Consider the following 72,089-nt stretch of genomic DNA (forward strand, 5'->3'; position numbering starts at 1 on the left):
GATCATTTTTTATTTATTACACCACAAAAAGCTTAACAGCGACACAGTAAAATTAACTATTGTAATTCAGCACATAATACTTTGTTTTATCATTACAATACTTAATTTGAGTGTATTTTAATTTTTTATATTAAAGTTTGTATTCACTATTTCAGTTAAACTGAACCAAAATTGTTTTTCGTAGCAATTCATTAAGACACTATTAAACAAGTTTGATATTAATAAAAGTATAATGATTAAATTTAATAGAATAGCTGTAACTGGAGATCTCTTAAAGGGTGAAACTTAGAATTGCAAATGAATATCTTGAATAACTAATTTTGTATAAAATAATAGCTTAAAAATTTATATATATTTAGTATTTTAATATTAAAAATTTACAAGTTTCTTTAAAAAAATTGCATTATCAAATGTTCAAATATATTTTAATATTTAATATAAATAAATTACTTTCAAGTGTGTAAATGTTGCAGTTTTTTACACAAAAAAATGTTCATGTTTAAGTTACAAAAGCTATTTTAGTTACATGCTTAATATTTTCTTATGAAGTTAAAATCTTATAACAGATGTAAAAAATATTTTTCTAATTAGTTTTCACTTTTCTACTGATTAATACTAAACTTTATATATAACTTAAAAACAGTTTCAAGGCAAAAAACAAAATTTAATTTAGTTCATTATTTTCATTTATCTTAATTTTTATTCAACCTTAAAATAAAACTCAATTATATATGATACAGATATCATTAATTAATATCATCATTAATATAACTAAACTAGTATTATCGTTTAATTTTAACAGCAATTTACTTAACAGTTATAAACTGTTTTTTTCAGCTGAGCAATATGCGGCCCGCGGGGCAGATCCGGCACTCCAAGGCTTAAGTAAATTGAGGCCCGCGAAAAGTAAAATATACCCTCTAAAAAAATTTTAAGTTACACTAGATATTTTAAATTAATAATAAAGAGGACAAAATTTCTTTAATACAATTTACAAGAGCTTTCAAATCAACTGTTTATATAGTAAAAATTTTAAATAGAATTAGTAATTTCTTAAAAAAAATAGATAATTAAGTATTTATCGCTAAACACTCAGTTTACTTCTAATTATTATTACGAAACATGTAAAACTAAATTTTTAAACTTAACAAACTTAAAATACAAAATAAAAGATATACACTTTAAGTTAAATAACTTTTAGTAAACTTTTTTTCTGTGCAACTAATTTTGCAAGCTTCAGAACTTTAACATAGACTAAATTAAAACCTGTGTTAAATCAGGGTTACAGAAAAAAAAATTCAATATATTTTATATAACTCTGAAATTTAAGATGTGTTCTATAAAATACTAAGCTAAATAAAAAAAATATATAATAAGGCGTTTTACAAACAGTATTTTGTTTTGATAACATGCTGTGTAAGAAGAAATTTAAAAAAAAAGCTTCAAAATAAATATTTAAAGTAACTTAAAAATTATCTAAAAATTACACTGTTTTTTTCTTATTTTTCAAATTATTAAGTCACAACACGCTTTACAAGTCAATAAGTTTATAGTTGGTATTAAAATTTTTGTAAACTATCAAAATCCACCCAATAAAAATCAACCCGAGTCGAAACAAACATCTCACTTTATTTCTTTCTTTTAGAATTTAATACCATTTAAATAATTCCCCCAACCCCCAATTATCAATCTCAAACAAACCTCTTTTGTAGGAACAACTGGCACTTACTAAAATCTTATTTTTGTATCCTTTATAAAACGACTTAAGAATAAAGAACTGTATTACAGATTAAACTCATTGTGTGATATTTTTGGAGTTATTATTTAGTATTTTTGCTTGTTATATGGAATTTTGACAAACTGTTTTTGTTTTCTTAATTACTTAATATACTTATAGATAAGTACAACCGGCAAGCAGCTTTTTTAAAGAAGTTTAATTTTCAATATAAATATAACTGCAAGAACTAATAAAAATTAACAACTTCAGGTTATATAAAATAAAAGTTTACTATCCAAATATGATTATGTTGAAACTTTTAAATAACTAATTGGTGTCCAATGAAAAATAAATTTGTACGATCTTTAATCACAATCACAAGATAATCATTTAAATCTTACTGTTTTTTAGTTATAGAAATTTCGAATTTAGAATATTTTTAAAGTTATTTTCAAAACAATACGTCACACGATAAGATTTTTAAAAAAATTGTGTATTACAAGTGAAAGCTTATACAGTTACAATAGAAAGCTTACTTTACTATTACATGTTAATCCATTTAATCTATGGGTCAACGAACTGCGGTCCGCGGGCCAACTGCGGTCCTCGAAGTGTAAATCTGCTGCCCGCAAGAATATTTTTTAAATGGAATGTGGCCCGCAAAAAAAAAGCTGCGGCCCTCGAGCATGTAAATTTGGCGCGCTTAACAAAACTATATTTTTAAATGATTTAAAAAAAAAAAACGTTATTGTTATTATTTTTTTAATAAGTTCCTGGATATCATCTAAAAACCATTTATTCTCTCACTGCTTAAGCTTAAATGTGTGAAAAAAGACAGTTACTAGTTCTTGCAGTTTTTCTTTAAAGTTTGGATTTTGATTTTCCTTTTAAACAACAATATCTTAGAGTGTATACAAAAGCTTACGTACTTGGATTAGAAAGTTTCTTAGATTTAGCAAGTTGACATTGCAATAAGTAATTTTAATTAGTATAAAGCTTTTATATGTAGATACACTGTGCAAACATTACAGTGTTTTACTAACATGTCAATTCTTTATAATTTGCTTTGAAATGTGGTTATACAATGTTTCTTTTATAATTACTTTATCACTATATTGAAAAATGTAAAGAAACACTTAAAAGAAATCAAAAACTATTTAATAAGCTAAAAATTTTTTCAAATATTTGTAAATTAATATTAAACTTATTTATTTACACAAAGGCAAGAACATTTAACCCCTAGGGGATCTTCAGGCCTGCAAAATAAAATAAAAATAAGACGATGGTAACTAAAAAATATATATAATAGTGCAAAACAGTAAAATCAAACTAAAATTAAAAATCATTATGTTAATATAGCATTATTACTAAATAATTAAATTAACAAAAGTAAAAAGCAAAAAAACAAAAGTAAGATTAAAAATTCTAAATAGCATCTATACTTACAATTATTGAAATGTTTTATACAGATTTAGATTTAGCTTATAACAACACAAAACAAAATGGCATTTAATAAATAAGGGTACAAGCAAAAACAAAAATAAGTAATAAAAGTTATGAATACACTAAGTTTTATAATATAGTTTCCTAAAGTGCAGGCAGGTGTAAAAGAATTCTTGTCTTTTATTTAAATTTTGTTTTCTGTTAGCAAGTGCTATTTCAATATTTTCCAGGTTGCAAGTTTTACAGAGCTTACCTACGTTTTTCACTTCTCTAATCTTATGCATGTTCCATCTTATTTCGTAGCAAGTACTATTGTTTTTTAATTTTCAAATGTACTTGTAGAGTTCTGTTCCTTTGTTATTTTAATTCCTAATATCACTAATGTGTGCATACCATTTCTTTTTGAATTGACCTCCCGTGGATCCTATATATTCTTTGGTTTCGTTCTGAGTAGAGATTTTCGCCTTGTATACAACATTTTTTGCACGCACTTGCAATTTAAGGGGCAGGAGTCTTAATGGCGGCAATTACATGTCTTATCCTCTTGGTCTTTCTTATGGTTCACTTTGCTCAGTATCTTCTTGTTGTGGCCATTTATTAATGATTTAACATTTTCCATACAGAAGTACGATAATTTGTAACTGTTTCTGTTAATAATATTTTTCATGCTCTCTGTTTTGAAGTGTTTGTCAATTAGATCCAAGATTTTTTTCCCAATGTTAGTTTTAACTGATTGACAGTATGGGGGATTAAAGAACATGTTTTTTCGTGTTCGTTTTTTACTTTTGTTAATTTAATTGTTTCGTAATAATACTATATTAACATACTTATTTTTAATTTTAATTTTAATTTGATTATACTATTTTGCACTATTATATATATTCTTTAGTTATCCATCGTATTATTTTTATTCTATTTTGCAGGCCTGAAGATCCCTTAGGGGTGAAACGTCGTTGCCTTTGTGTAAATAAATAAATTTAATATTAATTAACTTTGTCTCCGAAATTAGTTTTGTCGGGACCTTTTGTGCTTGAGGAATACCCCTTGCATATACCTAATTTGTAAGTTATTTTGCTTAAATGGCAAAGTTTTTCAATCTTGGCAAAATATTTATTTTTTAAAAACACTTACTGGTTTGGTGTAACTGATTGTAAATTTTTTGTTTCAAAAAGTTGCAACCAAGAAAACTTTAAATAGGTTAATAAAGTATTTAATAGATTTAAAAGAAAAACTTGCGCTATTTAAATGGAAATTAATAATAAAGATTTTGTTTATACTTTAATTGGCATAACAAAATAACTGAAACTTTGTGCTGTGCAATGTATTAAGTATATAAAGATCATTTTCAAGAACTTAAAACAAAATAATAATAAATAAATAGAAGTTGATTATATAAAAAGTGTACAAAGTTATCCACATCTATTTTTTGAGCTAATTCTTTTACAGATGTTAGTGAGAGTTGCTTGTAAATGACTACGTGAAATGGCTATCTACAAAATTCAAAATACTGTAAGAAAGAGAAAAAAACAACACTTTATGAAACCAAACTAGAAGAAGAAATGGAACTCAAATTTTATAAATTGATTTATTGCACCACTGTGTTTGTAGTTGATCTTTTATTGTTGTGTATCGCGTATATTTTTTTCAAGCACAAAATATCTGATAGATTGCTTTTTTCATTGTTATATAGTTAGGTGGTAACAAAAAGAATAAAATTTTTATTTTATTTAAACAAATTTATAAATAATGATAGAAATAATATTAGGACATAAGTATTATAGTAAATATTAATTTCAGACTCTAAAATAAAAATACATTTTAAGCAGGCCATTTTACTTCATACTTATCAGCTCTGTAAAAGAACGTGAACTTTAAAATACACCAATATTTTTTCATGGCTTCAGTATTACAAGAATTTTTAAATAAAACCAGTGCTTATCGAAATAGTCATGTAGCTTAATTTTAACTAGTCTGAGATTATAGATGAAGCTAAAAAATACCTCAGCTACTATTTACAATACCTTGACTTTTAACAGTTATATAAAGTTTCAAAAGTTCTACAAGCTGTTTATTGTAACTGTTTGTAAAATGTTTTATTTGACTTCACTGGAGATTAACTTTTTCTAAGTGACAATTTACTTATATTAAATTGTAGTGTGTATATAGTGCGATATAAACAGCGCTCAAAAGTTTTGGTCTAAGGACCTGGTTTACAAAGGAACCTTTCGGTTATAGAATCGTACACCACATGCTTATATTTTTTTTTACTAGCTTGATGACAAAAAACTCATACTTTTTTTTATCATCACACATTATCAATAGTATAGAAATATCCACTTGTTCTTACAGGTTTGCAAAAAATGTTAATTATTAACTTTTTTTCGAATTAATTTCAAATGTTCAGTTAAGCACCACTAGATGAAACTTAAAACAGCTTGTATCATTTTAAGATTATAGAATTTGAGATATTTTACTTTACTTAAAGTAGTTTTTGATATACAAGCAATAAAAGTTGGTTTTAAATAGAAGGTGCAAACTAAAAATGTAAAAAAAAATTTACTCAAGTTCTCTCCCTCATAGAATTTTTGAGCAACTGTTTTTAAACTTTCTCAATCTGATCTGTATAAAATTCTATAAAAATCTGTCTGTAAGAATTTTTTAAATTGAAACTATGATGTTTTTTAAAATGTAATTTATGCAAGAAACTACTCTGGAAAACTTGAGGTACTTATCTAAAAAAAAAGAAAGGGAAGGTATAATTTTTATTCACTATTTTTCTTTACTCCTAAAATAAAAAACCTGTTAGACTCAACGACTTCAACTTATTTTGGAAATAAATTTGATTTTATGAAGCTGTAATAAGCAAGTAGTGCTACAACTCTACAAAACGAAATTTGTAAAACAATTATCAACATCTTTCTCAAGTTTTAGTATGGGGACTTTACTCTTCGAATAGGTCAATTGTAGTTACACCAAACTAGCATATATCTCCTTGCAATATAAAAAAAAATAGAAAGAACAAAATTTGACAAAAATTTGGCTGGTTATGCTTAAATACTTGAAAAACGTTTTAATGACAAAAATATATTTTTTATTTTTTAGAAAAAAGTTTATCGAATTTTTTTAGAATACTCTAAAAATTTTTAACTATTTCACTTCGAGTCCAGAGTAATCAAAAAATTAGTGACACTTGACAAAAAAAAACAAAAGGCATCAGTTTAGAATAATTGGCATAGGTGGGTCGACCTTGCATTTTACAAGTTTATTTATTTTAGTAGAATTTCATCATTACTGTGAAATTAAAATTTTAAAGATATATACAATCAAAATTTGTAAGTTCAATAGGTTTTTTATTGACGGCACAAAAAAATATATCTTTCTGTCACAGTTAACCAGTATTTTTTAATTTAAATAGTAATCAATTGCTTCTTTTTTAAAAGTTCATTCAAAATTTGTAAAATATATCAAATTAGAATACCATTTATTTTACATATTTTTTCTATATTTTCTATATTGTTACTAGATTTCTCTTATAAACTATTAATGGAAGGTTTTCTGATATTTTTTTGTTTCAAGTTTTAAAAAGTAGATAGATATTAAGTGATTTTTTAGCTTTTAAGAAAAATTAAAATGAAAAACTGTAGTTCATACCTTTGAGAATTTTGTTAGTGACTTTATCACAAAAAGAATTAAAATTATTATCTAAAAATATTAAATTTAGTTTTTGCTTTTGGCTTTCATATAAAAACAAATGTTAATTCTAGTAAAAAAACCCTTCCCAAGCCCTTAATTTATATTTGTTTATAATTTATCATAAGTTATTTAACAATAACAAATATTTATAGTTATTATATTGAAAATTTCTTTTGATTGTGGTTAACTTTCAAGCCCTTTTTATTTAAAATTAACCACTACCCCTAAGTAACAAAATATTTCTTATAACGGCCATTTGCAATACAAAAAAAGTTTATGTACTAAAAGAATAAGCAAGTTTTCTTGTTTATTACATAAACATATGTACTTACATAAGTTTAATTTTACTTTTATGATACTTTTGCTAATTGCAAACTGAGTAGCTCTACTGAGTCATAAAGTTGCATAATTTTTTAATTAATAAAAAACTTAAATTCTGTAAAGTAAATAAATAAATATTCATTTGAAAAACGTTAATTTTTTTTAATTCATAACTACAAAATGTATTCATATTAAAAGCAACGACTAAAACAATTTTAAAGCAGGTATTAAATGTTTTTAATATATAATTTCCAAAAACCATGTTTTATAAATAAGTAGTAAAATCTTTATTTTAACAAAATGTCCATCAAAATTAAACACAAAAAATACCTTCTAAAACAATATTTTCTACTTTTTTATTGACTAATAAATAAATCACAATTCTAATCAGTAAAAAATAATTTTCCTAGATTTTCACCAAATAGTGTCAAGTTTGCTTCGTAGATAAAATTTTAAAAATATTAATTCAAGCAAAAGTTTTTAACCTAAAATCAGAAACTTAAAATCTCAATTTCTGCAATCTCTAAACAAAATTCGCAACTTATTTTATTTTTTAATTGAAATAATCAAAAAAATATTTTTTAAATGCTAAAACCTTTAAAATTATGTGAGATAAAAGAATTCAATCCACAGAAGCAAAAAAGTATTAATAAAATGTGAATCTGAAAATCAGCAAAATTTCTTGCAAACCTGACACAAACAAAAATCAAAAATGTTATTTTTTGTTCTTCTTTTGTTTCTTTTCCTTTTTTCCCTTCTTCTCCTTGTTCTTCTTCTTCTTTTTAGGGACCTCTGCTTCCTCCTTCACTCCGATTGCATCATGCTTCCTCTTACTAGCGCCACCGTTCAAGTGCGTGGTGGGAACGGACAGTGGCTTCCTGGTTGGCAGGAACTCGGGAATTGAGTGTTCTGATTGGTCCAATTTGACATGGTTCTGGTGCTTGAATATGAGCTGAGGCGTTCTGATGACTTGAGAATCTTCATCAAGAGGTGAAACAGTGAGGAAAGAAGATTCAGATGGAATTTGTTTTGAGAATTTGCCTGTCAAAAAAAATTAGGTTATTAAAATTTAATAAATTGGAAAATATTTTGATGACTTATCAAAAAAACTTTTTTATTATTACTAATATATATTTACAATAACATGAATAACGATAAAATGATGTTTCAAATGTAACTGGTTTTCAAAATTCTTACTAATGAATATTTAAAATTAAACTAAGAAAGATAAATATTTCTGTTTTTACTGAACTTGTATTGAAAATTTTCGTTTTAAAAAAATTCACCTTAAAAAATGTCAAAAAGCTAGTAAATTAAACTGTTTTGCTAATAAAAAATTGGTAGTTAAGAAAATTTAATTGATACATGAATCTGTTTTTTGCACTTAAATGTAGTATATGAATATTGACACGAAAATACATTTAAGCTTTTTAATGCTTTACATCTATAAACCGTTTTGAAAATATATATTTACTTTATACAGTTGAATGAGATATAATTTATTCTTCTTAAAAAACTTAAACCTTAAGAAACATTTTCACTTTAAAAAAACTTGACTTACAAGTTTAATTATATTTATCAGACAATTAACATTTTGAATTATATACATCAAGAACAGGAGAGTATACTTTAAATTATTTCTTTTATATTTACAAACTTAAGAAAGTTTAGCAAAAACATTTCGTTATGTTAACCAATTTCCTAACCTTAGTGGAAGGCAATAAACTCAATACTTTAATTTCTAACAACTAACATTAAATAATATTACGAAAGTTTTATAACATTTAAGTCGCTTTTATAGAACATCAAAATTTAAATTAAGTTTTGAAACAAAAATATCAAACTTATATATTAAATGTAACAGATACAAAACGTATTTTCATTGTCAATTTAAAAATTTACTCGAAATGTTTTTTTTTAGATAGATTTAAACTGTTCAAATTTTCGATAAATTTATATAGTTTTCTATATTAAAACTTCTAATAAATTGTTTAAAAATTAACACTAAAGATTTAATATGAAAAAAATAGGAAATAAAAAAAGTTTTAACTTTAACTTTCATTTATTTTAAATAAAATATTTACTGCAATTAAAACATATTTGTAATGAAGTAACTTCAATAAATTGAATAACTTTTCTTAAAAAATAGTAGAAGAAAGATTTTAGTTAAATTTAGCTTTAAGAAAAATTAACACTTTCCTTAATAACCTTTTATAATCACCCACTTTGATTCCTTACATCCTTAAGTTTATTTTGTTTAAATTTATTTTTTAAAAAATTAGTATTTAAATAATAGAATATTATCAGCATTAACGCTATAGGGGGATAGCACTTTTTCACATATTGATCTTATTTTGAAGACTTAACTTAGCTAGCAGTTGCTTTTTACCGTTTAGTAAAATTCAAGTTATGAGGGTATAAATTTGGAGAGTTCAATAGGTTCCTTATGGAAGAACTAAAGTAAAAGGGAGAAAAATTTTTTATTTAAAACATATCTTCTTGTACAGTTTTTAAAAAACTGTTTTTAAAACTTCTAAACTGTTAACATAATTGTTGCCAATTACATTGTAGGTTTTTTTTTTTTAATTTAGAGTAATCTTCTATTTTTCAATAAAATATTAATCATTTTTTGTTTTGGTCAAGTTCTAAAATCTAACTTTTTTCTATTATTACAAAACAACTTTTTTTTAATGAAAGGAACATTTACTGAAAATTTGATTTAAACCAGTTAATAAAATAAGGAGAAGATTGACTTTTAAATTTTGTTTTTAAATATAAGAAAATCAGTAATAAAAATTTACTCCTTGTGTTTTTATTGGTTTTTTTTTCAAGAGTATAATAAACGTCTTTATTCTGGTAAAAGCATCTAATAGCTTATAGTTTTAACAAACTCATAATTCATAATAACAGCAAATGCTAGTTTTTGTACTCCCTGGCCTTAGCTTAAAAACTTTGTTTCTAACAATTTTTTCTATCTTGTAATAAATTTGAAATAAGTTGAGTTTTACAAAAGTACTCAAGCTAGCTTAAGTTGGCCATAGCTATTATGTATACCAAAGTTGCCTGAGTATGTACTAACAATGTTATATATAGAAACTAAACACTTATTAATTATTTAAGAATTTTATAACAGTTAAAACTATTAGCAGTTTAAGTCCATCGGGGGTTCAACATCTTTTTACATAAATTAGCATTGACTTTTATTTACAAGCTAAAATAATACATACTGTAATTTTTTATAAACTACTTAATAAGTTTTTCTATTAGAAATACTTTCTAAAAACTATTAGTTATGAAAAATTTTCTGATACAAGCATATGGAAACATAATAAATAAAAAAACATACTAAAACTTTATTCTCTCCTAATTTACTAAGCAACTCAAGTTTTTTTGAGAAAGTGATTCATAAGAAAACATTAGTTGTAAAAACTTTTTATCAATAAAAAATTAAGCTTTTGGTAACCCTTAATTTTAAAATAAGTTTTGTTTTTGAGAAAAAAGGTATTATTAACTTTTTTTTTGTATTAACAATAGAATTATTTATTATTAAGTTAAAATTGGACTGTGAAAAAATAAAAATTGCTTAAAACTTGTAAATAATAGATTTTAGACATATAGTTTTTTTTTGCATTATAATAGGGGTAGGGAGTACTTAGGTGATGCTTGCTGGACTTATGAGTACATATGGTTTGGATGTGATTTTGCTTCATTAAGAAGAATCTGAAAAAAAAATTAAAATTTTGCAAAAAAAAAAGTTAGCCGCCCAAAAAACTAATTTCGACCCTAAAAATCACATATTTTTTGATTTTTTGACTGTATGTAATAAAATGACTTATACATGTCCTAGACTTATAATTTACATCTTTAATGAAAGCTTATACTTAATGACTTAGATTTAAAGACATATAAACTGCTTTTGATATATTATGAAACCATAATCACCCTAAATGTGCAAAATTTGTCTGTAAATTGTAGGGGTAGGGAGTATAGCTTATTTTTTAGTCATATTGTAAAATTTAAATAAGTACATATGATGGATGTGTTTTTACTTAATTAAAAAGAATCTGAAAGGAAAATTTATAATTTTACAAAAAAAAATTTGCTGCCCAAAAAACTGATTTCAACCCTTAAAATCACATATTTTTTGATTTTTTGGCTTAAACATTAATAAAATTACTTATATATGTCCTAGACTTATAATTTATATCTTAAATGAAGGCTTATAATTATAAGCATAAATTAAAGACATTTCAACTGCTTTTGTTGTATTATGACGTTGTTATTACACTAAATATGCAAATTTTGTATATAATAAATGTACTTAGTTTTTCAATATAGCAATTTCTTCTGCTGTTTTACTTTTAGTTTTTTGATTCAGAATATAAAATGTGTCAAGTAAGCTAGGCAGAAAGATATTACTGATGTAAAGTCATTTCAATTGCATGTTGAAATATATATAAAAAACATTTTAAATCAATTTCCGTTATTAGATACTATGATTATAGAGAGCATATTATATAAGTTAATACAATAACAATTAACTGCTATGAGTTTAAAATTAAAAAAGACTTGACAAAAAGCTTTAAAACTAGGGAATTAAAACATATAAACAAACTAACAATTTAAGTTTAAATTTATTTAGATTTACAATACTTTATTAACTGTAACTAATAGTAATTTGAAAACAAAAAAACTTTGAAAGTAATTTGAAAGCTAAAAAAATTTAATACAGATAAACATTTATTGTTTAAGTAAACAAAAAAGTTTAATTTAAGGAATTAAATTACGCTAATTTTAATAAATATACATGCACTTTCTCTGATATATAAGTCTAGATTATAGATACTACTTTTAGACATGCTCTCAGTAATCATAACTTCTAATAACAAAAAGTATTTGAAGATGTATTTTATATATATACCAAGATGAAATTGAAATGACATTACATCAGTAATATCTTTCAGCCTAGCTGACTTAACATATTTTATATTCTAAATCAAAAAACTATAAGTAAAACGGCAGAAGAATTTGCTTTTTATATTAGAAAAAAAGTACATTTATTTAATTTAAATAAAAAATTTAATACAGATAAACATTTATTGTTTAAGTAAACAAAAAAGTTTAATTTAAAGAATCAAATTACACTAATTTTAATAAATATACATGCACTTTCTTTGAAATATAAGTCTAGATTATAGATACTACTTTTAGACATGCTCTCAGTAATCATAATTTCTAATAACAAAAAGTGATTGAAGATGTATTTTATATATATACCAAGATGAAATTGAAATGATATTACATCAGTAATATCTTTCAGCCTAGCTGACTTGTCACATTTTATATTCTAAATCAAAAAACTAAAAGTAAAACGGCAGAAGAATTTGCTTTTTATATTAGAAAAAAAAGTACAATTATAAAGACAAAACTTGCATATATAGTGTAATAACGACATCATAATACAACAAAAGCAGTTGAAATGTCTTTAATTTATGCCTATAACTATAAGCTTCCATTTAAGATATAAATTTTAAGTCTAGGACATGTATAAGTAATTTTATTAATGTTTAAGTCGAAAAGTCAAAAAATATGTGACTTTTGGGGTTGAAATAAGTTTTTTGGGCAACAACTTTTTTTTTTGCAAAGTTATAATTTTTTTTTAATATTCTTTTTAACTAAACACAAACACATCCGAATCATATCTACTTACTTGAATTTTACAATATAACTGAAAAATGTGCTACACTCCCTACCCCTACATTTTACTAACATATTTTGCACATTTAGGGTAACTATGACGTCATAATATATCTTAAGCAGTTAATATGTCTTTAAATCAATGTCAATAAGTATAAGCTTTCATTAAAGATATAAATTATAAGTCTAGGAAATGTTTTAGTCATTTTACTACTGTTTAAGTCAAAAATAAGAAAAATATGTGATTATTGGGGTCAAAATTAGTTTTTTGGGCAACAAACTTTTTTTGCAAAACTTAAAAAAAAATTCAGATTCTTCTTAATGAAGCAAAAGCACATCTAAATCATATGTGCTTAAACGATATAACCAATAATACTACAAAATAATCATAATACAATTACAATATAACCAAAAAAATATGCTATACTCCCTAACCCTACTTATAAAATACGTTTTTCTACATGGTTACATTAAACTCTTAAGTTTTTACCCTTTTCTACAGCTCTACTAATTTTAAGTTTAAGAAATGGTAAAAAGCAAGTGCTTTAAAAGTTATTTAAACTAAGATCTTTTTTTCATTGTCATGAGTACCCAGTATGGTTTTATTATTCATACACTAATTATTTTGCAAGTAAAAAAGAAATCAAACCTGATTCAGCAACAAGCTCAAGTTTTTTCTTTGAAAACTTCACCCCATTTAAACTTTTTGGATCGAAATCGTGCGGTACTGCTATCAAGTATCTTTTTACTTTTCTCCCAGTCCCAATTTGATATTCAGGGTCTTTTTTGTGGCCCTCTGTGATGGTCTCCAAGCATTGTCTACTCATTATCTATTCAAAGCTACTTAATAACGCTAGAAGTTTATAGAAGCATTAATACAAACTACTTTTAATCAAGATGTATAACAACCAATGTTATCATAAAGAATACTATTTACTGGTTTTTGGCTAGCATAAAATAATGCAAACTTATAAAATAATTGTGTAAAACAGTTTTTTTATGGTTATTCATTTAAAGTAAAATCTTATGTTTTGAATTAGAAATAAATATAAAATTATAAGATTCTACCCTTTAAAGAAAAAAAGCCCAAGCTAGATTTAAACTAAGCGGAGTCAGTCAGTTTTATAAAAAAATTGAAAAAAATAGTAAAGGACAAAAACTACAAACTTTGTTTTTACCAAGCTTGAATACATAAGATGAAACAATAACAACAGAAATATTCTGAAGTAATACACAACAAAAAAAATGAAAAATAGGTTTTACAGTTTGAGTCAGCTACAGATTTAAGCTAAAATACTTACCAGAAATAAGGAAACTTTTAACATTTAACTTTTAGTTTGGCCTACACTGAATTGTGCTGATCTATATTTAACATAAAAATAATACCATACAATAGTGTATTCATATTATTAAAAGAACAAATTTAAAGCACTTAAGAAACTAAATTTGTTAAGTCTGTGTTTGACAAATTAATTTTGAGTAAACTATACAAATTCAAAGGTTATATCAAATTATGTATAATATGATTTTCACATTAAAAATATTTTAAGTAAAAATAAATGGAATACTTGACTACAATGAAAAGATAATTTAACTTTATGTTAAGGGCATAGGGGGGTCAACCTTGATTTTTACAAGTTGTGTTATTTTATGGCAATTTATCTGAGCTATCAGACATTTTAACCGCTTGAAAACAATTTAAGTAGTTTTTGAGATATGAGCAATTAAAGTTGGTGACCTCAATAGGTTCCTAATGGAAGATGCAAACTAAAAACGCAAAAAAAAGACCATTTCACTAAAAATCTATCTCCTTGATTTTTTAAGCAATCTTTGTCAAATTTTCATAGAAAGTGTATTACTAAATGTTTAAGAGATTGAATGCAGGATTTTTTTTTAATTTTGAAAAATAAAATTTCATTTTATATATTTTTTTTAATTCAAACATTCAGTGTCTTTTAATTCATAAAAGGACATTTGCTGAAAGTTTGAGGTCTCTAGCTCAAAAAATTAAGGAAAAGATAGATTTTTAATGATTTTTTAAATTTATAAGAAAATTGACTCCAAAAAAATTGCAGTCCATACGTTTGTATTTCATACAAGCTTTCATATAACATCCAATGTTACTTTTAGTAAAAAAATGTAGGATCCCCCCTATGCCCTTAAGTTGTTACAGTAATTTTATCCATCTCAGACAATTTTTAAATTTTTAAATTTTATCTAATTCACAAAAACTACTGATGGTCAAAAAGGAATAAAGTTACACGAAACAGCAATATTGTATCTTTTCAGTAACTCTATGCTAGTTAAAAAAAGGTTGCCACTCTTTGATTCAATAAAAACTACCTAAAGTGACCTTAAACTGTCTTGAGTCATATTGGGTTGTTTAAAGTTTCAAAATATCCTGAGGGTTCGTGCGCGAAATTATTTTCATTTAGCCTCACTGAGACCAATTTAGCCTGACATTTTTTCAAAGTAAGGAAAATTCCCTTTAGAAGTCATTTTAGGTATTGGGGGGTCTTGATTAGTACTATAATAGTCTCCGATTTCAACCAGCTTTATCTCAAAAATATTTTGAACTTTAAAAATCTGCAAAAAGCAACTCATAGCTTAGTTAAAACTGAATAAAATAAGTCTAAATTGTAAAAAAGGTGATTGACCCCTCTATACCCTTGAAATAACAAACTCAGTGATAAGTTTTAAAATATGTGTTATATCTAATCTATTACTAGTGTAAAAATTTAATATATATTATTTAACACAATTTTTCAGTTTAATTAAGCACTAAATAAAATCATTATAAACAGAAGATTTATAATAAAACAACGTGCATTCGTGTATTAAAAATAAGTAAAAAAAATATTTTTCATAGTATTTTGACTAGTATTTGAAATTGATACATAATCATAAATCCTAAACTCTAAGTAAATATAGTGATTGTTAATGTCATATCAGATTTACAAAGCTTACACTTAAACTAAAAAAAAAACCTTAAATATTTTGTTCTTGTATAGAGAAATGAATTGTACTTAAAATTTGTACTCCCTCAAAACTTAGTACTTATATCTTAAAGCTAAGTTTTAGTGTTGTGAATATCTCTAATAACTTTAAACAAACAGTAAAATGTATGAATAAACTGCTAACAGTTTTAACCTAAAAAGTATTTGGTATAAAGCCTTTAAATTAGAAATTAAAACAGTTAAACCAACTAAGCTCTGAAAAACATAGCTGATGTAAACAAATTCAAACAAACAGTTATGTTGTTGAACTAAACTGTAATGTTTAAACTGTATTTTTTTATGAATTTTCATATTAATGACGTACATAGTCTACTCAAAACAAATATTGAATGTTCTTAAAAAATTTTTAAAGATTCAACAAAAGGTTTTAAGCATTTATATTTACAAATACTGAATGATTTTGAATTTAATAACTAAATCTTTATTTAGAAATAAATTCACATCTCAATTTGATCTTAAAAAGATTTCTCAATTTTTTTAATCAAAAATTTTCAAGCATTTGAATTGCGAAAAAACTGAGATTCTCAAGTTTTTAAATAAAAAACTGATTGAGCCTGACGTTTTTCAACTTTTTTCAAAAAAACTGATTTAGCCTGACTTAGCCTGATTTAGCCTGACGCACACGAACCCTGTTCTAAATGAGTGACAACCCTGTTATGTTAAACTATTACTAATAAGTACAAGAAAACTTGTACTTTTTAAAGACTTGGAAGCAAATTAGAAAACCTGAGAGTAATTTCTAAAAAACTATTAGCCACTGTTAATTAAATCAGAATTGGCAATATGTCATGCTTTGTCTGTACAAATGCTTGGAAATTTTTAGAGTTCTGTATATTAATTAATAAGAGGGGAGTATTATATTTGATAGTGTCAGTGTTTCAGTAATTACAGTTAAGATTAAGTGAGCTAGTTTTATGAAATTATAATGTTTAAAATCTAATGAAAAGTTTTATAACAGTTAATTCCTTCAAACTGATACTTTCAAAGGGTCATATCTAAAAAATACATATACACAAGTAACAAATAGTGTACTAAAATATTCTATTAAGAACACTAAATGCAACTAAACTGATTGACAAATTTTTATACTACTAATAAATTAAGCTTTTGTTTATCCTTTTTATTTTTTTCTTTTAGTAAGATAGAAAAACATTATTTTCATTTTTTCCGCTACAACTATATAGATTAACTGATTTAAATTATTGACTTTATGCATATAATCCCTGAAATTTAGGGTTGCCAAAAGGTTTTTGATTTTTTTTTTCAGGTTTTCTTAATATCTTCCAGTTTTTAAAAGAACAAGCTTTTTGTTTTAACATAAATATACAACTGAATTTAAGGTAAAAAGCTGTATTAATTAGTAAAGCAACATAAGCAGGATACTTGAAAGCTACTTCAAATGTGTTTTTTAATTAAAAAATAATGCTAAAAACTGTTTTATATATAAAAGATTTTTTGTATCTAGTCAAAAAAATGTTAATATCAATGTAAAAATTCCTCAAGAATTCAGGTTTTTTCCAGTGTTTTACTCGAATTCCAGATTTTTTGGCTGAATGCTTCAGCTAGTAAGAAAGTTACTAGTAAGAAAATTAGAGACAATAATTTTATTTTTTAAAGCTTTTTGAGTCTCCAAGAGAACAGCAGATCTATAAACAGCTATCTCCAAATTCTTCTTGAGAGTTCTTGAGACAATTTAGGAAAGTGTCCTATATTGTTTTGACTTAAGTTTCTAATTCAGTTTCTTTTTCATTGTTTTAATTAAATCTGCTCAAAAATTGTTGGTGTAAAATGTATGGTGTGAGGCTTGATGACCAAAAGGTCTTTCCCCACACCAATCCATTGACCATAGTTGTGAGCATTCACTTTTTTCTTTCTATTCTTTATCACTCAATTTAGATTTGGTCATCATCTTGATTGGCTTGTTTTGTTTTGGTGTTTTTGTTGGTCAAAGTAACTTTTCTTTCTCCCATATTAATTCCATTATACCTGGAGGAGTATACTGAAACTCAAACCTAATGACTAAAATTTAATAAATACACAAATGATAAAAAAACTTTTAACCAGGGTTTTCCAGAGTTGGCTTTTACCTGCAAAGGTGCCAATGGGGAGCCAAAATGTAATTTAATAAAATTTAATCAGTACACTGACTGAGTTCATGATGAAGAACAAATAAAAAGATATTGGTGTAAAAAGGGATAGTTGTTTTGATATATCTATTGAAAGAGGGCATTACTTTTTTGATATCTTTGAAGAGGTGTTAAGAAAAATTTTAAACAACCATGTTTTTAAAAAACATCTTTCAGACAAATTCATATAACTTATATTATAATAAGCAAAAAGTACAAACTACAAAATTCTATCAATCTTAAGTAGTAAAAAATAGTAATAGTAAACTATTATTTTAACATTTTTATTTTAATAAATTTAAGCTAAACTTAGTGTTTCTTAAAATTTTATTAGAAACATGATCTTTATGCATTTAGAAGTTATTTCAAAGATTTAGATAATCAGTATTCAAACAGACTTTTCAATAGTTACAGCATTTAGAACAAAGGTTTATGAAAAGTGAACAATTTATCTTATTAAATTAAAAGGCAGTTACTTTTAATTTATATATAGTTAAGATTGAAATAAAGTGTTTTATAGTTTTTTATGTAAAAAATTTTAATACTATTTAATACTAAAAAAAGGTAACAACTTTTAATCGAAGGTACCTGTCAACTAAAATGAATTTATTGCATATTTAAAACTGTATAAGTTTCAAAAATTAAATGAAGTACCTGAAAGTTATTAAACTTAATTTAAGCTGCTCGTTATAAAATTTATTGTTACTATAAATCTTAAATGGTGAAATTTTTTTTTTCCTTATGGTAGAAAAACATTAGTCAACAATTGTATATAAAAAATAACATTAAATTGAGTGAAAGCTTTATCGATTTGAAATATTTTAAAAATCTCAGCACTAGATTTTAGAAGTCAGCCAATAAATACCTTTATTTTTACGATTATATTTGTTAAGTAATAAATTTATTTGAATTGCTTAAATTATTTTTTAAATAGCAAGTTTTTATGTAATAATAGAGAAATAAAAACAAATGACTGTGAAGTGTGAACACTATTCTTTGAAAGTTTAAGACAGTAAAATTATTAATAATATTTTAATAACAATATCTTTCACATTTAATAGTTTTTAAGGAAGTATTAATCTAAATTCTTCTTGTTCTTAAAAATATTTTTAGCTAAAAACCAAAAAAAAATTAATCAAGATTAAACAAATCGCATGTCAGTATTTGAGTTTTTTTGTACAAATAGATAATTAGCTAGATTTATTAAACAACTAACAGGTTTTAATGACTTCAAAACTTTTAATGGCGTTTCTAACCGTTTTATTTTTTTCAGAAGTTGGATTTTATAAATTGTTTAAATTATTTACGCCGAAAAGGGTTTTCATCAGAAATTTATTGATAAACTTTAAAAGATATTGCTTTACTAGCCATATGCGAAGTAATTAGTTTATCTTTCTAATATTCGTTTAAACCTCTGTATAAACTTGTAATTTAGTCAAATAACAATTACATTTATACTACACAAATGACAAACAGAAACCTTTAAAATTTCTGTTGGTTTGGTAGTAATCTCTTACTTTTACTGAATTACTTAAATAAGTTGTAAAAGGTAGAAATTTTAAATAAAGTTAATTAATAGCTTATTAGCTTTATATATTTTAAAGAGTTTTTGTACGCTTAATAACCAATTATATAGAATAATAGATATAAAAATACTTAAATTTTTAGTTCTTTTTATTGTATTATTTACTAACGTATATCTAGTCAAATTTTTATGAGGATATTCTAAAAAGTAAAAACTTTTAAGAAGAAACCATTAATTTTTTAAAGTAAATCTGTACTAAAAATTTAAAATAATTTTGTATAGTTATCTCAGTTTTATTTTTGTAAAAATACTTTATTTATGCTATTTTCTTTAAACTTCTAAACCTTATATTAACCATTATTGTTTACTTTTATTATTTTTCTACCAATACAGATTTTAAACAGCTTATTTTTATTCTTGGAACTAGTTTCATTCGCTTTTTAAAAATTTATATGATTTAGTTTCGACATGAAAAACATACTAGTTTATTTATGTAATATAAAAGTAAAAGTATTCAAAAAATTGTAGTCAAATACTTTTGTTAGATCAACAATTATGCACATTTTTTAGTTTTATACTTATTTGCATTATAAAATACTCTTTAATTTTTTTTTTCAAATATAAATATGTAGTTACTTATATAAATTTGTGCACTATTTATTTATATCATGCTTCGTAAAAAAAAACTATCTAAATTCTAAGCAACCATAGGTTCTTAAAAAACTTTAGTTAAAAAAGTTTATATCATACCTAAGATATATATGTCCTGGAAAAGATGTTAAAAGGAATCCAAGTGGTGTGCGACTCGATAATTGAAAGGTTTTATCGTGCACCTGGTTTTAAAACCAAAAACTTAGAGTGCTTTTATTTTTTGTTTAATTAAAAATATACATTCTTTTACTAAACAGTTTAATAAACTTTAAATTGATAAAATAACATTAAAACAGATGTTTGGGCACTTACTATTTACATCAATAATGAATAAAGTAATTTAGTTTTGATAAAAGTTTAGTTTATTAGTTTATTTCAGATAATTTCTTATAGTATTTACACGTTTTTTTTTGTTTTAAAAATTACGGACTACGTTATAAAGTAACTTCATACTTTTAGTTCTTAATTTGAACAACTATCAAAGTGGTTAGAATGAATTATGAAAAAAAAAATTCTGAATAATCAATTAAAATTTTGGTTATAATTAAACTAACAAAGTACAATAAAATTGAGTGAACAGCTATAATTAGTGAAATTCTTTTTCTAGGAAGTATGGTTCCAGATATGTACTTAAAAAAGACAATTTTGTATAGAAAGCCCTGAATAAAATAAGTGTAAAAGATTTTGATTGTTATTATGCTATTGATTATATGTTATAAAATTTTCAAATTTATAAGTAGAAATTAATTTAAAATATTAAATAGTTTAATAAAAAACTGTTTAATATTGATAAAATTTTATTCGAAAAAAAAGCATACCAAATTAATATTATTTATTCTGTTTTTAATTTGTAGAACAATGTTAAGTTCTACACCTACAGGAGAAATTTTTGATTTTTATTTTTATTTCAAAATTAGTACAATTATTAAACATAAAAAAAAGATTCAATTTGACAAAAAGGAATTATATAATTATTTATACTAATTATAAAATATTGCGCACAATTAAGGAGATTATTTAAATAAGTATTTAGATACTTTTGTTCTTGTTGCTTATACTAGTTTAACCAATTTCATAATGAAAGATTAAAAAAAAATCGTAGCTAATTTATAACCATTTGTTTTATTAAAAATTAATGTAGCTTTCTTGGCTTGTGTTTCTAATTTAAGCATTTTTAATTTAAATTGTTTCCTTAGTTTGACCAGCCCTTAGCCCAAAATAGCTTTTTTTGAAATTGTGTTTGACTATTGATTGAGAATTTGTTTACATGAAGCCTATGGAAAATTTTCTGTTAAAAATTGTTACACATATACATTTTTGAGAATTCTTTTAAAAAATCAGGGAATGATGTATTTTTTCTAATTTAATTTTGAAAGACACTTATTTTGATACATTGTGTCCGATTTATATCGAATAAAAAACAAAAAGTATTAATTTAAGTTTAGAGTAATACTTGTTTAACTTAATTTGTTAAAATAGTAGTTTGATAATAAAAGTAAGTATGTTTACTATTTTTTTAAAATACTGAATTATACAGAAGTTTTGGAAATTAGCCTGTCTGATTTAGCTCTTTGAGTTTTTATTGTTAGAAACTCTTTTCTGGTATCTAATTAAAAAACCCAATTAAAGTTTTCAGTAAAAAATACTTAACTTTATTATTATTTTATTCTATTAGTTGTGTGATACAGCTAACTTTGTATGTAATTGAGTCTACAACATATACAAGCAATGAATAGTTTTATAAGAACATTTTATTATTAATAAACCTATTGTTATTATTACTTTATTTTCAAAAATACCTTTAATACTTATTTCCAGATTAGATTTAAGAATGAAAACCAATGGACTTTATATTAGTCAAAGCTATTGCACTAATAATTACATAAATTCATATAAGGTTTGCTTCTTAATTTGCTCCAGTGAATAAATATGGTGTCACATTATAAAATATTAGTTAATAAATCCACTTGTTGAAAAAGTAAAAATAAACTAAATTGATTAAGTACTATAGATTTTAGTAATTACCTAAGATGATGTTGCAACAATATCAAGTTGAAATTATATTATATATTATGTCTTTTCCAACCATAATTTTGCACTAATATCAAGCTCAAATTGTGATATATTCAATGTCATTTATAATGATAATTTAGTGTTAAAATTTATATTTTATAAATAAATAGAATTAAAATAAATTCTTAAATGTATTTAAATAGCTTATTTTAAACAAAGTAAAGTTTTAGATTATACATACTACACTAAAAATATTGACTTTTAACCTAAAATTACTGTTACAAAATACAATCAAACATTATACAATTTCAGCTTGATATTGGTGTACCATTGTCATAGGTATTTGACCAGATCTTTATTTTTTAGAATGAACATTAGGGTGCATCTGTTGCCTCCACCTTTGAATTTTGCTGAGTAAAGTTTTTTGATGTTGGAAAATCACATGAATAGAAAGGACAAAAAAAAATTAGCTTCCTAGCCTTAAGTCTGTTGGAGCAAATTACGTATGAATTTTTTAAACATTTTAAATATGGTAAGGAACATTCCCTAATCATTTCAGGCAATTATCTCAATAAAACATAAGAGGAGATAAACTTTTTTTGAAATAGTCTTGGTTCCCCTTATTATGTATAATTATTATATACACCAGTCTATTATTTAAACTTTTTACCAGAGAAATGTTCTAGTTGACAGCCAGATCATTGTCAAATGTTATCTGCACATAAAAATGTGAAAATCTGTATACTTACAATTTAATGCTATTATTTAAGGGCATGAGGGGTTAGTTATCTCTAAAAACGTAGGAGATAGATTTTTAGTGATTTCTAGTTATTTGCTGTTTTAGTTTGTGCCTCTCATAAGGATCCTTTTGTTGCCTCCAACTTTGACAGTCTATATCTCAAAATTTACTTTGAATTTTTATAATCTGTAAAAAACATCTTGTAGCTTAGTAAAAACTATTCAAAATAAGATCAAGTTTCAAAAAAAGTGTTTTATCTTTCCCCCTATGCCCTTATATATTAAGTTGATCCCTAACTTATTATAAATTCATGTTTTTAACATTAAATATTTTTTCTTTTACTAATTGTGATTGTTAAACTGTTTTAACTTTAATTGTTCAAATCTAAATTAGTAAAGTTTTCATGAAATTTTGCTTTTTATATATCAATACACAAAATAAACTAAGTCAAAAGTGTTTAATTGTGTATATTTATATAGTGTTTCATCTTATAATTTAAAACTTAATTTTTGAAAGTATTTCATAAAAACAATTTTTAGATGAAAATATATACTGTGAATAAGTATTTTTAACAAAAATATAAAATATTTCATTACCTCAATTAAACAAGATTAGAACCTAAAATAAAGATGTGTTATAAGAATGTAGGATTTTTTTAAAGTTAATGTTTAAATAGTTGCTAAATTAAAAGTATTATACAGGGTAGCCACTTGACCTGGTATCCACAAAAAACCTAGAATTTTACAATTTAGGTTAAAAAACCTGGAATTTAGGCAATTAAAAAAAAAAACTTGATAAAGCTCAAATTTTCAACAAGAATCACTAAGTAGTTAAAGACCTAAAATTTTGATTTGACACAAAAGTTCTATCATATGGATAAAGTTTTTTTGTCATCATTAAATTTTTTAATTAACACATTTCAAGTAGCTTTACAGTATCGTTTTAATGTTGTTATACTAATTAACACAATTTTTTACTTTATTATTAATTATAAATTATAGACCCAAAAATGTGTATTTTCAGAAACCGCAAAGAAATATCTCAAAATTAAACTAGTGGCTACCCTGATTATATCATTAAGTCAGTTTTCAAATAAAAAAATGTTTAATTATCATTTAAGAAATAGTTATTTTTGTAAAATATTTTTGATTTAATAAACCAATGGAATAGAATTGTCATCCTCAGCTTTATAATTTTCTTAAAAATTTTGAACTTTACCATAAATCAATCTCAAATTTCCAGAAGTTTTTTGTTTGCAGTTTTGAAAAAAATGTTAGATCAAAATGAAAAGCAGTTAAAAATAAAGAATTTAAGTTCAAAAAAAAATCTGTTTTTTTCTATTATAAATAAAAAGGTTAAAGTTATATTCATTATTTATTTTTGAAAATTTTTTGTTAGTTTTTGAAAGATTTCACTGATAAAAATGAAAAATAAACCTCCTGCAGAAGATAGATTTTTAGTGGAATAATTAACTTCTACTCATAACTTACAATTACTTTTATTGCCACACAGTCAATATTTTGGAGTTTTTGAAAATCTCAGGATGACTCACGATAATTCAAAATATTTTTCATTTTATTTTAAACTCAGGCTTTATAAAAAACTCAATATAGTTCAAGGTTATTCATTTATCTCAGGACAGATTTTTTTGTACATTTTGAATGAAAATTAGTTGATTAGTTTCAATTTTATGTTAATTTATAATCAATTTTGTTGAAAACCTTAATTTTAAGGCCATAGGGGGGTCCAACTTTTTTTTTTTACAAAAATTAACTTTGGCTTTTATATGAAAGCTTTAAATACAAACTACAAGCCTGTTTTCATAGAATTCAAAAATATTATTTAGCTTTTGAAATAATTTATTTTTTGAAAAAGTTTCCGATACAAACATATGGATTGCAAATTTTTTGGGGTCAATTTTCTTGGAAATTTAAAAAATTACTAAAAATCTATCTCCTCCTTCATTTTTCAAGCAATCTTCTTCAAGTTTTCAGGAAATGTTCCTTATATTAAAAGGAAAAAATGTTACTTAAGAATTTTAATGATGTAAAAAAATAAAAAAAATATCACAAAAATTAAAAAAAAATGTTTTTTTCAACAAAATTTTATTTTTACATTTTTTTTTTAAATTTCTAAGTTACGTCTTTTGTTATTGTATTAAGACTATATTGTGAAAGTTTGAAGAAGATTGCTTGAAAAATGTAGAAGGAGATAGATTTTAGTTTTCCCTTCCCATGGGGAACCTATTATGCGGCCCAATTTTGACTAGTCATATCTCAAACAATAATTTGAATTTTTTAAAACGATATAAAGCATATTCAAGCTTTGAAAAAATCTTTAAAATAAGATCAGCTTGTAAAAAACATGTTTTACCCCTCTCCCCCTATGGCCTTAAATAATTTTTGAAAGCGTTTTTTTATGATATGAAAAAAAAAACTCAGATTGACTCAAAATAGTTTTTTAATTTTAGGGTGGCAACCCTGTTTTTAATTTTAATTTTGAAAAAGTTTAAAAAAAGTTTTAATGATAACACAAAGATTTTTACTAGTTAACTATATAGGTGACTTAAAATATAGTTTTATAATTTTTACAAGTATAATTAGTTGAACTGTTGTTATAAATTTTAGTTTTTTTTTGCAAAGCAACTTATTGTTGAAGTGTACTTGAATCTTATTTTATAGTATTAAATAATGCCTGTATGTAACTAAAATAATAAAAAAGGCTAAAAACAATTGTTTAACTACAAGTCTATCTTCTACTTCAGTTTTTAACTGATTTTATTCAAATTTTTACAAATGCCAATATCTAATATTTAAGGGCATAGGGGTTCTCCATTATTGTTTTTTTCATAACATGTACAACAAAATACTTTTCACAGAAAATAACTTTTGAAATATTGTTACTTCTTTAAAAAGCACTTCTGCACATGGAGTAAAATTAATTTCAGATTTCTTGAAATTTATAAAAACTTATTCAAAATCTGTCTTCTCCTTAATTTTTTGACCAGTTGACCTCAAAATTTCAGGAAATGTTTTTTGCATTTACAGAAAAAATCCTATTGTAAGATAAAAAAAAACTTAAATTAAGAATTTTATAACCAAAGCTATAAAATGGTCCATTTATTTTCATTTAATTTATAAAAAATGTTTTTTCTTAAAAAAAAAAGGTTACAATAGAAATTTTTATTACTTAGTTAAATTTAGACTGAGAAAGTTTCAGAAAGACAGAAAGAAAAACAGATTTTTAATAAAATAATTTTTTATTTTGCCTTTTACTCTGGTTCTTTTATAAGTAACCTAATTAGCTATCACTAAAACTAGTTCAAGTTTCACAAAATGTTTAAAATTAATTGCTAGCTTGTTTTTATTTATCAAAGAAAATAGACAATAAAAAATTTGTGATCCATGTGTTTTTATTGCAAACATTTTACAAAAGTTACTTTATATTAAAAGTCAAATTAATTTTTTATATTATATTTAACACAAGTTAAATATACTAAAGCTTACATGTAAGAGCTGATGTTAATTTTGTATAAAAATTAAACTTTTCTATGGCCTTAATTTTGAATATTTCCTTCCATGAATGTTTATTCTCAAAGCATATTAGAGAAATTAACTGATTTAAACTTACCTAAAAACTAAGCAATAAAATATTTACAGATGAATAAACTAACATTAAATTTTGTTATTGCTCTTATAGCTCCGTTAAAACTGTATAAATTAAGATCAAGTTGGTAAAAAGTAATTTTCCCTAGGCCCTTAACAACAGCCTACTTTTAATTAAAAATAACAAAGCTTATCATGAAAAATTTACAGATTAATAAATTAACATAAAATTTTATTGTTGCTCCAATATATGACCTGTGGCCGCTGTTGTTGTTTTAAAGCAATTCAAAAATTCTGCGGCAAACTTTTAAGTGAGTGTAATAAAATAAAAAATGCAGAAATGTGTACTCCGACAAGAGAGTATGGGCTTATGTGTGCTTTGAATTAATAAGTGCTTGTTATTTAAAAGCTTTAATTGTTGTATTGGATGTCTTTAAAAAAAAATCCCAGTTTTAATTATCCCGATTTATGTTGTTTTAATTTGAAAATCCCTGCAGTTACTTTTTTTTTAATTAAAAATTTTTAAATTTAAGTTAAAAAGTTTTGGTTTTCATAATAATAATAGATGCTTTTTCATACCACTAAGTTATATAATGTAAGTATAAATATAAGCAAAAATGTAGTACTTACCAGTTTCATTTTATTTTACTAGAAATAGTCTTTCCTTCACAAAAAGTTGATTTAAAAGTTTCTATGGAAATAAGTCAATTTTTCATATTAAACTGCATATTAGTAAGTGAATTTGTATTGCTAAGGATTTTCAATAACCCAGGGTGTAGATTTTCAAAAGCTCATGGCAGCTCAGGATAAGGAGTTAATTATAGTTAAAGCGTTTTAGTTTACCCCTTCCATAAGAAACCTATTGTAGCCTCCGACTTTGACGTGCTATATATCAAAATTTGTATTGAATTTTAAAAACATATGAAAAGCAGCTTGTAGCTAAAACTTAAAAATAATGTTAAGTTGTGGGAAAAGGAATTTACCCCCCTTTAGTCAAATAATCATAAGCCAAAGTTATTTAGCCATACCTTATAGATTTAGTTTTATTAATTACAGACAGTATGAAAAGAGTTTATTGTTTGCAGAATCAAGTATAGTATGTACTTTAATAAAAAAGCTGTGAGAAAACAACCAGAAAAAGCAAAGAATAGAGAGGCAGTTGTGATTGAAAACAGCAGCGTAGTTGTTGGCAAAGTTAGACCAGTTAGAGGTATCTGAGTATATAAAAAGTTTTAAGTGGTATATCGTTTTGTTCAAGCTAAAAAACAGTTTTCACTGATAAGTTATGTTGATTTGAATAAGAAATATCACATGTAGAATTTTTTTTTGTAAAAATATTTTGAATAAAATATAATGTAAGGTGTTAAGATTTTTTAAAAGCAAATTGAATACAAATAATAAGTTTTAATGAGTTGAGAATTAATAAAATGATAAGATACTTAGAAGTTGAGTTTAAAAAATATTAGTATTAAACATAGTTTATGATAGTTTGAATTTACAAATGTGTATACTTTTAGTTTTGTTTTCTAATAAAATTGCCAAAAAGGTTAAAAAAAAATTTTATGCACTGCTGTAAACAAATTAGTTAAAATTTTAGTTCATCCTGGTGTTATTACTGAATAATATAGCTTTAATAAGTTGTCCTATAGCTAGTTTGATTTTTTTATTACTGAGTTTGATGTGATAAATTAATTAGAGTTTTGAGTGTTTTGTTATTTTTTGTAAACTTATAATTTTCAATTTGAGTTTTAAATGATTTAAAAAATTACATTTGGTTTAGTTTTGTTGATACAGAGTGTTGATACAGTCAACTTCTATAGAATAAAATTACATAAAATAAATTTAGCTTGAAGTTTTTCATTGTTTTTAGTAAAACTCAAACTAGTTTTTAATGACTCAGGCCATTTTTTCTTTTTGCTTCAAAGATTGGCAAACCTGTTATAAAAAATTAATAGTTAAAAAAGTGATTATTTCCTTATGGTTCATAGATATTATAATAACTTGAAAAAATAAGTTTTTAAAAATAAACACCAAGTTTTTCAAAACACACTTTTTAATCAAAATCCAATAAATTCTAAACCTGAATTAGTTACATTTAATATACAATTCTTATAATATATAGTTACATTTATTAGTGTTAGTTAGTTTAAAATTCTTGCAATGTTATAAATAGATTTATTGAAAGTTGTAACTTAATTTCCCTTACTATTCTTAAAGCCTGATTAAGATTCAATGTGTAAAAGTTTTGTTCTACAATGGAAGCAAATATAAATTTAATTCTATTTGAATGTTTTTTTATTTAATCACTGACAAGTTCTTTGAAAAAAACTTACTTTGCATAATAAAGTCTTGAAAAATTCTCTTTCTTAATTCTCTTCTAGTAGTTGAGATCTCTTTAATTGTTTTTAAAAATCAAAACATACAATATATTTGATTATTATAAAGTTTTTATTTGAAGTATATAATAGCTCTTTGTCTGAAAATTAAATTAAGCAATTATAAAACTGCAGCCCAACCAAATTAGCAAGCCATTTTGTTTTGCATTTTGCTAAAAATTTCAAATAATTTAAAAGGTGGTTATGTTTTTAAGGCTTGTTAATGATAATTAATTCTTTAAATTACTTATAACAGTATTAAAAAATTTGAACTAATACAGTTATAACAAATGTTGTGAAATAATTTTTTTCTTTAAAGCAGGTCAAATACTAATTATTTACAACTTGTTATTTTTTGAGTAACTTGAAACAAAACACTTGTTTCCTACTTGATACTTCATCTTAATACTATCAAAAAAGTATTTTGTAGAAATAAATCATAACAAAAAACTGACCTTTTTTAATTTGGTTTAACAAAGAAAATTCTGAAGCATTAAAAAGTCAGTTAAAAAACTAAAATTTACTGTTTAAGTATATGTTTAGTCAAAAAAGAAAAAAAGACTAACTAAAATCTCCTATAGGTTATAAAAGTTAATTTCCATCATCAATTTTTACTAACCGTCTATATTTCAAAAACCAGTATATAGAAGTCAGCATGTTTGGGTAATTTAAAAAAGATACTACCTTAACTTGAAATAACATTTAAACAAACAAATAACAGCTTCCAAATACTTAAGCATTAAATATTTTTCTCTTCATCTAAATTTTTACACTTGAAACTTTAAATAGGCAGTAAGTGTTGGTTATTTTTTTCAATTATGATCGAAATTATTGTAATAGTTCAATGCAACAAAGGTCAATTGCCTTAATACAAAAACTAGTTAAAATAACCAACTACAAAGCAGCTACTTAGTACTAACAACCATATTATTTCCATTGTATTTTTAAGTAACTTATTTGACACCCAACTATAAAGAGTCTACAAATATTAATTTATTTATCTAATCCATAGAAAACTATCATAAAAGTTTTATAAAAATCAACTTTAAGTAATGCAACCAAGCTAGCAAAACTAAACAATTTATATACCAGCTTTCAAATACTAACCATTTATATTATTTCATATTATTTGTAATGAATTGGCATTCATATAAAAAGGCAATATGTAAAAAATGTTAACAATGACAATGAAAATTATTTAAGAAGTTTAGTGCATCCAAGCTAGATTAATTAAATACTAACTTCTACAAGACAATTTTAAGTAATGAAACCAAGCTAGCAAAACAAAACAAACCATATAGCAGCTTCCAAATACTAACAATCTCTCGTTTGTTCATAATAGTATTTGTAAGTAATTGAAAGTTTTTAGCTAAAAAGTTGTGATAAGTTGTGGATTTTTTTACAATCTCAATAAAAGCTCAAATACAAATATAATTCAATAAAAAATACATTGTTTAAGCAACCAAACTTGACTATATACTAAACTAGCAGCTTTCAAGTACTAACCATTTATAATATTTCATAGTATTTGTAAGTAACTGACACTCATATAAAGAGGCGATGTCGTCATCGGAAGAAGTGTCTTGGATTTCCTGGTTCTGTGGGCTGCGAGGAAACGAGTTTTTCTGCGAAGTTGACGAGGACTACATTCAGGACAAGTTCAATCTCACCGGGCTTGGTGAACAGGTGCCACATTACAGGTAGGAATTAAAGTTGATTAAATTGAAATAAATTAGAAAAAACTATTTCTCCACCTAAGATATGCCCTTGGTTTGATTTTGATACAAATGGTTATTTTCTGTCTGTTTATAAGAAATATTTGTTAATAAATGATATCCTTGTACACTATAAAATGCAAACAATACATACATAAATATAAATCACAGTACTTATATGTATTTTTTGTTTTTTCTTCACCAACAGGCCAGCGCTAAAGGTGATACTGGATAAAGATAGTAAAAAGTATTTATTTGTTTCTTTAAATTTATGTTTAAAAATAGTTTTTGTAGTTCAGTTGTGCATAATAACATAAAAATTGTTGATCTATAGTGTCTGGATCATAATTATGTATATAAGTATATTTAAATGATTTACAAAAATACATATTATGACGTATTAAATAAATTTGGATAGTTAGTTTGGAAAATTTTTGGCATAGGTTAAGTGTTTTTAAAATAGAAAGACAAATTTATTTGGTACGTCATGACATGTATTTTTGTAAACCTTTACAAAATTTTTCAATAAACGTGCTCCACTTTAAAAACTGACGCTTTTAAGATTCAAAACAGCTATCAGCAATATTAAAAATTGATTTTTTTATATGAAATACATATTTATCTGTCAAACCAAAGTTGCTTAAAGAACGTAGACATATGTCAATAAAAAAATCACTTTCTAGTATAAATACATAAGTACGCGTAAATTTTTCTATCAACAGAAAAGCAGTGCATAGATTAGGGTGGCCATAAGCATAAATATAAACGCTAATTGTTTTTCATTTTGCATTTAAGTCAAAAATGGTGTGTTTATTACTACAAGTAGTTTTTTATATATAAATCATATCAGATAGGCCAAGAAACTTGGAATTTGACTATTTAGGCTAAAAAAATTTGAAAACTTAGAATTTAAAAAATAAAACTATAGTTTTGAGAGAAATCACTAAAAAACCTGGAATTCTAAATAATTTTTACATGTTAAGTAGTAAATTTCGATTTGACACAAAAAATCTATCTTATAGATAACTTATTTACTTAGTCATTGTCAAATTTTTTCTACAAAAACTCATCTGAAGTGGCTTTACAGTATCTCTTCAATGTTTTTATATTATTTAACACAGATTGTTACATTAAACTTAGCTTTAAACTAAAGATAAACCCAAAAAAGTGTGCTCTCAAAAACCAGGTAGAAATTTCTCAAAAACTAGTGGCCACCCTGATACAAAATGATCATAATTTATCAATGTTTTAAATGTTTTATATATGGATACATACAGCTTTTATTATTATTATTGTTGTTATACTGGTTTTAAAAATTAACTAAAATTTAAACTTTACCTTAAATTCAATCTGAATATTAAAATTGAATTTGTTTAATTATTAAGTTAATATTTTAAGTAAAAATTGTTTTTATTTTAGTTTAATTGTTAAAATGCTATTTCCATGTCTGTCATGTTGAAACTTGGAATTTTGAATAAAATCACTAAGAAAACCTGGAAAAACCTGGAATTTTAACAATTTTTACATGTTCAGTAGTAAAATTTTCATTGGACTCAAAAATGTAACATATGCAACATAACGATCATAATACATCAATGTGTTTTATATTTCCTTCCTCCAACAGACAAGCGCTCGACATGATTCTTGATTTGGAGCCAGATGACGATGAGGACAACGTCAACCAATCAGATTTGATCGAGCAAGCGGCAGAGATGCTCTACGGGCTGATTCACGCCAGATACACATTGACCAACAGGGGAATCGCTCAAATGGTTTGTATATTTTATTTATTATAATTTATTTTACGGACTGATTCACGTCAGATACACATTGACCAACAGGGGTATCGCTCAGATGGTAATTTGTGTATTAATCTGAAAAGTAATTTGAAAATTATTTTTATACTAAAGGAAATACACTTTGACCAACAGAGGAATTGCTCAAATGGTTTGTATATTTTGTTAATTATAATTTATTTACGTATTGATTCACGCCAGATACACATTGACCAACAGGGGTATAGCTCAAATGGTTTGTTTTTGTTTATTGAGATATTTAATGATACATACAAGATAATTATTGACTAACATGTTGTTAAATGGTTAAATGTTCGTACATTTTATTTGTTTTAATTGAAATGTTTTGCAGATTAAAAACCCGAGGTACACAGTCTTTTTAATTTTAAAATAATTCTTTTACTATAGAAAGTACACATTCAATATGGTGTAGCTCAAATGATTTGTTAATTTGCTTTTTTAATTTGAAATTAATTGTTTTGCTAGAGAAAGTACACATTTAACAGGGGTGTAGTTCGAATGATTTGTATATTTGTATATTGATGGATTTGTCTTGTTGGGATAGATAGGTTTTGTAGATAAACACAGGGGAACTACTAAAATGGTTATTTGTTGGTTTTATTTTTATAGCTTAGGTGGTTGGTTATTGGTTACTTGTGTGTATGAGTTAACATTTTAATATGCACCCAAAACCCTGACCAATAACTTTTATCCATCAAGTTGACTCTAAACCAATAATTTTAAATTTCTTAATAATTTAAGTTGTTAAGTAATTGAAAAATAGAGTTGACCAAGTTATTGAAACAAGAGCTGATTTAAAAATGAAACTAAATTAAAAATATCGATTGTAAAATCAATTTAAGCCGATTCTGCGTAACACCAATACACGCTTGTAATAACTGATCTTATAAGTTAAACTTAAGATTATTTTTCTATATAAAAGACTAGTTAAAAACTATTGCAAGTTGAATTTTATTATGTATAAAAATTATTGCATATAGTATATGAATTTATTCTTTTAAAAATTTATTTTACAAAGTAAGTTTCGGTCAAAGACCTCGTCATTGCTAAAATAAATCTAAAAAGATTTGGGCAGTCATGGAAAATAGCATTTAAACAATTAAATTAAAATAAAACCAAATTTTAATAACAATAATAATTATATATAATAAAATATATAATTGCATATAGTATATGATGTACTAAGTACAGTAATTTTTGTAGTCACACATGTGAGTAATCAATTCAAAGCAAGTGTAAACAAGTGGGATTTAAGGTGTTTGGTTTTTGTAATGGCATTTAATTTTAGTTGATTTCATCTAGAAGTATTTGAAATTACATTTTGAAACTTTCATATACTGTAACTAAAATAAATAAAATTAGGATTAATGCTGTTAATTGTTGTGTACGTTACTGATTTTTTCAAATAAGAAAATAATTTGGCTAAGTATGCTAGTCCTAAATATAAATAAATGTGCAAAAAATAGATTTATTTGTAAAAATGTTGAGTGCAAAACGAACAAATATAAGTTAAAATGTTATGTAAGATAAACTTAATGCAATTTTAATTTAAAAACAATTAAAAATAATTTTAATTTAATTTTCAATCTCGAGAATAATCCACAAAGAAGCGCTCAAGTATATATTGAACTTAAATCATTGTTTTTATATAAAGAAAAAATAATAAAAGTTCACGTGACAACTTTATTTGTTTAAATAAAATAAAAGCAGCTTGCGTATATTAAAAAATTAAGTTTCCAATTTAATCTAACTTTTACATCAAACAGCTCGCGTGAGTTTTGTTTGTGTAAAAAATACTGTTTTTTTTTTCTATATTTTACCAAAAAAAAACATTTGCAACTTGGTTTTTTCGTCCTTTAATTTATCAAAATTTTATTTGTAGATTGTAATTTGATTAAACGAGATAAAATCAATTCTGTAATGCTAGTTATAATTTTTCCATAAAAATAAAAATTATAAGTTTCCCATAAAAAGTAACATATTTTGTATCCTGTTTTTCGTTTAAAAAACATGACTAATATGTTTAATTGTATTAAAAAACCTTAATTTTATTTTTCTAACAGCAAAAACAGCCAAGATGCACAATAGTTAAAAGTTTTAAAAAATCAATACTTGATTAAATACAAAACCAAATACTTTAATTTTCAATCTATCAGTAGTTTTAAGGTGTAAATTATCACGTTTTTTTGTTTTTATTTTCTTATATCCTGGTTCGACTGCTTTTTGACCACAAATATAAACAGTTAAATTTAAAATAATTGCATTTAATCCTTTGCTCAAACATTTTTCAATCATTAAAACGTAACCTAATAACAAAAGTATCAAAAAGTTTTAAACAAAGTTTGTTAACAATTTTACTCATATTAAAAAAAAGTTACAATGTAACAATACTAATTGTAGTCAAAGTATTTTTGATAGAAATAGATTGTATACTAATATGTATATAGTTCAAACATAATGCTTCAATTGTATTACGCCTTTCGTAAATTAAAGTATAAAAATATCAAATTTAAGGCGTGTGTAAGAAATCAATTAAATTATGTCTAATAATCCATTTTATATTAACAGTTAATTTATACTTTTGATAATTTAATTTCAAGCATAAAAGTTTTAGAATAAGCTACAAAAGTTTGTAAATTTTAAATGTTCCTTATAGCAATATACTAAATCTAAGCATAATGCTGCAAATGTATTATGCCTTTCACAAATTAAAGTATGAAAATATCAATTTTAAGGCGTGTATGAAAAACCGTTCACATAATAAGTCGCTCGAATTTGTCTGGTATTTTCATTGTGTGTTGAGTGTGTTTGTGGTAGTAAAAATATGGTATTAAACACAAAATTTACCTGGAATTATTTGTATTTTATACAATTCTTTATAACTAGAATATCTTAAAATACAAAAATTTAGTTATGTATTTTAAAGTCAGTATTATATACAATATATTCAAAAATGTCTCATATACTTATAATTTGGAAAACAAATTTGCCAAGTTTTTATGTTATGTTCCTAATATTTAACTTAAAAATATCAGGCTCACTTTTTTATAAAAAACATCATTTTTATTACAAGGTATCAATCAAAGTGACTTGTACAAAATATTCTCACAAAACAAATAACATGTTTCATTCATGTTTTATTAACATGTGTTTGCTTGCTAGAAAAGTACGCTTTTTTAATTTTTAAAAATTATGAAAATAAGTTTTTCATAATATGTGAAGTCAGAATAAAACTACAGTGTGGCTTATAACAAATGAAGATAACAAATTTAGTTGTGTATTTGTATTATGAAATTATTTTTAAATTAGAAAAAACACATTTTTGAAAAAGCCTGTTTGAGGCTTTCGATTATGAAATTACAAGTAACTAAATCAAAAATTACCACAGAATTTAAGCATATTTTTGGTCGTAAACACAGTTACCAATAGAAATTCCTTTCTAAAAGACGACGAATTTATTTATACCCATCAATTAAAAAGAATTCTCAATACAAGTGTGAGAAAGTATTTATTACAATAAACAAACACCTCAAAATAAATACGAAATACCTCAAAATAAATACGAAATACCTCAAAATTTAAATGCAAACAACAACAAACATATTTCAAATATTTGTTTTAAATTATCAGCTTTTTATTTTTTTTAAATTTTGTAAAAAATATACAGAAAAAAATACAAAAAAACAATTGCCAACATCGCAAGTCCAAATTATTTGTTTGTGATAGCCCCTTTAATTTTTGTTGTCAATATAGCTGCAAGAAACAAAAACAAAATGCCAACAATCTCATTGTTTATAATAAACAAATGCTTATAACGCTAATAATTTTTTAATCATTTTTAAAATAATCAATTTGAAGAAAATTCTGTTATTGTAGCTGTAAGATTTGGTTGTCTAAAAAACAAAACATCAAAAAAAACAAAATGCCAACAATTTCAAAATGTTTGTTTACAATCACCGAGTTGCCGCTCTCTTTCATTTTCGCATTATGACGTAACACTTCTACGAAAAAATTCTCTCAATTCGCGCCGGCATTTCAAAATTATTTCGACTTTAAAGTTCAATATTGAATACAGCCTGAGGTAAAATATATATTTGTTGAGGTTTGTTAAAATACATGTATTTGAGAAATTTATGTATTTATTATTGTTGCATATGTATTTGATGTTTGTTAAGTAAAACGCATTCAATCTGATATAACACATTGTTGTATTTGGTGTTTATAGAAATATATGTATTTGATACATTTATTTACATATGTATTTGATACATGTATTTATTATTGTTATTTAGTATATATAAATTTATTACATGTATTTATATTATATATACATATAATTTATACATATAATACATATACATATTATTTTTATATTATATTATAGATACATGTATTTATTATTGTTATTTAGTATATATATTTGTATGTATTCGTACATTGGTATGTATATTATTGTTATATTTGTTCAGGTTTATTAAATAATATATCTAAGTCGAGGTTAGTTAAAAAAAAAGCATTGGTACATTTATGTGTATATTATTGTTATACTTTATATTTATTTGTATGTGTTTGGTACATATATGTTATTTTTTTGGGTAATTGTTGAGGTTTGTTAAGATAAATATATATATATATATATATATTTGGTATTCTTCTAATATTTAAAATTTATTTGTATGTGTTTGGTAAATATATGTTATTGTTTTTTGGTAAATGTATTTGGTGTTTATTAAAAAAACATTGTTTGTTTAATTAGCTGGCTCGGCATTTTATATCGATTTTAATTTTTTAATAAATTTAATAGGCGTTAAGTTTTAAACAATCAAATAGTTATATTTCGTAAGACTTTTGAATAATGATTGAAAAAAACTGCAATTAAATATTTTTTAGTTTTGTAAAATGAAAATTAGATTTACCAACTTAAAAGTGTGTTTTTAAGTTATGGTTTTTTATAACTTTGCTTAAATATTGATTTCTAGAACTTAAAATATGTAAAAATTCAAACTTGTCAATTTATGATGTTATCTTTTTCTTGTTATCTCATTCAAAAAAATTTAGGATATGTCTTTTGATATGTTATCTTTGTATAAAAGTTGAAAGTTTTTTTATCTTTCTTAATAAATTTGTTTTCTTTAAAATGTGTTAAAATAGATGAATTTATATAGATTGTGTTTTTTTATAAAATCTGTTCTATAATGTGTTTTAGATATTCATAATAGAGTTTCTAAAATTGAATTTAAGTAAAAAACTTATATTTTGTAGAAAATTTTATGACTTTATCTTATATTTTTATCAAATCAAAAAAATTCGGATGTATTTCAAGATATGATATCTGTTTTATCTTAAAAAGCCTTTGTAAAACCTGTGATAAATTAAAATTTGATGAGATTTATAAAAAACAGCTCACCAAAATCACTTGCAGTAATTAATTATTTATGTTTAAAATGTGAAATATTTCAAGATTGAAAATCGTTTATTAGTATGTTTTTGTTTTTTAAATTTTGATTGAGATATTAATTTTGTTTTATACTTGGTAGCTTAAAAAAACTTAAAATTTATATCACAACCAGTTTATAAAACAAAATTTTATTATTACTAAAGGAAAATTTTTCAAACAACTATTATTTTTATACTTAGCTTACGGATAACGAAGATAAAAAGCTGTTTAATATGATTTTGTTCACGAGGATTTAAAAGCTAATAAAAGATATCTTAAATAATATTAGATTAATGTTTGTTAGATAAAAGATATTAACCTAACTGTATTACTATTGTATGAATACTTAACATTATGTTTTTATTATTTTAAACATCTTGAGTAGTATGATGGTAGTAAAATGAAACCATATAGATTGATTAAGTAGTAATAATTGCATTTTCTGTATTTGTGTACTTTAAACTTTAAAGATGGCAATCAAAGTTCTCAACTTAAATACAAGGAGAATGGTCAGTTATAAATTTTAAGTTTTATTAACAATACAATTTTTAACTCGCTTGAAACTAGTCAAACGAGATCTTCAGTTGCACAATCTAAGATTCTATTTGAATGAGATTTTAATTAATTTTGATTATTTTTACAGCTTGAAAAGTACGAAACTGGCGACTTTGGACATTGCTCAAGAGTCTACTGCGAAAATCAACCAATGCTTCCCATTGGTAAGTATTATTAATTATTTGTATTAATTTAACTATAATTTGAAAAAAACTGTTTATTTGTTGATACCCAACTTCTAAAAAGTTTAAAAGAAGTACTAGTTTTTTAGCTAACACCTAATTTGTATACAAAATTTTCAAAGATGCTCAATAGTATATAAAGTTTAAATCTTATTATTAAACGTTATCTCTAATATAGTTTTTATGTTTTATTTATTTCAATGAAAAACGAACGCAGGTTAATCGACAACAAACTGTATTTTCTTTTATACGAATATTATAATCCCATACAATATGTGTTTTATTAATGCGTTAAAAGAATCCAAAAAGCTTTTAATTAGTTATAAATCATTCTTAAAAAAAGTTTCTGATAACATCTAAAAGGTTCTCAGATTATTTGAAATCAGTAAATGGTTTTTGTTACATAATAAAAATAAGCAGCCAACCATATAGGTAATTGTTTACTTTCAAAATTATTTGCCTTTTAGTTGAAATGACTCACATAGCTTATACAAGGTAATTGCAGTGTAACATCACTGTAAATTCCTCAACACTAAGTATTTGTTTACTTACTTCAAAACTTAAGTTAGTAAATTGGTTAAAACTATTTTAAAAAATATTTTAACTGGTTATTGTATTTATATTTTTGCAAATTGTTTTGAATTAAGTCACCTATATGCAATATTTTTAAGAAAGTTTTAAAAAGTTAGTGAATAAGTAAAGCTGAAAGTAAATGTGTAATTGTTTATTTACAGCAAATTTCTTTAAACACTGAATAGTTGTTTATTTACTTCAAACCTTAATTAGTAAATGATTACAATCTAATTTAATAAAATATTAAATATTTTACTAGGTTAAATCATTTTGTACTAGTTAGTGTAATCATATTTTTGCAAAAAGTTTGATTTCGAATTGCCTAGATATAATACTTTTAAGTGAGTAGCAGTAAGTAAGTGAATAAGTAAATAGTGAATGTTAAAGGTTAAAATGTTATGAGACCTTTGCTATCAACTTACTGAATTATTTATAAAAAGTTCATTTCACTAGTTTAACTTCCTTTAACGAATTTTATACTATTTTCAATACATTGAAATGGAGAAAAAATCCATATACAAAATTTTTCGTCGTGCTATATTAGACACAACTTTGAATTTTCAATCTCACCAAAATTAGATACGCTAGGTAGAAAGTTGAGTTTTGACCAAATTGCGTTTTTCAAGCAATTTGCAAACATATAGCTTCATATTACTTTTGTTTTAAATAATTCATAATTGCTAAGTAGGTTCAATTTTAAGCAATTAATAATTCATACATGTTTCGTCTATATGTATAACTGAGAATAGTTCTTGTAAAAAATTGTGCTCACTATATATCCTTATTTCATATTTGTTTTAGTAATAATGTATATTTTCCAATACTCCATCCAACAAGAATAATATATTTATGATATTTCTATCACATTATGCAGTGTTTATATTGGTATGAATATAAACAAAAATAGATATTTTAAAATAAAACTTTTTAATCAAAAAAGCATCTCTAAATAAGCTTCTTGCTAATATAAAAAGTAACTTTTCCATCTTATCATTTACCTACTTTTGTGACTAAACAGTCTCCAAAAAAGATAAAATTCTTTTTACTAATTAAAAGCTTTGGAAATTAAAGTCAATTTTTAAAAGCAATTAAATTTTATTTGTAATTTACCACTTTAGAAAGCATAGAGAAATATTTTATTTTAAGCTATAGAATTATATTATTAGTTTAAGCTTTAGATGTTATTTGTTGTTATTTTATTCCAATAAACTGTCTTTAAATTGTGCAATTATCTGATTAACTTAATCTTAAAGTACAATAAAACTCTATGTTTCCAAAAAACTGATATTCTGTCTTAAATTTTGTAATAATAAATCTAATGTATTGTCTAAAAAATAAGGGTTAATGTGTATAGAGCTAATGTCCCATTTTGCTGTAAAATCATTAAGTGATAAATTTAATTAGTCTTTAATTTTTTCTTAATATAATGACTTAATTGTTTTATTATTTCCATTAAAACATCAATTAGTTTTAACATTGTCATAAAAAATAGTTGATTTTTTTTCAGGATGGGTAAAACTTACTAATAAAGTTTTAATTTTATTTATTTAATCTATAACCTTATTTTTCAAACTTTAATAACCTTATTTTTTTTATATTGTTACTTATTTAAAATAAAGTCAAATACTCATCAAAAGTTTTCTTTAAGTACTCACAAGTTCATTTAGGTTCATTTAAGCTTTTTGATCGCATGATATGTTTGCTTTTATTTAGATAAAACTGATTGAAGTATAATAGACAATTAGTAATCATTTATTCTCTAATGTATATTTTAAGGTTTTATTAAAAGGGACTTGATTGCAACAGTTTTGTATAAAGTTTTGCATGATTAATTTTGTTTGCAAAGCTTTAATTTAAATAAAGTTAACATAAATGCAGCAAAACTTTGATAAATAATTGTTAATTATGTATTTAAATATATAAATGTTAAAGCTTTTATAAAAGGGACTTGATTGTATAAAATTTTGTATAAAATTTTTGCATGATCAATTTGAATGCAGCAAATTGTTGATTGTTTGTTGAAATGTCAAGTATCTCTTGTGATATAAGGCACCCGTGAATAATGTTTATTTAAAATTGTTTCAAGTACGTCAAATAAAAAAGATCAAGTGTAATTGTGATTGAATTATGTGGTGCAATTATTTTGATTCAGTCTTGAATATGGTTATATATTATCAATGTTTGTGATAATAATATATTCTAATCAAGTTCCTATTTCCTCCTTTTTATGTTAAAGCCAAATAAGTACAAATGAATGTGATTGAAATAATTATTTGCAATCTAATTAATTGAAATTTAAAACAGTCTTAAATTATAATTTAAATATTCACAATAAAAGCAATATATTTAAATTAAGTTCCTATTTCCTTTTCAATAAAGCTGTCAAATAAGTACAAATGAGTAAAAAATCTTTTATTTGACTGGCTGTTAAGTGGTAGTATTCGGTTTTATAATTTGTTGTTTATTTAATCAAAGCACTTCAAGCTAAAGTAGTGTTTTTAACGTAATTAATAATAACTTAAAAAACATCACAAACTAGTTCATTTGAAATAAGAGTTAATGACTTAATACTGCATTAATTAGGTAATTATATTTATATCTTTGTTTTTAATTCGTTGTCACAAGTCGCAGTGTTATCTTACATTCTAATAATAAAATATTACAATAAAATAAAATTCAGTTGATAAATCAATATAAGTTTACAATTAAAACAAAGCCGGTATTTTAAGAACGTAACATTTTTGAAAGCACCCAACAATACTAGTACTTCTAGTTACACAAACTGCAATTATACCGTAGGAATATTCATTGTTTACTTTTATGAATGAGTTGAATGTATTAAGTGTTTAGTAATAGTAAATTTGCCCGGGCACATTCTTAATCTTCAGAAAACACGTCATTGTGAAATCAGTTGTTTAACAACTTTTTCTTGTGTTTGGTGATTGGTAGCTTATGTATGTCATTTTATATGATAAATGTTTTAATATTAGCACTACTATAATTTTTTTATTAAGAAAAAGTCTTTCCAGAACACCAGGTTATACTCCACTTAACAACCATTAACAATCTTTAGTTTATTTTCTTATTGGTTTAACATATTCTGCACACAACATTTACCTTTATATAATCCTAAACACTACCATTTCTTATGTTTACCATCTAAAACCCATACTTTTAAGAGTTTTTTTTAACTTCTTATCAGATGGTGATTTTGTACTGTGCCCCTGCCATATATAATAAAAGTAGTTAATACAAATATAAGTACCATGAAACATACAAAAAATACTAAAACATCTTCACAGGCTTTTATTTAACATATATTACCAAATATTAGCTATTAACAGAATATTTATTCAGGTCTCACAGACGTTAAATACAGCGAATAGTACACAGCACTTATTTGTTATTAGCTAGTATTAATTATTTGATATTTATATACCTACAGGACTCTAAAATGATTCTGGAGAAGCCATGGTGAAACTACTGTCTCCGCTGCCATAAAATAATAAAAATTATATAAAAGCTATATAATTAATAATATTAAGTTTAAACGGTATCATAAAATTTTCCTAAATCTAAACAGGCGTCTCAGACGTGCAAGTATAATACCATATAGTGTAATAAGCATTTACTTTTCATTCAGCTTAGTGATATTTTTCCAGGCTTATCAGACGTCCCCGGTAAATCCATGGTGAAACTGTACAATTAATGTTAAATTTAAGAAAAAATATTGTAATATACCCGCTGCCATTAAATATTTAAAATTAAAAGTATTAAATAATTAATAGTATGAAGTTTAAACAGTATCATAAAATGTTCCTAAATCCAAACAGGACTAAATCTAGACGTGTCCGGATAATACCATATACTACAATTCCGCTTCCTTTAAATAAATATATAAAGGTGTTATGACTATATGTTAGTAGACTAACAATTCTATTCACAGGTCTCTCAGACGTCCCAGGAGAAGCCATGGTGAAACTGTACTGTCCCCGCTGCCATTAGATAAAATAAATATGTTTAAATAATTGTATGATATAATAAAATACTCCTATGAACTATAAATAATCCCCCACAGAACTTATGATCATTCCTTACATACTACAATATTACAATAACATATATAGTTTTTATTTTACCTACAATTGTTTTGAACACAGGCTTATCAGACGTTCCAGGTGAAGCCATGGTGAAACTGTACTGTAAATAATATAATAATCCTACTTAAAATATATTGTACATATGTTCACTGACAATACAATTCACAAATATTCACCTATTTGTTCCTCCAAACAGGACTCTCTAGTTTTATTTATCAGTTTTATTTAAAATATATTAAATTTTCCAGGACTCTCAGACGTCCCCGGTGAAGCCATGGTGAAACTGTACTGTCCCCGCTGCCAGGACGTGTACAACCCCAAATCTTCGAGGCACCATCACACCGACGGCGCCTACTTCGGAACGGGGTTTCCCCACATGCTCTTCATGGTCCACCCCGAGTACAGGCCCAAGAGACCATCTCAGACCTTCGTGCCACGGTTTGTGAATTATTTTGTATTTATTTATTTTATTAATTAGCTTTTTATTATGCTGTTCATGGGCCACCCCGAGTACAGGCCCAAGAGACCATCTCAGACCTTCGTGCCACGGTTAGAAATTTATTGATTTTTTTGGTTTAATATTTATTTTATTGGATGATAGTTTATTATGAGGCCCAAGTAACCATCTAACACCTTTGTCCCTGGTTTGTATTTAATATTTGGTTAGTTAATATTTTTTTAATATTTATCATGCTATTTATGGTCCATCCCAAGCGACCATCTCAGACCTTCGTGCCACGGTTAGAAATAAACAGTTATAAAGTATAAGTTTAACGAAAAAAATATTTTATCTTGTTCCAAAGTGAGCATTTTATTTGTTAAGTATTTTTTGGGTAATAATTTATTATGAGATCCCAGAGATCATCTCAGACCTTCGTGCCACGGTTTGTTGGAGCAAATGTTTATTAAAAATAAGTCGTTTCAAGTTTTCAATTCTGTTGAGATAAAAAAGGGTAATTTAAGGGCCAAGGTATAATTAAAGGGTAAAAGCTAAATTAAAGTTGAAGGTTTAATGGTTTAAGCTAAAAAAAAGTTAAACAATCAGAACTTATTAAGGTTAGGGGTTAGCTAATGTTTGGTGTTTAGAGGTTAGTATAGGTAAGAATTAATTTTACTGATAACTTATTATGAAGTTTATTCGATTTATTTAATGTTTAGTTTATATTCAGAGAATTGATGTGTACAATTATCATATAAAAATTAGGTTTGTAATAATTATATATATAATGAGGTTTTGTCGTCACTTAAGTCATTTATTTTCTTTCTTAAATACACAATCGTTTTTAATGTGACTTAAATAATTTAAAAGTAATTTATTTTAGTCTTTCTGTAATTGCAAACAACAAAGATTGTGCAAAAGTTTAAAGTTATTGATTTAATAATAAGTAATCAAATTTTTATGGCTTAAACTCTTCAATCATATTTATATTAAAATTAAAATTGTACACTAATTAGTTTTAACATGTATGTGTGAAATATCCAATTTTAACAAAAACTATTTAACATGTATAATATTACAGCTATTTTTTTTGTTATTGAATTACGTGTAAGACATATAAAGTAATGACAATGCATGAAATTAATTGCAGTTTAAATATAAATAAACGCCTACAGCATTTATAACACATACAGCTGTTGTTATTAAAACTATGTTCCAGCAAATAAAAAGCACAAATGAAAGCATCAATTTACATAATTATGTTCACAAAGTGTCTTTTTAAAATTAAAGATAAAGTTTTTGAACAAAATTAGTTCTTTAAAATTGTTTTAAAAATGTTGGTTAGCGAAACATATCAAATTTAAACACCTAAAATTCGTAAATTTTCAACTTAATATAAAGTTTTTACTTTAGTGTTTTCAAGTTATACACTTATAGCATTATTATGAAATTACTTAAAATTTTTCACAAAAATATAAATCAATTAGTTTGTTTTACTAAATTAAGTTTTGATTATAATTATATTCGAAAAGATAATGGGTTATACATAAAAACGGATAAACACGTTAAAAAGTTTACTAAACAAACATTTTTTATACATTTTTTATGAAAAATTTTATAATTTTTGTATTTTATGATAAAGCTTTTTGTAAATGTTGAAACAGTTTTATGATTTAGTTTCATGAAATAACTTGTAATAAATTAAGCATTTTTCGCATTTATAATAAAATGAATAATATTATAATACCACATCTTCTAGTGTTTTTAGTTCAATTTGAAGAATGATTTAATAATTAAAAAAAAACTAAGTTATAACAACACTGCAATTAGAGTTGAGCTTAAAAATAAAATGTAAACCGTTTTACTTTTTATGTTATAAAAAAAGCTACAATCAACAGAAGGGTTTCTTAAAAGGTTTTTTTTTAAGCATTTGAGAAAAATTGATAACATATACCAAATAAAACTTTTCATTAGTGTCCTTAGTTTTGGAACTTAAGAAAAAAAGTCTTTTCGGAAATAAAGTGTTTTAGGAGACTGTGTTTTGAGGCCCATTGTCTTTTGTAAATTTAATCTTAAATCATTAAATTTGTTATTAACAGGGTACCACACATTTATTTAATTATCCCGCTGATTCGCTAATTTCAACAAATATTAGGCTAATTTGTATATTTTTTCCATATACTTAAGCTATCTTTTTGATATTTTTTTTACTGTTTTTAGTTAAAAACGAAGTTTTAACTAGATACCTATTTTATTATTTTGGTAAACTAGATTAACAGCATTTTTTTCAGTTTTTAGCTCAAATTGATACATTTTTAAACTATTGAAAAATTTATGCTAATTCAGGCTGACTTTTTTGCCCTGAAACCTTGTGTAAATAATGTTTACATAAATGATCTAGATACTAAATTAAGTAATTATTAAACGTACACTTGTAAAAACATAAAAATCAAAAGTATTTATAATTAAGTTAAAGCTTGTTTTGATTGAAAATAACTTGGTTGTTAAGTTACCAAGAAATTTTTAAGTTCAACAACTAATAGTGATTAATTTTACTTTTATAAATGTTGTTGTTTATTTTTAACATTATAACACTATTTTTAGTGTTCTACTTCAAAGTGTATCAGATTGAATTCATACTTAAATCTATAATTATTATCTAATTATAATTTATCTTTATTCTACTGATTGTTTATAAATTAAAAAAAAAAAAATAAATGAATCTGATGGTTAAATATTTATTAAATATATTTCATTGCAACTTCGTTAATTATGTTTATATTCTATTACTCCACAGCCCTTGTAAATATAATTAATAATTAAAAAAATTATTATAAATAAACACAATAAGCTGAAAATAAACATATTTTCAGCTTGTTCGGATTCAAGGTCCACCCGATGGCGCTGCAACTTCAGTACCAGTCGAGCAACCAGAAGCAAGGCAAAAGCAAGAGACACTAGAAAACAGTTTCGTTGAAGGGAAAACCCCCAAACAAGCACAAGTCCCAATTAGTGTGTGTGTGTGTTCAATACATATATATATATATAGTTCGTTATTATTCGTCTATTCTTTCTATTTTTCGAATTACCCCTACTTTTGAATCTTTTTGCTGTTAACAATTTTTTTCTTTTCCTGTTTATCTGAGGGACGTTTTCTCGTTTAAAAAAAGTTGAATTTTTACATGAATTTAATACGATGCGTTTTTTCCTGAAAAAAAAATCTAAAAAAATCCGAGGAAAATTTGCGCATTTTCGTGCGAAGATTCAAAAAAATTTTCGAGAGATTTTCTTGTGTATTTATTTCTCTCCTTTTGTTCTCTTCTCTCCTATTTCTCTCTCGAATGTCTCTCTCGTTTAGTTGAGGTGTGTCTTTTGTTTCTTGCTTGTTGTTGAGACATCCAGTTAAAATTGATTTTTTTTTGAAACGCGAGTTAATGTTGTTTGAGTTGAAAGAAAAAATAAGAAAACACACATTACACTAAAACTTGTATTTTATTTATAAAATAATAGTTTTGTATTTATTAGCACTTAAATTAAATATTACATTAAAGCTTGTAATTTTGTGTATAATAATTGTTATCAATTAGTTAAGTGTTTATTAATATTTGTGGCTTCTAATTATACCGTTAAGGGTTTAAGTTTAAGGTAACCAACAAAAAAGTTTTTACAATAAGCATCTGCCTTCTAAAATAATGATACGTTTTTATAGATAGTGTAGTTGCCATTATTAAAGTTAGTTTTTGTTTAGTGCTAATTGATAGTTAAACGTTTAATGATATTTAAAGTTTTTAATTATTTTATAAAGAATCTCGAATTAAATACTGAGGTAATTAAATTCATGAACTACTGAATAATTTTTTAAATAGATTGTGCTCTTCAAGATAATGAAACTTAATTTATCAGAGTCCTGGTTTCCAAAATTGAGTTTTTCTAATGTTTTTGGTTCTTAATACATATCTGATCTTAAAAATTAAGGGTCAAATATGAATATTTCACAATCTTTTGATTTGAAAAAGCTTAATTAGCAAGAGCATTCCTTGAAAAAGATGTGGATGCTTTGTTTTTTAAATTTCATTCAGTTAATTGGTTTTAACAATAATGTTGTCCAATGTTTTGATGTACATACTTTTATACAAATTTTTCAGTAATATTAAAATATAGTTTTTAATAAAACCTTTTAAATTGGTTAAACATCAAAAAGTTACTAATTTTTTAAACAGTGAAACACAAGTTAAATTAACATTCGTCTTCAACAATTTCACTATAAAATGTTAAGATGTCAATTTGATGTCAATTTTTAAAAATGGAATGTAGTTAATACCACCCACAGTTCATTTGAATCATTTATTCAAATTGTAATCTAGAAAATAATTAAATCAATTGGGTAGAGCTAAACTAAAAATATTTTAGTTTTAAAGTATGATTTCGAAGTGTAAAAATATTTACCGAATATCATCTTTTAGATATTAACTTTTATTTGAAACAGCTTTGACTAAAACATCATTATTTATTTATAAATGTTAAAAGCCGAAAACTTTATATACAGTAAAAAAAAAAGAAAGATTTATCTGCTGCATTTTTACCATTGAAATTATAACAAACTGCTCGATGAGAATTGGATTGAAAATAGTTGTGTCTATATTTTGAGTCTATAGGATTTTTATGCTTTAAAATAAGTCTTTGTAAATACAACAGTTGAACACTTGAAAAAGGTTGTTTCGGTTTGTGGAAACTTTAATTTATAAACAAAACTTGTCGAAGTAATTTGTTAAAAATGTTTTTATTGAGACTATATGGTCATTAAAGTTGAACAAAAACTATTAGAAGTAAATAAATTCTTATCTAGTTTATAAGGAAGATCTGATAATAGTCAAGTAGCTCTAGTTTATACTAACTTTAAAACAATGTAAGATAATTAGGATTGTTATATAACTTCCTAGTTGAGATAGTTGATTTTTGATAATTCCTCATAATCATAAAATAAGTTTTTAAATTACTTAAAACACCATGCTAAAGTTTGTTTTAAATGTCAGTGTATAATATGTGTATAAATATTTTTCTGTCACACAACAAGAATTTTAATAAGATCAGTTTTTAACGTAGTAAGGAAGCTCTTATAATTTAACTGATGTTTAAAACGTTGTTAAAGTTGAACAAAACTTGTTCAGTATAATAAAAATATTTCAAAAACACTATCAATAAATTAATTAAATCCTTATACATTAATATTAATAAATCAAACTTGATATATACTGACATCCCCATTTAGCTTAAGTAAAAGTATTAAATAATTTAAATTATGATTTTAATATACAGTGATTATGCTCTTCAAGGTAGAGTAAACTTTTGAATTGAAAATTAATTTAGGTAGTTAATGATCTAGCTTCAACTTCATATAACTTTAAACAGTTTTTTGTCTATTAGTACAATATACAAACCAACAAGAGTAGTAAATAAATGTTATTTATATAGTCAGTAAAAACTTTAATATAAGTAAAGATTGGAACAAAATAGCACAAATGTTACAAAAACAAAAAAAAAATCCTTGGAAAATGACTTTTATGTGACACTTCTAATGATACCGTGCTTTTTTTATCCGTTCCCAAAAATACATGGAAACAAGATCTTATTAATACTTCTTAATTGTACAATGAACGTATGAAAAGACCTATCAAGTACAATAATTTCTTATAAAGCAGCCTCATCATAAAGTTATAAATTTTGGTTTTGTAGACTACTTGTTAGTTTGATTGCAGTTTTTTAAACTTTAAATTTGTTGTTGTGCCTTTTAATATTTAAGTTGTAAATTCAAAACTCTGCCCTCACAGTAATTAAACATTTAAACATTACTACTTTAAAATTTTATAACACTTTAAGTTCTTACTAACTTAATTTTATTAATGATTTTTGTTTACTCATACTATGGAAGAACTTAATTGAAATTTTACATCACACTTCATAGTCATCAGAAATCTTTATTAAGTCTATTTATTTTTTGCTCTTTTATGTTTAAGTTTGTTTCTTCAAATGTTATTTGTCTTCTAAGTAGTAAAATTACACTAGGTTTTATACATTTTGAATTTTGAATTTTTTTTTTCGTTTTATAACAACATTCTTATATTGAAAAGGTTTAAAATAACAAAAAATGATAAGAATAAATAAAACAGCAAGTTTCCAACATATAAAACTTGTTACACATTATAAACAGTACTATTTTCACAGCAACCTAGCTTTTAAGATATTCTATCAATGTAAACTACTAAACTTTTTAATACCGACTTATTTGTAAGTGTTTAGATGAAATTATCTGAATTAGTTGAAAAAGCTGATTTTAAACAAAAACTGTTTTGTTAAATCTAATTTTAAGAATTTCACATTAATCTTTACTAAAAGTTGAAGTTAACCATCAAAACTTTTATTTCTTTTCTGTCATGTCTCAAAGTTTTTATGAGTTTTGTGACCAACAAGTACCGCAATTAATGTTTTGTTGTTTTGTAAGTAATTTAAAACATTTATTTCGTCACTTTATTTTAAATTTATTCTTCATCATAACTTACCCAAAGCAAAAACAATTTATTGTTTATTTGTGAAATGTATACAAAATCAAGCTCGATAATAAGAAAATCAAATTATTATTTTTTTAAATACATCGAAAAGTAAAGTCTTGCAAAATGCAGTGACCAAGTTGCAAATTTCTTCTAAAATTTTTCAAACAGAAATCAAATGTAATCAGAAGCATGTTGTGACGTATTTAATACAAATTATTTAAGTTTGTTGAAATTTAATGTATAAATTAAATCTTAAATCTAGTCTGATGAGGATGTGTTTAAGTCGATCAAATCATTAATTTTAAGCTGTTTAATACAGCTACATATCAAACTAATGGAAAACAAAGTAACTGCGGACTCTACTAACCACTTTGTTTAAGACTTAAGTACGAGTTTTTAAGAACCTTAAATTTAAAACTAGAGTAGGTGAGACAAATTAACAAAATATTTTTAGAAATGTAGTAAAACTTTAGGAAAAAACATGCTGTATAAATCTAAACATTGTACAATGGTTAATTAGGTTATTGTATATAAATAAAAGTATATAATTCAAGTTTAGTTAAAATTTGTGGAAACTATATTAAACAAAAACAAATTTAACATATGTAGTTTACAATTTGAGTTCTTAAGGTTAGAAGCGTATTATTTAACAATATGTCATAAAGAAAATTTTAACTAATTTTATTTTTAAATCAGGGTTAGATTTTAGGGAGCAGGCCATAATCGCACGGCGTAAATATTGTACGGTGGGTCACTTTAGCACGGCGGGTCATTTTTGCACGGCGTCAATTTATCACCTAGCGTCATTTAATAATCTTTTTTTCTTTTGTGTTTGCTTGGAGCGTCTTTTTAAACAATGTTTTACCTCTGTGCGAAAGTGACACATCGCGCTTAAGTGACGCTATGCAATAGTGACGCACCGTGCTAAAATGTCGCTGTGTTATTCTGACAGCCACCCGATATTTTAAACATAAACTTTTAACTTTATTAAAATGAAACAATGAAGAAATAAAGTTAAAAGTTAACCCTCACCCTCGATCGATAACGTTTTTTTATTTTGATTTTATTAACTTATCTTCTTCTTTTTTTTGTTTATTTTTTGATTCCGTGCAAGAGTGTCTTGGTGCAAAAGTTTGCCTTCGTGATATTTACCCATTTTAATTTAAAACTCATTTTAAAGCTACTAATATTTTTAATATTTTAGCATTTTTTTCATGTAAAAAAAGTTAGTAGTGATTATAAACTTTTTCAAGCTGATAAGATTGAAAAAATTAAATAGAAAAGAATAGCTGAATAACTGGCAACACCTAATTTTAATTATAATATTCGTTCTCAAATAAAAAAGACAAGGTTGATATATAATTCTCGAATCGGTCCAGGACAAAGTCAATAATTTTTACTTGTGATCTTTTTCCTACATCAGTAGTTACGAAAAATCAGAAGATGGTTTAAAAAATTTACAAGTTTATTGCTATTATGTGTTGCTAGTATGCATTAAACTTGTATATTTTTTAAACCATCTTCTGATTTTTTGTAACTCAATAAAAAAGAAATAATCTCACATTTGTGGATATAATAGTTAGTTTTTAATAATAACATACTTATATTTCATATTTTGTGTGATAATTCCATACTTGTAAAAAAATATTTTTACTAAAATTACTTTGTCACCGAAACAGGCTTGCAATTTATTTTTATACTTTCGTAAATCAAAATTTTTATGAACTGTTTTCTTCTAACTATGCTTTTTTAACTATTACCACCAATTTAAAACAAAACAATGTCTTGTTACTGTGAAGGTTATCTACTTGTTTAATATAAAAAAAAGCTTTTAAAGTAACCTCTCGCATCTCTACGCACTTGTGACGTTAAGAACTCTCGTTTAGTTACGCATTTTAGAATTCTAAAAAATTAAAAAAAAAAATGTTATTTTTTTTAATATTGCACAAGTTAGGTTTATTTTATGTTTTTAATATAAAATATGTTTTTAATATAAAATATGTTTTTAATGTAAAATATATTTTTAAATGCTAACTCACTTCAATATATCTTTAGACTTTTTAAACTTATGTTCCTTGACTAATTTATAAACATTTAGTTATACCTCAGTATATCAGAAATATTGTTAACAATAATAGTTTAAATTAAAGTTCTGAAAGAAATATGACTGTGTTAAATTATTTTTAGCCAGTATTTATTTCGGCCATCATCAACAAGTTGAGATGTTTTATGCCATCGATAAAAAACAATGAACTTTATCGCAAGATCAACAACAACAGCATCCGAGACATGATGTTTTTATAAATTTAAGAAAGTGATTAATATACTTTTAAATCACTAACATTTTATTGTATTGAAACAAGTAAGATTATTACTTTTAAGCATAGTTGCTACATTTAAATTAAAAGTGTCCATATTCATCCATTGTAATTTTTACTTAAAATATTAAAACTTTTATTAAGTATTCAGAACTCTTTGTTTTTTGATTTTGTGCACCCTGCTCTAAAAAGCTTTAAATTTTAGTTTTAATAATCATGTGCAAGCTATTTTTATTTAAATGAATTGCAATGAATGAACGAACTAAATCAACGAGTGTTTAAGATATTTGTTGTTTGGTATTTTAATTATTTTCAAATATCTAGTCTGTAGCTGTGTATGAATTAAAAAATCAAAACTTACCAATTTTTAACATATATTTAGTTGTTTTTACCACTTAGGTAGTTTTGCTTTACTGTAGTGAAGTAAAAAATTGTTGAAGTTTTATATAAATTAGATATGTATTTCGAATTTGGTGTTTAGATATAGTTTAGTACTTATCATGTTTTTACAGTTTTTTTAATTAGTAATTATTTTCTAAGTACTTTAATTTTAGCTAAATAGCTTATACTAATTGTATATTTTTTAAAATTTTCAAATAACTAACATGCTCTGATATTCTAAAACTATAAAATGGTTTATGATTTTTTTGATATACTACCAAATAAAATGTTGGTAATTTTTTTATAACTGCATAGTTTTAACTTTAATTAAGTTTTTCTAACAGACTCTAAAAAAGTTGAACCAAGTTTTACGTAAATATTTGACACTTTTGCTTATAAGATAAATTAATTTTTTACTTTAAACTAGGTAAATGTTTCCTAAAACTAGACAAATGTTATTCTTAGAATAGTTGATAAGTAAACATTGTTTTATTTTGTATCTATAAATGACCCATTGATCAATATTTGTGAAAGAGCACAAAATATAACAAACAAAAAAAAAATAAAAATGAAGGCTTTATTAAACTAAAGATTAGCCAGGAAGCTTATTTAAATGAAAATCAAAGTTTGATTAAAGCTATGAATTTAATTTCACAAATTTTATTATTATGGTTACTTAAATATTTTTATAATTCATAATGTTTCATATGAGCAGTTATTGAAACTGAACTCATCAAAACAGCAAACAAATTCTACTATTTCTACTACTTAATATTTGATTTATAATAACATTTTTATAGTTTAAAAATGAAGTAATTGATGTACAAAAAAACCACAATAATAAACATACCATTCAACATGGAGTTTGAAAATGTTAACTATTAGACATGATCATATTAAAACTATAAATTCAGTTCGCAAAAAAAAAAAATTTACGTAGTTCTGTTTTTATATTTCAACATTTTTCATATGTATAGTCGTTTATACTAAAATCATCAAAACAGCAATTAACTTCTTCTACTTTAAACATTTAATATTTGTTTTATAAAAGTACTTTAATGGTTTTATAAATGAAGTAAAACATAATTTTATTCAAAATAATGTATCAAAAACAAACCAATTAATATTTATTAACATACCTTTTCAAAACCAATATGAAAGTAAGGAAAATATATAATATGATTTTTTAGGGAATGAACATTATTTTTTCATATTGTCATTTAAATAATTTTAGCAATACTTTAAAACTATCAAGAAAACTTGTATATATTTATATATGAAAATTGATAGACAGGTAACAATTGTGATTTTATCTTTTTTACTAATAATTAAACTTTGTTTAATATTTATTACTTAAATAAGGTTATATTAACATTATATATAACTGTTAAACACACTTATGAAAATGATTTGTTTTGAAATTTCTAGTATTTTTTTACATTTAAAAGTATTTTATTTTATCTAATTTAATTTTAGACCAGCTCTATAGATAATCAAAAAAAAAATCAAAAAAAAGTTTTGATTTTTTGTAGCTGACTTTGTTTGTTGTTTTAATGAAAATAAATAGTTGCAAAAACTTTAAAATATTTGAACTGTTAAGAAAATACAAAAAAAAAATGAAGAAAAGTTAAATTCAAATTTTTTTTCTAATGAAAATAACAATTTCTAAAGTTGTTTGAGTGGTATGTAAAACAATTAGTTTGGTGTTATAGTTTTTTAAAAACAAACAAAGCTTTGGTATAATCTTTATAGAAGTATTTATCTTTTTTAAAATAATATAAGAAATGTTATAAAGACTATTGAATATTAATTTTGTTAGTCTTAATCATGTTTTATGTATAAGAATGAAAATTTCATAACGATTTTTAAGCTTGTATACTAATGTAGTGCTTGTTTAGATTTAAAAAAAAATATTTAGTGTGTTAATCTAAATTTATTAGCTAGATTATCTATGAAGTACATTAACAAGTTTTAAAATGTATAAATATATTCTAAGATAAACATATAAGATAGCTGAATATTTTTACACTAAATAATTAACCAAACGAACAAATCAATGAGACCTTTGCGATATTATTTTTAAAGTTTTGAAACCTTTTTAAATCAAATTCTTTTCCCGCTTTTTTATAGCATTTGATGTAATAATAACTATTAAAGTGCGTTCAACTATTGATTTAAATTAAATATATTCTTACTCTTGAATATGATATTTAATGCTATTAGTATTTTCATTATATTTAGCAAAGCTTTGGAAATTTCTAACTTTGTAAAAAGCTCTACTAGTTTACATTTTAATATTTAGTTTACATTTACTTGATTCTAAATGTTTTAGTGCTTTTCTAATTGGTTTACAAAACTTACAAAAAAAAAAAAAAAAAGATGTGCAGTATGATTACAAAGTAATAAGTTATTTAGTTGATTTTTTTACTCTTAAAATCCTATAATATAATGACACTCGATCAATAACTTTTATATAAACTAATAAAATATATAAAAACTATTGTAATGTTTTTTGATAGTAACATTTTTAATTTACTTAACTTAAGTTTTAGTTTTAAAAACAAATTAGAGCCAAACAAAGATAAAATAAAAAGTTTTGTTTTTATTGAAAACTAAAAGTTATTTGTATAGAACTAAAAACAGTTTCATTCAGAATTTTACTTTAAACTTTTTATCTTAAAACAATAAAAGTTAATCCATTTAAATATATTGAACCAAAAAAAATAATGAAATTGAATTTAATATTTAATAAAACACAAACAAAAAATTATTGATATTAGTTCACAAAACAAAAAAACTTCAAACTGCTACATAGCTTAAGTAATGTTTGTAAAGATATATACTGCTTTGTGTTTTTTTTTTCAAAAAATTATACACTTATTGACGTCATCAACTATCAAGAGCAACATAAAACTACATGAAAGTATATATAATAAAAATTGAACTGTAAAGTTTGGACGTGAAACAACTACATCTAGGACGTTATAATTTAAAACAGCTGGTACTTGCTGTAAAAAAAAACTATTGTTTTTTCATTACTGTAATTAATACATTGATTAGCTTGTTCCGTTTGTATATTAAAATTAAAAACTTATCTTTATGTGATTAGTTAAGTTTATTAGCTTGATTTTGTAATTAAAATAAAAAAAATGATTATGTATGTGTTTATCTGAGATTATAAATTGTTTCCTAATGATGTAGTAAACAAATAATTTTAAATTATATGTTTGTGTTTTTATACGTTTTTTAGCTTATTTCAAAATGTAGACTTTTTATAAGTTTAAAAAAATACGAATTAATCTTAAGTAAATTAAAAACTATAGACATTTATTCCAAAACATTATACAAACAAGTAATAAATTTTCCATGTGATTTCAACAATTTTTATAGTTGTTTTTTCAGTTTGAAAATCAAGCACCTTTTCTGTTTTTTAAAATGTGTGTTATGACGTAATAACAACCTTTAAATTGAGTTAATTTTAAGTAAGTTTATAAATTTATTTATTTACTATTTTCATTTTTACAAATTACTCAACAATTTTAAACTACTTTTATAACATTACAAAAATTGATTAGCTTAAACTTACATCGAAGTCATAATCTAAACTGAACTTTGAAATAAAATACGAAACAGCTGGTTCAGGCTACAATACAAATATTTATTAGCTTGTTTCCTAATGTAACACTTTTTAAAGTTTTTAAATAATGATTTGATGTGTTTATCTAAATTAGTTAGCTAGATTATCAAAGAAGTAATTAAGAAGGTTTTTAAATGCATATTTAACAGTATATATAACAGAAAGTTAGATCCTTTTACTTTAAGTGATAAACAGCAAACTTTTGAATTAAAAAAAAAATTATAATCTAAAAAACATTTTGCGTTAAATTTTTATCAGTTTTGAACATCAAACTATTTTCCTCCTTTTTTCAGAAATAATTTTTACTAGCTTTTAAACTAAAGCAAAAATTTTAACTAATTTGAAAAAATAAATTTAGAAACATTTAAGTATAGTTTTAAAATAATAAGTTGTAGGAAATTACTAAAAAGTACCTTTTAAATTATTTTTCAGGAGGTTTTTAAAGGAGTTATAGAAGAAAGACTATTAAAACAGCAAAGTTTTGAGTTGAAAAAAAGAGTTAACCTAATAAATTTTTGCGACACAATTTTGCGACAAAAACTTTGGACATTTCTTTTTTTCATTGAGCGCTTAGTGACGTAATGAATGAAATAACTGTCAAAATGCATTAATAGTGTATTAAATATACTAAAACAAAATATCTTTCACATTACCTGATTTAAAAAAACTCTGTGTACAATTAATTTTTGCCAGCTGTTCAACACAGCTACAACATATATTTCTTTTTTTATTTATCAGAAGGCTCAGTTTAAAGTGTATTTAGAATAAGTTTAAAGTTTTGTCGGAATTGATTTAATAAAAGTTATATATCTTTATGCAGTTAAAAGAAATAAAAAAAAATATAAGCTGTATGATGATTGATAAAAATTAAAAAAGATACTGTTATTTAACAACATTAAGTTTAAAAAATACTACAACAGAATGCATACCCTATAGTATTAATTTTAAAGGAGTATCTTACCATACTCTATAAAATCACAAAACTATTTTAAACATATTAAGTCATATGAATATTACGAAAACTTTTAATTGAATCTTTTCAAGCATTAAGATTTACAGTAAAAAAAAATTAATTATAACAATAAAATATTTATTTTCATTAAATTTAGTCTCAAAAATAATTTATATTAACATATATTTTTAAAGTTTTTTAACTCTAAAACAAGTTTTTCAGAGAAATAACACTTTTTTTTTTAATGTTTTTGGTATATGCTTTTATATTAAATTATAAAATTAGTTTTGCGTTAAAAGTGTGTATTATTAAATTTTAAAATGGTTGCAGTCTAGTTTTTAATTTTTTAGTTCTTAATTTTAATGGAAAATGCAAAATTATTTGCAAATGCAACAATTTTAGTTTTAGTTAGAATACTTATACAATGAATGTTGGTCCAAATTTCAAAACTAACGTGTAAAGGTTTTTTGAAATATGTTGTGAATAGTTATAAATATATTTTTTTTAATATACCTAAAAATTAAAAACTGTTGCATTTATACGTGCATAGTATATCAAAAAAACAAAAATAAAAGCGTATAAAACTAAAAATATTTTTATGCGCCTTGTGACGTCATTTATGTTAGCCCGCAACAACAAGCTTTAAAATATTATAGTTATAAAACAGTTCTTCAATTATTTATACATATTTGTCAATAACAACTGTCATGGTATTTTATAACAGCTTTAAATAGCTGTCAATTAAATTATTAGCAATACACTATCACTGAGTTTAACTGTGTAATTGAAAAAGATATTTTTCTCGCAAATCATAAGTTATAAAAATCTGTAGCATTTATACGCGCAAAGTATGTAAACAATTCAAAAATAAAAGCTAAAAATATTTTCATGCGCTTTGTGACGTAATTTATATTAACCTGCAACAGCAAGCTTAAAAAATATTATAGTTATAAAACAGTTTTTTATTATATATTTTGGTCCATTCATTTCATCATGGTATTTTTTAACAACTTTAATAGCTGTCAATTAAATTATCAGTAACACACTATACTGAGTTTAACTGATTGTATAAAAAAGAACTTTGTCGCAAAACAGAGTTTTATTACAGAACTAATGCTTATACGTCATGAACAAATATGTTTGTAAAATTGTAAAAGATTGTTAAGAAAAAAGGTTATAAACTATGTTCAAAAATATTAAACAAATTAAATTTATACACAAATCTTTGAAAATGATAAATTTTCTTAGTTACATAATTTAAATAAAAATTGAAACTTTCCTCTTAAATTTTAACGTTTTTGTTAATAGTTTAGTATATAATCGGGAAAATTAAAAAAAAATACCAATTTAAACAAATTATTATTTTTTTAAAGCGTTTTTATAAATACATTAACTAATCTGTTAACATTAAAATGTCTACTTTTTTCGCATTTAAATTGAATAACACAAAAGTTTTGGCTTTAGTAAATTGAAGCAATCAAGTTGCAAAAAATGTTTGTAAGAACTTCTAACAATAATTAATTATCAGCTTTATTTAAGGGTTTTCGAACAACTATTTAATCATCATTTACTGGGCAGATATTAAGTAAATATTAAAAAGTAGTTTTTTTTTTGAACGACAAAAAAATGCTTAAAATATTTAGTCCTAGGACCTTTTGCTTATTTAGTCCAACTTAGTTCTGTTGACTTTTTAAAAAAATATCGACGTTTTTCTAGCTAGTTGTTTTAATTACATATATTTCCTTTATTTTCTATTGCACTTTAGCAGTAACTTAATTAAAAGATTTGATTTTGATAAAAAAATAACAATGTACGCAATATATTTTATACATTTTATATTCACAATTTTTTTTACACTAACTAGACAAAAGTACTTCAACATAAATTTTAAACTAGTTTTGTTTTACTTTTAACTCTAGTAAAAATTCTTATGATTATTAATTTTCTTATTTTTTTAAAACGCTTTTTACCTTAATTTTTTTTTATTAATTAATAATTGTTTACGACTAATTGAACCAACAAAAAAAAATTTATTCAATTGGTTCGCATATTAATTTTTAAAAAATTATGCAGTTTATTTAACATATTAATATACAATATAGTTTAACAAAGATTATATTAAAAAAAAAGTTTAACGAGATAGTAAAATTAAGCTAAAAAATGTTATTCTGCAAAGATTAAGAACATTAGTCATTATGCGCAGCGCAAAGTATTTGATAAAAGTATCAGAAGAAGTTTTTTTAATTGTATTTAGTAGAAAATATTTAAAAATTAATTTTCTGAATAAGTTTAAATTTCTTTGTTTTATGACATAAAAGTAGGAGATTTCTTTTAAGTACCGTTTATAACTTAAACTATGTAAAAAAAGTATTTTTTTTATTATAATGAATTTTTTTAAACAATCTTTTCATAGCTGAAATAAATTTTATCTAGCTTGTGGTTAAAAACAAAATATTTTACTAGTATTTCGTTCATATTTGTAACTGATCATGCCTTCGAAAAAGTTCAAAATTATTATTAGCAACTTACGAAAATTTTACAAAATAACTAAAAAAACAATTTTTCTTTCATAGTAAGTAAATCGCAAAAAATGATTGTTGATCTAACACGTAATATTAGAAATTAAAAGTTTTACATATAAGAATTTCCATATTTTTTATCAAGTGTAAATATCATTATAAAATTAATTATTTTTGTATTTAATACTTAGTGAATCCTACATTCACATCATAATGAATTTGTATTAACAATTTATTTAGGTTTTTTTTGATCAAAATTAAAAATATTTTTTCAGAAAGCACACTAATTAGAATTATTTTTGTTTAGATTAATAACTCAAAAGTCTTAAACTATATATCATATAAAACATTTCCAAATAATAGGCTTTTTAGAACAAATCAGTCTAACCATTATTTATGAAGATAAAGACTATTGATTATAAATACTTAAAAATTAAAAACAAATGAATATCAGTACAAAAAAAACAGAAAGTCTTAGTGACGTCATAATTGTTTGACAACAACAATAAGCTTTATGTAGTTGTTTTTAAACAATAAAACTTTAGTTATGCTTTAATGGTTATTAAGCACAAAGCTGTTTCTGTATACTTATATTACATTTACAAATAAAACAACTTTAAAACAGTTTTTAGTGCGTCTGCACTGGTCGCTAATAGCGACTAGCTTAATGCAACAATTTATGAACATGAAATATTTAGTCTAAAAAAAGAATAACTTTTTAGCAAAGCTCCTCATTATTTTAAACGGTTAGAGAGAGTTGCTACTTTTACAATACAGATGTATGGTAAAGTCAGGTATTTGGTTTTACTTCGTAAAAACGTTTTTTAAAGTTTAAATTGTTTTAACGAATTAAGTTTTTTAGTTTTACTTGATTAAAATGATAATTTAAGTAAATTTATACAGTCCATAAAATGTATTTTTTAAAGTTAAGTTGTTAAAGTCAATAAATAAAGAAAATGTAATTGTTAATAAAAACTAAAAATAAATTATAAATGTAAAGTAGGCAGCGTTATCACTCACAAGTAGAAAAAAAAACTTAATTCAAATGTAAAATAAAAAGAACTTAAACTTGCTTATTTAGTACTTTTAAAAGGTTTATTATATAGATATGATATGAAAACTTTCAAGTAAAAAATATACACACATATACATTTTTTATACCAAAAGCGTAGTGCAGTTTCTTAGATGAATTCTATATTGATAGCCGAAAATCTGTTTAGTCATTTTTGCAAACATATTTTTTTACATAAAATATAAATTGCATTAGCTATATTTATTAATAAAATTTATTTTTAGTCATCAGTGAAACTAAAATTCCTTATCAAATATAAGTTTAATTTACGTTAAGAAATAAATCATCAATGTTAAAATCATTTAACTGTTTTAAACAGTTTAAAGTTTGTGCGGAGATATTTTAGTTTTGTTAATAATGTTAACATATGCTTTCTAATTTGACAATGATCGCACATAATTAAGAACTTGTTTTGATACTCGAATGCTTAAAATCAAATAATATGTTGATTCTTCTACCAAACGACTATCAAATAATTTTTTTGTATCTATAAAAGTATAAAATATTCTTTACCTTTTGTTTTACGTTTATTGGATTATTCAAATTGAAGTTGTAACCGCAGTCTAAAATTTTTGACTTTTTTTCAAAAGCAACAACGTTTAAAAACTTTTTAGTCCTATATCAAAAGCAATTGAAAATAGGAATGTAAGCAATAACCAATGTAATTGAAACTTTCAGAAAAATTTGAGAAATATAAATATAGAGCAATTAAATGCATTTGTAGTTTAAGTTTTAAGAAAATTTTTAACATAAGCAAAACAATATATATTATTTTCAACTCAAAAAAATATTGAATAAAACTAGAAAAAAAAAATCTAACGCAAAACAAAATCTAACAAATTTATTTACGATAAAAACTAAGAACTTTAAATTTAAAGCAAATGTTTATGCTTCTGGTGACGTCACTTATACTTACTCACAACAGCTAGTTGCACAAGTTACTATATAACTTTATTTCAATAACCACATAACTGAATGACAAACCTAGTGTTACCAGGTTACGAAAATTTAAAACAGCTTAAATAGCTGTAGAATACTGAAATATTAAAACATCAATTTACATTGCTTAAGCTGGTATAAAAAATGTTGATATTCACTATGTTTAATGTTATAGTTCTTGTCTTACAATACATAAATATAGTTGATATAATTTTATAGAGTAACATATTGTTTTCTAATCTATCACAATCATTTTATCGATATTTTGTAGAAAATAAGCTTCAGTTTTAAGTATAATAATGTTATAAAACATTAAATGGTTAACAACACATATTCGATCACATGAAATAAAGTAATGCTCAAGTTTTTTAAATAAACATTTTTATTCGCTTTTTTTTCTGTATAAACATTATCTTTTAAAATGAAAAGACTAACTCAAGACATTTACGTTTAAAATTTTTAAGTTTTTTAAATAAAAGACTTGGAATTGTACCGTAAGTTTGAAATTACAACAACCTTTGAACAATTAAATAGGTTTAATTAACTTCATTAAACAAAATGTCAATAAAAGATAAATATGAGAAATATTGAAATTAATAAAAATATATGTTGCCAGCTAAACTTTAGTGCTATTGAATAACTCTTAAAAAAGGTTTATGTAAAAATTATACCATGTGTTTAGAAAAACTATAGTTAGTAAAATATACAAAAGTTATAATTGTCATAAAATAGTTGATTTCATAAAAGATGTCAAACCAGTAAAAGTTTTATAAATAGTTTTCAAACTTAGAATAAAAAAATTATAATTTTTTTTTTTAATCAAGACCTAACTAAAACAGCATGAAATAAAACTCGCTAAAAGTAAATTTAAAAATGTTACTCAAGTTTTTTATTAAGTCATAAAGTTTAAAAAATCATAAAGATTTACAATATTTTACGACAATAACAAAAATTTACATGTAACTAGTCTGCGTGTTAATCAACAACTTAAAGATTATTTACTATGTTTTAAATATTTGTTATGTAGTAAATTTAAAGTTTATACTAAGATTGTAATAGTTTTGAGTTAGATTTTTTGAAAAACATAAGCGCTTATTGAGGTAATCAACTGTAAACACTTACATAAACACATACATAAAAACCAAACTGCATGACTTAATGACAACTGATAAGAACTTGTACCAAATTGTTATTTAAAACAGCTGGTTCGCGCTGTTAAATCATATAACTTATATCTTAATTTAGTACTTTTATGGATTTTAAAAAGTATAAAACAAACTTTTAGTAAACGTATAAGACAGCAAAAACCTTTCACTCTTATCATCAGTCAAACAGTCGGTATGTTTTTAATTTAAGCTAAAACGTAATCTAAAAAAATCTTGTGCTAAGAATTTTTTCAGTTGTGAGATATAAAATAGCTCACTTAAAAAAAATACAAAAATATAGTTTAAAATTCTTAAATTGATAATTAATAACTAATATATTTTATATCAGAATAAGTTTGTATTGTAAAACTACAAGTACAATTATTTTAAGCTCTATGATTTCAAGGTGAGTTAAAATAAGTATAGATGGAAATGTTTTTAAGTCATAATATAAAACTTACAGAGAAACTAGTATGCAAACTTAAACTTCGTAAGCAATAATAAAAATGTATTACATTTAGCTTTTTATAACAATTTAAAAAGTTAATAATATATTGCTTGTTGTTTCTGTACTAGACAAATATTTTTAATTTATATAACGACATCATATATGTCAAAAGCGTAATTTGTAATTTCTTAACACTTATTTTCTAAAAAAGTTAAGAATTTTATTAAAGTGTATAAAAAACAAACTGTTTAGTACAAGTTCGTGTTTATATTTTGATTTGAAAGAAACTATACTTAACAGATTTTTTGTTTTCACTTTAGTATTTTAACTTAAACAAGCTTTTAGTATTTGTACAAAGATTTCGGATATTGAAATATAAAACAAAATTAACATTAAGACTAAACTAACTAAACTATAAAAATTATGAAATTTTTATTACTGTTTTTTCAAATAAAATTTAAAATTTTTCTCTATTGATATTTTAGAATGTTATAATGAAAACTAATTAACGATGTCTACTTAAAAATTTTAAATAATTTCTTTTTTATCAATTTTTATACATCTAAGTTGTTATTAAATGATGAGAATAGTTATTAAAAATAAACATAACAAAAATTTTCTCGCATAAATTACTTTATACTCAAGTGAATTCCTTTAAATTTCTCGCAAAATAATTCTTGTTGTTAGCGAATTCGTACAATCAAATCAAAATATAATGGAGGTTGTCTATTTAATTGAAAAAAATTCATATTTCAAATACTTTACAGTTTTTATGCAAATACATTTAAACTTTTTAGTTACATTTAAATTGATAAAGTTAGAAATATCAAAACTAAGCAGTGCAAATATATATCGCATTTTCTGCTTCATACACATGTAAAGTCAAAAAAAAAAATCAAAACGAAACTGTTATACTTTCTCATTTTAGTTTAAAACAAGACTTGATGACATAAATTCTTAAAGCCTTATAATTACTGGTATTTAAACAATATCTATTGAAAAATAATAACTAACATTTGAAGACTGATGTAATGTATTTAACAAACATAAATATAATTAAAATTAAATACTACAAATTTCTGTCGCATTATATGCTTTATACTCATGTGACGTCATTTAAAATTACTCGCAACAGGATAAATACAAGAAAAACTTTATAAATTAAGTTAAAATTTTAGAAGAAACATATTCAAAATCAGTTTTTCTTCAATTTTTAAACCAGCTTAAAATAGCTGTCATTATTATTCTTATCAAAGCAAATACTATTTTTAGTTAAGATTTTGATGTGAATTTCGTTTTTCATTCAATTTTTATACAATGAACTTATATTTCTAAAAAAATTAAAAGTACTATAGTAATGAAATTTTAACAAAACCATGTTTTACAAACTTTGAATCTATTTTTGTTACATACAAATAATTAATATTAGTTTTAAATTGAACAAAACAAATAAAAATGAAGTATTAAGTATAAATTAAAGATTTTTATAGTATAATAAGTATTGTTTTTGTTAAAATTTTAAAAAACAGTTTATGCATTTTATAATTTCGAATATAATTGTTCACGGTATTCTTTGTAGACTACTGTTAAAGACTATCAAAAACAAGTATTAATTCAAAAGAATAACAGATTGATATTAAAAGCTTTACAAAAAAATTATAATATTAAACTTATATCTGTATTTTATAATAAACTTAAATAAACTTAAATTCCTAAGCTTTAAGCTCAGATATTTTAGTTATGTATCTATAAGGAAAGAATTTGACTATAATCATTTTACATTTGTAGAGGATTTAGTTAAAATAAAAGCAGACCAGAATAAATTATTTTCTCACAAAAGTTTCTTTAATTTTTTATGCTTTGCTTAAAATTTTATTGTAACATGTTATTCTTAGCTTTAGTATAATATTTTATTCTAATTTTTAGTTATACTTACTGTTTTTAGCTTCATCATAGTATTCTATACAAATAAACTTATGTTTAGTATGTTAGAACAACAAAATTTGTTGTTACACCAAGGTTTTAATAGTTCAATTGATTATGGGAACTAAATGAACTATATGATAAACATAACTAACTTAAAAAACAAATTCGTTTTATAAAGCTCTGTAGTTTTATTATTATTAAACTAAATTTTTACATTTTATTTTTGAACTGTTATTTTTGTAAAATTTTCAAAAAAAAAGCATTAACATCTTGAGGAGTTTTAGAAGAAAGGTTATTAGAACAGCAAAGTTTTAAGTTAAAGAAAAAAGTAAATCTAACAAAACTTTGCGAGAGAATTTTGCGTCAAAAACGTTCAACAGCTTTTTTTTTTTGAGCGCTTTATGACGTAATGTATGAAATAACCTTAAAAATGCGTTAATAATGTATTACATATGCTAAAACAAAGTATCTATCACATCAAGTTGTAGAGCACAATTCTATCAGGTTTAACTTTTGCAAGCTGTTCATAACAGCTACAAATATATATCTATTTTCTACTTACAGGAAGGCTCGGTTAGTCGAAACTTTAGTAATTTAACTGTAACTAATTTACTTTCTTTTTTGGTAAACAATAAGTATACAAATATTTTATTTCATGGCTCATTTATTTAACTAATAAGTTTTTTATTTTCTTTTGCAATAATAAATACGCATTTCATTGTTTTCTTTATTCAGTAAGCGGTTTTATAAACAAAGCTTATAAATACTTTCTAAATTAATTCGTAAATGTTTTTAAAACAGCAATTGTTTCAAAAAACTTAACTGACTACTTTTTCATAAAGCATAAGTTAACTTAGTCAAAATGTATTAGTAATTAGATTCGCAGTTATAACAAGGTTTGAAAATTAAAAAGATACTTATTTGAACATAAAGGCTTTGTTCAAATTTACTAACTATACTAAAAGGAAGAACGAAAACGAAAGAAAAGTGGTGATCTGGCTTAAGTTTACAATAAATAAAATAATTAAGAAAAGATTAAAAATATTATATTAAAGGTCGTCAAAAGTTGTTAGTTACTTTAAAAAATGATTTTTTTTACTTTGTAAACTTTTAAATTCAAATTTTGTATCAAAAAGAATATCAACTTGAACAAAAAATGAATTTAAATAAAAAATCGAAAAGTCTGATAAAAACTATTGAAACTATTAAACTTTGTTTCTTTAAAAATATAAAAAATATTTGTTACTAAACAACAGCTGAATAACTTGTTAGAAAACTTAAAGGAGCATAGTTTAGCTATTAAATTAAATTGTGAACTACGACTTTACATATTAAAGGGTATAAAATATATAAATATAAAATATAAATACTTATTATAAAAGTATCTAAAATTAAAGAATAAGCTTATTTTTTAAAAACAAATGCTAAAGTGACGTAAGCAATAGTGTGTGCAGACAACTAATTAAATGCGATATTTTTTGTTCGTATACTTATTTTGATATCGGCCTTAAAAACTTTAGAACAGTCAAACAAGCTGTAAAATATAACTTAATTACTATTTGAAAAATTAAGAGTAAAGTGATTAGGTTTTAATATTATAAGTAAAGTTTGTATATAAATTTTTAGTCGGAGTTATTTCAATCAACCAATGACTTATATATTTTATTCGTTTTAATGGCTTTCCGTTAAACTAATAATAATTATCAAGTTATTTTGAAACATATTTAATACATACGAATTGCATTTATTTTACTCTCATAAAATTTCAAAAATACTTTACTTTGAAACTTAGTTTTAGTTTAAAAAAGTTAAGTTCTTAGTGACGTCACTAATGTTTGCACAAAACAACTAGCTTAATGCGACCATTTATATGTGAGGAAGATTTTAAAGTAGTTAAATTCTACTTCGGGTATCAAGATGACGAATTTTTAACACAGCTATAACCAGCTGTTCCTTTAAAAACTATCTATTTTTAATATTTGTAATATTGTGAAAAAGTTTGATTTCTATTTAAATAATTCATGATTGTTTACTTGTTTTTTTTTTATTTATTTTTTACGACTTTAAGTTTTTTTATTATATTTTAGTTGAAAAAACGAAAGTGTTTATTTAAACTTTTATTAATAACTAAATTAAACTAAATTAATATATATATTTTAGGTTTCTTATATTTCAAATGCTATAACAAGTTTTAGTTAATTATGCAATTAAACTAAGGTGTATTAGAGGTAAAAAAGTGTAAACATTTTTTTAAACATTTTTCCCTATACGATTATCAATATTTTTGTAACCTTATTAAAAAGTTCTATTTTGCAGGTTAAATTTAGTTTTCTTAAATTTTTTATTGTAGCTTGAAACTTTAGATTTTAAACAATGTTAAACAAAAACAGTTTGTTGTTTAATTTTGTAACAACTTTTATAAATTTTTTCAAATCTGCAAACTTTTAAGTTAAAGATAAATCGTAATCTAAAAATAAATTGTGATTATATATCTTTTTGATTTTAATATCATTCTTAAATTTTTCAATTTTTTCAGCGCTTAGTGAGGTTATAACCTTTAAAATGCGATGGTTTTCGATTGAAATAGATGCATTGCTTTGTTTAATAAAAGATCATGATATTTAAACATTTTACTGATTCTCATTTTTCTTGACTACAAAACTAAGTTTAAATATTTTTTTTCTTATGTAAAAATAATTTATTTAAGTTAAATGTCCAACTTTCCTTTTTTTTTTAACTTTGTAAATAGTTTACAAAACTTTAAAAAAAAGTTAGAACAACTAATATAAAATAGGTAGTTAGCTAACTTAATAGTTTTAAACTAAAAACTTATAAATTGATTGACTTTTTTAATTAACTACTTCTATGAAGACTATTAGAATATATAGTAACTCTAATAATATTCTAAAATAAGTTGAAACTTGAAAATTTATATCAAGCTAGCAATATGTTACTGCTTTATCAAAAAATATTTTTATAAGTTTTAAAACTTAAACACATAACTTTGAGCATGTGAAAAAAAAAATGTTAAAGTTTTTATTTTTATACACTTATAGTAAACTAATTAAAAAGTAACATTTGATTAAACATTAACATTCAAGCTCAGTATCAAAATAAAGTTTAAAGTATATATACAAAATATTTAAAATATGTAACAAAATGTTTCCTTATATAATACGTAAATTAAAAAATATTTGTATATGTAAGTTATAAACTTTGCTATGATAACTGAAAATAAATCTAAGTGAAGAAAAACCTAATTTCTGAATAAATTGAAAAAGAATTTTCAACTCTGTAAAACAAACTCTTCTTTCTTAAAATTTGCTATGTGAAGTAACTTTGCGACAAAATCTTTCATCAGTTCTTTTCATATCTTAACAATTTCTTTTCGACGTAGTGCCTGCGATATCCGGTTAAATGTGTTAGGTTTGTTATAAATTAAATAATAGTTTTGTATGTCACCAGAAAAAAAGTTTAAAATGATTTTTTTTGTATCATAACTTAAAATTAAAGACTTCATACAAATAACTCTATTCTCGTGTTTAATAATGGTTGTTATGATAAATCACAGCTCACAAACGAAGAAATTTACATATAAAAGTTATTTATTATATTGCACTTTTTTATAAGTAAAATAGGCGATTTAAGTTTATATTACATTAATAACTCTTATACGCACTAGTAACATATATTAGACTATTAAAAGCTATCAAACAAAATAAAAAACTTAAATAAAACTCAAAAATTAATTTACGCAATCATAACTCCTAAAAAAAAAAGAATTAAAAATAAGAAAATATATAGTTTAAACTTTAAACTTTTTATTTTATATAATCTTTATAAAGTTACTACATAATAAACTTATGCATCTACTGACGTCAATGATTTTTTACCGCCACAAGTGCTTTACAGAACTGTATATAAACAAAAGAGAATACTCAACTTGAGTCTAACAACATAAAATACTTTTGACCTTAGTCTAAAACAGCTGGTACATGCTGTTATAAAACAGTTTTTTACACAAACCTGATTTTTGTTTCAAACTCAGATTGTTAATAAGAAAGCTATAAAAAACAATTTTTTTATAAGTTTGTTTCTTTGAATATAGTTTAGTTAAAACAATGTTATACAAGAATATTTTTCCTACGAAGAATTTAAATACTATATTTAGGTTGTTAAAATTTAATTGTTTCCTTTATTCAACCTTAAATATTTAACTATAATTTTTAATAATACTTTTTTTTCTGATTTATCTTAATATTCTCAATACATTACGACATACCTAACAATTTTGAACAAGAATATTTAATTATAACATTTAGTATTTTTTAATAATTAAACTTAATAGTTTTAAATGTTTTATAATAAATATTATAATTTTTAGTAAAATTAAGTACGTTTGATATATATTTCATTACAAATTTAAAAATGTATATATCATTAAACTAATGCGTTATTTAGTAATAATTTTATACAAACATCAGTATCTCACTTATAACTTACTTATGATTAGCATTTAATAAATGTTTGGATTAATTACATTAACAGTCTAGTGATTAAAAGTACAATAAACAAAAAATTGTAGTATTAGATTAAAAACGCATAAAGTAACACTACTTAAAAAATAAATTATACACACAGTTTATTCGAACATGAAAAAGTCGCATTTTTGCTTAATATTTATTTTTTTCCAAAAGAAAGCGTCAAATTTTGTCTGCATTAAACTAAACTAAACATTTTTAAAATAGATTTAAAATTTATTTTTATTTTATTAGCTTTAAAATTTAAAAGCATATCATCGTATGAATTAGTATTTTTACTATTTCTAAGCAATTACTAAAATTAAAGTTTGAAGTAAGTACATAAACCTTTTAATATCGAACAAAGTTTCAATATTAATAACTTTTGTTCTACGTTGAAGGAAAGCAATAGCATACAACATGTTTAAAAAAAAAAAAACTTTATGAAAGCTGAAAACCTTTTTAAAGAAGAAAAAATGCAACCTAACCAAAACTTTGCAATAATATGTTTTAAGATTAAAGCAACAAATTATTTTCTAAGCATAATTTTAAAAAAACAAGTTCTTAAAATTTTAAAATTTTAGTTCACTTATTTTAGGTTATTTACTAAAGAGTTTCTATTATTAACAAAGTGTTCTAGTTATTTCATGAATAAAGTATACATAAAACATAACACCCGAGTATGTATTTAAGAACTGCATATTAATTTTACCGAAAAAAAAACAAATAGTTCATAAAATTTTGCATAAAAGAAAAATTTTATATAAATTTCTCAATATAGTAAAAAAAATATAACAGTGATAGCTAAATAGTATAATTTGTTATAGGAACTCTAGTTGGTAACTGTGAAAAATTAATTTTTTTTTCTTGCACATAACTGTAAAAACTTTAAACAAGCTTATTTTACAAAAAAAAAATATTATTTGTAGTTATACGTCATTATTATTTACTAACAAAATAAAGCATCACAATATCTATAAATTTAAGTAAATTTTATAATGAACATATACACAGCAAGTTGAGAATTTTTTTTTTGAAGCTTAGTAAGTTGTTTAAATGGTATAAATAAAAGTTTAAAGCTTATAAAAAATAAAAGTAAAGTAGGTCAAGTCTAGAAACTTTTATTTTAATTTAAAATATATTTTTAAACAAAATTTTTATTGTATTTAGATTTTTTAGTGAGAGGTTTATTTTTATGTTCTTAATGAACATTCATGTATTGCATCAAGTTTTAGTTTCAATAATCACTCATGGTTTGTTTTACAAAGTTTTAGTTATATTTTTTAATCATTTTCAATAAAGCGTAATATATTATTAGTTTTACTACTTACTTTAACGCACAAACTAAAATTGAACTTCAGTTTGTTGTACTTAAGGTAACTAGTTGTCTAAAATTGTGAAGACTCATAACCTACTTTTCACAGTTCTTACAGAATAGTTTTAATTAAAATAGAATTAAGTGACATGTTTCGTTGCGGAATTTTATTTTAAAGAATATGAAAAATTGTTATTTTTAAAGCACAATAAGCTTTTTATAGCCAATCGACTTGTAAAAATAATAACGTAAATATTTAAAGCATGATTTAACCGCTTTAAATTCAAAGTAAAACCATTTATCTTAAGCAAATTAACAACCATCCGAACTAGATACAACAGTTTGATTTCTAACCTACAATCGTAAAGAGATTCTTTGTAAGTGTGTCTTTTTAATGCCTTTGACGTTAAATAAAGTTTATACATTGTATGAACACTTTCAAAAACTAAATAAATGTTTAGTGTTTAAAAAAACAAAAATTTTCACAGTTAGAAGTTTCTACTTAACTTTTTAGTTCGAAATGTTGCAAACTTTTAAAAAATGCATGCTAAGTGTTAGTATTAAAATTTTCAAAACAATTCTGTTTTATTGAATTAAGACTATAGATTACGCTACAAATTTTCCTAGCA

At 23.5% G+C, this 72,089-nt stretch overlaps 2 protein-coding genes across 2 annotated transcripts; one reads left to right on the forward strand and one right to left on the reverse strand.

Moving 5' to 3' along the window:
- Window positions 1-7,458: 7,458 nt before the first annotated feature.
- Window positions 7,459-13,698, reverse strand: LOC145847673 (uncharacterized). The gene is made up of 2 exons (XM_082953686.1): window positions 13,521-13,698; window positions 7,459-8,215 (listed from the first exon to the last, which is right to left on the reverse strand). Exons 1-2 carry the CDS (start codon window positions 13,696-13,698, stop codon window positions 7,890-7,892), a joined length of 504 nt encoding a protein of 167 aa, XP_082809812.1. The 3' UTR covers window positions 7,459-7,889.
- Window positions 13,699-26,755: 13,057 nt separating this feature from the next.
- LOC145849222 (casein kinase II subunit beta-like) lies at window positions 26,756-47,273 on the forward strand. The gene is made up of 6 exons (XM_082954358.1): window positions 26,756-26,858; window positions 30,478-30,622; window positions 32,262-32,409; window positions 38,535-38,610; window positions 43,550-43,739; window positions 46,614-47,273. Exons 1-6 carry the CDS (start codon window positions 26,798-26,800, stop codon window positions 46,699-46,701), a joined length of 708 nt encoding a protein of 235 aa, XP_082810484.1. The 5' UTR covers window positions 26,756-26,797; the 3' UTR covers window positions 46,702-47,273.
- The last annotated feature ends 24,816 nt before the right edge of the window (window positions 47,274-72,089 follow it).

This window comes from Thalia democratica, chromosome 1 (genome assembly GCF_965202585.1).
Source record: "Thalia democratica chromosome 1, ktThaDemo2.hap1.1, whole genome shotgun sequence".
In the NCBI taxonomy this organism is placed as follows: domain Eukaryota; kingdom Metazoa; phylum Chordata; class Thaliacea; order Salpida; family Salpidae; genus Thalia; species Thalia democratica.

Bases quoted from the DNA above. Each gene is read 5' to 3' on its own strand.
- LOC145849222 (XM_082954358.1), top strand. From the start codon at position 26,798: ATGACCTGTGGCCGCTGTTGTTGTTTTAAAGCAATTCAAAAATTCTGC. The intron at 26,859-30,477 runs GTGAGTGTAATA...ACTCATATAAAG, and splicing joins ATTCTGCGGCAAACTTTTAA to AGGCGATGTCGTCATCGGAA. The intron at 32,410-38,534 runs GTTTGTATATTT...TTATTTTTACAG, and splicing joins ACAGGGGAATCGCTCAAATG to CTTGAAAAGTACGAAACTGG.
- LOC145847673 (XM_082953686.1), bottom strand. From the start codon at position 13,698: ATGAGTAGACAATGCTTGGAGACCATCACAGAGGGCCACAAAAAAGAC. The intron at 8,216-13,520 runs GTTTGATTTCTT...TTTTTTTGACAG, and splicing joins TGAGCTTGTTGCTGAATCAG to GCAAATTCTCAAAACAAATT.